The sequence below is a fragment of the Megalops cyprinoides genome, chromosome 8 (genome assembly GCF_013368585.1).
Source record: "Megalops cyprinoides isolate fMegCyp1 chromosome 8, fMegCyp1.pri, whole genome shotgun sequence".
In the NCBI taxonomy this organism is placed as follows: Eukaryota; Metazoa; Chordata; class Actinopteri; order Elopiformes; family Megalopidae; genus Megalops; species Megalops cyprinoides.
The window spans coordinates 17,654,543-17,709,401 of record NC_050590.1 but is presented as its reverse complement, the minus strand read 5'-3'; the positions used below and the strand labels follow the sequence as shown (position 1 = coordinate 17,709,401).

Below are 54,859 nucleotides of genomic sequence, written 5' to 3'. Positions count from 1 at the left end.
ATCTCCAGATACTCACTGTCAAATCAGCGCTTGCCTCGCTGTGGGACATGCAGTATAAACAAGAGCCGCGGGCTGCATCTGACTGTATAGGAGGATTGTACTCACCTTGCTTGAGTGCTGATAGGAGGATGTCCAAAGAGACCGACGCAGGGGAAAATGCATATTGAAAACATTTTCTGACCCATCCTTCCCAGATACTGTAAATCCCATGGGTGAAATCCAATTATATTTAGTAGTTTCATGCAGTACTTAAACCAATGAAATGGTCCTAATATCATATTTCACTGGTTTTACTCTAATATTATACTCACTCTACTCCTGTCTAACCCTGCAAGTTCCTGGATGAGTACTGTGTGTGCATCCACTGTTGGGAAAGTGCAGTCAGTGGCTCAGCGTTTTCAGTGTGTACAAGAACCACTGTTTATTTCCTTGTGTCATTTTTAGCCAACTATTAAAGGAGAATGACGGCAGCCCAGAAACAGTTGTTCTCTGGTTGTTCAAGTGATTCGTAAGATAGAGTGGAGCACTCTTCTCTCCCTCTCCCCCTTTTTCTCCCTCTCCCCTGTCTCTTCTGTCTCTTCCACTGCTCCTCTTATTCCTTTGACCCTCCTATAAGGATTGTCATGGAGTACTCAGGCTATCACAGCTGTGGCCTCTTGCCAGTTTCACACGTTTAGTAGCTTGTTGCCATGACCCCTTTTTCCCACATTGGGGCACTGTTGGACCACAACACTGTGATTCCAAAAACCCTCAGTTACCCAAAGAGTGTTTGTTGTGTGTTGGTCAATGACTGAGATTACTTTCATGTACATGAATTTTTAACAATACATGAACAATACATAATCTTTCTTTAAAATCCCACACTCGATTAAAATCCCACGCTCAATGAGTTTTTGTGGTTAAGTGGTCTTTGTGAGGTGTAGCTTGCAGATGCAGCATGAGTGATCAATGTACACTGAGAATAACAAGTTGATAGGTACAGCATTGTTTTATTCTGTAAATATTGGCGGCAGGTCGAAACAGGTCTTTGCGGTACTACAAAATGAACACACATATCTCCACCTTTGAGGTGATCAGTATAAAATTTGTGAAGGTAGCTGGCACATAGTGGTTTCTCTTGAAGGTCTCTTGAAGTAAATCTCCAAAGAGGGCCAGAAGACCCTCTGTAACCATAACTTGAGTGGACTGTTTATCATTGGGGAAAGAAAACATATTCATAAAAAATTGTGTGGCTCTGCAGATTCTCTTTTGCCATAACATTCAAGCATCCAGCCTCCATCAGCCCAAGAGCCCAGAAAGAGTAAAGCTCACAAGTGGTACATTGTCCAGGGTGCATTGGTTCAGGACAGTAGTTAGGTCAGGGCCAATGTGGTTATGGTCAGCAGGAAAAAGACCATGAGAGCAGGGTGATCAGAGCCAGCAGTGATGGGTTCACAGACACCAAGCTCCCGGCGTTGTCCAGTGAGGTGTATCCATAGTTGGTCCTGCAGGGATTCTGCACCTGCTCATAGGGAATCGGTACATCATCTGGCAACACGTTGTTCATACTGTCCCGTACCTTTGAAAACAGAAACACACACAGACTCATAGAGGCGAGACAGACCCTGGCTCAGATGTAATACAGATGCATTTACTTTTGGCCAGCATGTGCATGTGACTTTATAGCTTGGCTATCTAGGCCACTGGCTTTACTAGATGTGAGAGTGGTGTTGGTGGCAGACAGTTGCCTAAACCATTGGGACCCCCTAGAAATAGCATTGTAAACTATTTAGTCAGTCAAGCAGGACTTAAATTTTGCATACTGATGTACTGAAACCCAAAGCAATGTGTGTGATTAAAGCTGCAGTGAAAAGCAGGCAGAGGGCATGGCTCAGTGCACTCACCCTCTCCACGTCACTTAAGACCCTCAGCAGGTTCTCCCCCAGCGCACCTTTGATCTCCGTGTCATTCCACCCTCTCCTCACCAGTTCTGCCACCAGGTCGGGAAACTTGGAGACATTTTCTAGGCCCTGGGGTACCCTGGAAAACAGCATGGACATGAAGTGGCATCAAGCGGCAAGAACCAGGCACCAGAAAGATGGACAAGTATTTAGGGCTCATTTTATGAGAAATCAGACGACTGACATTTGGCACCTCTCGTAACCAACAAAAGCAGAATTTTTTTTAACAACATCATCAATTATTTAGATATATGTGCCAACATTCAGGAAAATCTAAGAGGACCATGCCCTAGTGGAGCTGATATCAGAGTCCTAACAGCATGAGGAAAATCCCATTTCAAATATGTGGATTAAAGCCTGTCGTCACTTCTTACCTTCTCACTCCATCAAAATCAGAACCAAAACCAAGGATGGTGTAGTCGGCCACCTTCTTGATGTGGTCAAAGTGGTCTAAATCCAACAAAGAAACAGGATCACAGGCAATGCTTAAAACAAATACATCTTCACAAATATACGACAGTGACCTTTGCTTGGCCATCCCAGCTGCCACTTACCTGCCACTTGAGAGAGATTCGCAGTCTGGCTGCATGTGACGTAGTCATTGTAGAAGTTCACCATAACAACCCCCTTCTTGTCTCTCTGAGGAAAATGGAAAGCACAAATAAAGGAGTAGCTGCTTTCAGGTTGAAGTTCCCCCTTGAGAAACTTTAAATCACATGCTTGAAAACTCTTACATCAGGCTTTTGTTATTTGGAATTAAACAGCTAGGAGGTAAAGCGTTTCACTTCTGAAACATAAAAGAAAAAATTAATAATGTTAGCATTATTTATACATTTATAGTTAAAATATAATTTCAAAAAGACATTTCTTCACAAAGTTTAACCTGCTTAAAACACTTTGCTTAAAGTTGCATTGCTTAAATATGTACTGATTAGCTGAATTTTGTGGTAGTGTGTAACTGAATATGAAACCTTCATGTTAATATTCTCCCCCCCCTTTGAAGATAAGGCATCAGAAATGATAAATTAACCAGGTCTTTTTTAGGTTTATTATCTCCATTCTTTTTATGGTGTAATGCTGCAGTGTACCCTGTGTTGTGTTTTATGAGATTTTACTGGTGGGGTATGAATATTCCACAATAAACAGCTGTTCCTGGCTAACTCAATTTCACGATCATCATGTTTTTGAACTGTGTCCATGGTGCAATAAAGTGAAATACTGAATAAGTCCATTGTATGCCTTGATAAGTGTACAGAACGCTTTCCATACCTGACTTTTTTGTATTTTTTTAATGTGACCATGGAAATTGGCTTGTAAAAGCATGCATATTTTCAAAACCAGTGGACTAATCTTGCCATACTGAATAAAATACCTTTGAGTGAGCAGTACAGCCCTAACAAAAAAGTCTTCAAATGGCTGAACATGATGTATCCTTGGCAAGCAGTGACCATGCTTACTCTCTGCAAATTGCCTGTAATTACTGCAGTTGGAGTAGTAATTAAGGACAAGAGCACCAGTCTTGGAGGAAGATAATCCAGCAGGTTCCAGGACTCTCTAAAATGCTAATGCTTTCAGAATTGAGAGGGGAGGCTAAATCAGCTCAGTCATGGCAATGATTAGATTAATCACATGGTTAAGTCCCTGGCTGGAACAAAAGCCTATAGACACCATGGCCTTCCAGGACCTGGCAAGAGAAACCCTGCAGTAATTAGACATTTGTAGTAAATTTCCAGATGGGACCCAATCCCCCCCATAACACCTACTCCTCCCCTTGCGTTCCTTAGGACTCTACTCACCAATCTCTTAAGGATGGCATCCGGAACGTTCCTCCTGTGTGAACACACAGTGTATGCTGAAGAGTGGCTGAAAATGACTGGGGCCTGGGACAAATCCAATACCTGGTTCATCACCCTCTCTGACACGTGAGACAGGTCGATTAGCATCCCGAGCCGATTCATCTCCTTGATCACTTGCTGAGGCAAAACCACACAGCAGTTAGTGCACACAATACACTGTCAGTACACTGTAGAACCTTTGAATGGATATATTTCTCTGGTCATTTAAAAAATGGCAATGAGGTTTAAAACCTCTTAAAGTTTAAGTCTATGTTTTCTTGGACTAGTGTCAGTTAATTGTCCTATTGCAAACCCCAAGGCCAGTACAACAAGAAATGAAATTTCAAAAGCTTGCTTTAATGAATGCTTTAATGAATTTCATAATTGACTGTAATTTGACAAATGTAAGGATAAAAGGTTAAGCACTGCCAGTGGTAGCATAGCTATACAAAGCAATTTGTGGAGTACATTCAAATTTAATGACTCTTGTTTGATCTTTGAAAAGCCAACTCGTAATGTTGTACTCCTCTTCTTGAGCTCAGTGTACCTACAATTCAAAACTGAGACAAGCCATTGTGCACAGGTGGTTCTGATCCAGTATCCACTCGCCAATTATCAACCCTGAAAGAAACAAACTGAATCACCTACAAATTTAACTACCTACTCATAAACACATTTCAGTCAGTCTGGTGCAGACTGAAAGTGATAACTACACTACCTAATTTAAAAAAAAAAACAGGAAAATGCACAATTGCACATCCCAACATGAGCTTTATGTCAATGACAGTCAGCATCAAAGCAACAAAAAGACACATTTAATTAGCCAATAAAGTATCACACAGATGAATACTACATTGGAGGTTTTTAAGTATGTATTATAGCCTATTGAGTCCCATTTTTGCTCCACATTTGAAGGGACTGTCCAGACATGTTCTAGGGTGAATGAATGTTGTGTGTGTGTGTGTGTGTGTGTGGGTGTAAGCTAACAGAGAACAGGGTTGTCTTGTGGTTGCATAAATGTAAATGTAAATGTCCACTCACCAGGGTGTGTTGCAGTTGTGTGTGAGAGTGAGGTAACGCACGCCCAGCTGGTACATTAGCCGTAAGATGCCCAGGCTGCTGTCGATGGAGTGCCCACCCTCCACTCCAATCAGGCTGGCTGTTTTGTTCTGAACAAAGGCATCCCTTATATCTGTGGTGCAGGGTAGACAGTGCTACATTCACACTTCAGTATATTTTCTAGTCTTTGACATGTACCAGTTTTACACAGATCCATAAAATTGTGGTTCTGATGTGGATGACATCATCTTTGTGGAGCAATTCAGCATACATGAACTATGCTTTATGAAGACAATAAGTCTATCTTACTCCTTCTCTATCTTCTGGACAGTCACTCTTTGTGAAAACTATTGTTCTGAGGTCTCACCTTGGCTACTGGTGGCAAACATGAAAGATTCTGGATACTTCTGGCACACCCTGTGGATGATGTCAATCTGCTCAAGGGTTTGTCTAACTGCATCCTTGTACTGAGTGTCACATGGTACATAGGCGGACCAGAACTGAAGGAGAAGAGGAGAGCATGAGTTTAGAGCTGAACAGACTGGCAAGACTCATAATCAAAGTAATTATTTTCCTTGCCAATATAGGCTGCATAAATTAGTAACTGAACACTTCACTGTGTCCGTGGTGCAGAAGTGAGGTATCTGGGTGTATGTGTATGTGTATGTGTATGTGTATGTGTGTGTATGTTTCTGTGTGTGTGTGTTTGTTTGTTTGTGTTTAGTCTGTACCTGTGCTGCTAGATGCCCAGCTCTGATTTTGGGGATGTTGGTGTGTGTAGATTCAATGGAGTGAAGATCCACTTTGTTGAGTTGGTTGTTGAACTGCTTCCTGATCTGCCAGGGGAGGTCATTGTGTCTGATAGGTTGGAGGTAAAAGGTGTGAATCACAGGACAATAAATAAATAAATGTGCTCTATCTGCAAACAAGTGCTGGTAATACAGAACTTGCAAGGATATTAGATATACAGGAGATTCTTTTAATACATTGACTGCAGTGTTTGTCTTACCATCTTAAAACACTAAATCATGATTCAAGTCCGCTCTCTACTTAGAAATTTGCTGGGTACAGGTGTTCACTTGGTTAGCACTTAATAACATGCAAATAACATTCATAGTCATGTACAAATATTTTTGTAAAACATGACACATGATATAAAGTCAGTCTCTTACCCATCTATCAAAGGGGTCTCTGCCATCAGTTGCAAAGCTTTGTTCTTGTATTGGTCCACAGCAGAGGAGAGTGTGAGCACACATAGAGTAGCCCACACTGCAGAAAACCACCACATGATTGCCCCACTGCGCCACACAGTATCTACTCACAATACCTGACTATCCAACCTATCCCGGTCTTGGTCTCACACTCTTTTTTGCTGTCCTCCTCTGTCCAGCTCCTGTATCTCCTGTGTTACTCTGCTCCAGGTATGTCTCAGCCCTCAAAAAGGGCTCAGGCATATTCTCCGCTTCATTATAAATGTTTTAGGCAGCGTTCCTGGGTTAATGGATAATGTGTCCTTTTGTTGTCAGGCACTTATCCAGGTGATGATCCAAGTGATAATCTGAATTTATCGATACAGAGTGATTGGCCAATACATTGGAAACAAACTGTCATTTTATAACAAAGCTGTAAATGAGTATTGTAAAACTTAACTAAAAAGGCAGCCAGTAGCCTGCTGTAAATAGATAATGTGCTTTATGTCATGCTCTGACATTTATATCAATGTCAAGTGGCTGGCTAAAAATAGTGGAAACACAATGTGATAGTGATATATACATCTATAAATCAATAAAATCTGCAATAAATTTGTACTGTAGATAATACTGGAGAGTAAGATAAGCTATGGAAAAAGCAACACAGGTCAAAGTTTATCTCAGAAAGGAATTACTTCCAAAGCAGGGACTTCTATTCAGTCAGGAGTGTTGTTATCTTAATCATCAATATGGTTTGAGCAAATGTTTCCGTTATTATATGGCGTGCGGGAAACCCAGTTAAGATTAAGCTACCCAAATGCAGTCTGTTGCAACAAATGTTATATATACTGACCACCAAGGGAAACATCACTCTATTTATGTACATATATTTTTATGTAAATAAAAGAAAAATAAAGTACTGTATACATACTTTGTTAATGTATTAATTTTTTGTCATTTCCTCTATACCTACATCCTTTTAGGCACATGAAGGCATGAATAATTCCTGCACTTCAACTAATTAACTGGTAACTAACAATGCTGTCAAGAGTGTATTCACATTCTTGGAATGTCCGATGGGAAGATAAACACGTGTCTTGCAATGCCTGCAAAATTCATATGAGGAGTTACTTAATTTACGTTGATGGGATCTGTAAAGCAGCATTGCTATGCAAAATTATACATTGGCATGTTGTCACCTGTGAGGATATTTCTGCGCATTTTAGTTTTTTGGTTTTTAAATTTATTTCAGCTCATTTGGAGCAGCACCTCAAACCATGTATAACAAAATTATTAGCCAGTCACATCTACCTTAGCCTCTGTGTTAGCCTCTATCCCCTAGAGTGTGGTATATCCGAGCTAATAAAACGTGTGTAATCGTGACACTTGAACCACAGAATATATATAATCAATATTAAGGGACATTTGAGACTGTTTCTGATACTCTGGATGTACAAGCTTTTCACAGACAAACTAAATGTTTGGTATTTCCTCTGTACTACTTTGTTTAGAACTTTCTTATCTGTTTTGATGTACCCACAGGGGTGCTGAATTTTCAGCTGTGATTTCCATTCTTGCATATTCTGTATCACAGGAGGTTTCTTTGTTTCTGTGGGCGGGGAATGTTATTTCCTCCTTCTACTGCTCCTTAGGTGACTTTTTAAAAAATCATTTTCGCTTGTTCTGTAATCCAACAAGTACATTTGTAGGATGAAGTAGAATGAATTTTGAATTTAGCTCAGTATTGTTTTCTCTAAAACTAGAAAATGGACTTAGTAATTGTACTTCTGTTCATCTATTTAGGTTTTATAAACTGTGATGGACTTTCAGCACCTTTTGTACTGTGACAGTTTATCAGTTAAGCTTGATAAGTTCCTCTCTTATCTAAACTGCAGAACATTGTTTCATGTAAATAGTTCAGGGTCGAAAATCGATAACATTTCCCATTGGTCAGTTAGGATCAGGTACTTGTTAACCCATAACATTTACGTATGTTTTTTTCCCATCAAAAAACAAAAATAATAGACATATGAACAGCAGCTTTTCAAATGGTATATGACAGGTTTCTGATCTTGGAAACAAATAAGGTTTTCAGCAATTTATTGTTGCTGTTAGTGAGGAATGGGCTGTTATTTACTGCATCACTGATAATGAACCAATAATAATAGAAATAGCTATCCTGTTTGGTTTCATTAGCTACTCTGAGTAGCCACTGAACCATATGGCATTTTACTACCTAAGTATTTGCTGCAGCTTGCAAATGGTAATTGCATATTTATGACACTGTACATAGATCCAGTGAAAAATCCATTTTGGTGATGGGAGTGTTTTTGCTATTCACTGTTCCTCAAGAAACTGCTGTCTGTAGCCCTAAAACATGTCCACTAGCAAATGCTTGACTTGAATGCATAATTGAAACAAACATGACTTCAACACTGCAGATGCACTGGGTCACAGACACATCACCCATGCACATTTTTCTATTTTGCGTCTTTGTTTTGACATGTGCAGCTGAAATAATTACACAGCTTGAAGCAGCCTCCCTTTCAAGTATCATGGTTTTATTTTGGAGCCAGGAGTGGCTAGTATGTTTTTCATACAATGAAAGTGGAAAAAATGACTGTTTACCAGATTATATGTTTCAATGGTAACCTTTGGCTATAGTGTGGGTTGAATCTATTTGCACGTGGAGCATATATAGGCATAACGTTGTCACCCTCTGCCAGTGTAGCAGAGCTGGAAGTAGTAGCTCATGTCTGGTACGGTAGCAAGTAACAGTATGCTTTCATCATGCTTTCTTTGTGACATCACTCCCTGAAGCTTAACTAGTGTCATTGCCTTTCAAGCCCATTTTTGACCATTTTAATGTGTGCGCCTGTAAAAGAACACCATCAAAGGGTTGCCACAGTCACTGCAAACAATATTTAGAAAGTAGAGCTGCACAGATTTTATGAATAAAATGTTCAATGTGTGGAGAACATCTGACACTGCCTTCCGGTAGGCTCAGCTACTTGTGTTTTAATGTCTTCCTGCATACATATACTGTACCCGAATTAGGCACCTGACATAGTGGCATCTGTCACATGATTATGGAATCCCCATGGACTCTTCCTTGATTATGGTATTTAGTCATATCTGTTTATATTTTGTTTTTGTTACAGTGGACCAATGGGATCATCATGTGACATGAATGTAAATTGATTATCTTATTCTGGTGGCGGAGTCAGCAGCCTGGATGATACGGTCTTGGACTGAGGGCCTGAGAGGCATATGACTCCAAACAGGAGACAGAGAAAGGCATACAGAGTAGTGATTTTCTGAGGTGTGAAACAAAATCATGGAACATGACCTTAAAGAGACAATGAGAGTACTGCTTTACAGACAGGACTGATCAATAATATTTTTATTATGCTTCCGTAAAGGATAGAAACCCTGGTAAGCTGTGGGAACTCTCAAATTTCCAACATTAATATCTTTTACTCCTTTTGATCTAAAACGTGCCACTGTTAACCAGCTTTCAAATCTTGCCAAATTGGGGAAATAAATCAGAAAGTCTTGTCAAAGAGAGGAGTAAAAGCATGGGATGAATAGTTTTACATTTACATGTAGTCACTTAGCTGATGCACTTATCCAGAGCTACATACAAGATATACATACTGTATATGCATATTTACAAATGTACATTTACACATATATCTTCTGCCTTCTATTGTTAATTTTAACATTTGACATTTTTGCCAGCCATTCTTAAAATGACTATACAAATGCCAATGCAGTTTAAGGCCTCAAAGTCTGCCACCGATTAGATATGTAAGAATGCAGTATTACATATTTTCCTTACATGATTTCCAGAACCAGATACAGGTATCAGAGCCATGTTCTTCTTCTTTCATATATTTATTAAATGTCAGGTTCATAAAAATGAACTTATTCAACAAAAGTCACAGAGGATGACGAGTTGCAATCAGATTTAAAAAAAAATAATAATAAAAGCAGGCCTAGGAGTACTAAAGGAATGTGGGTAGCCTTGCCTTTACTCCCAGGCATGGCAGCAGATGCAGCCCAGCAGTAATCTCTGCAGCTGTTGCTTGTTGTCGTGTTTGCTTGTATGAAGGCTCAACCTTCACTTGAGAGCACGTAGTGGTGTTGGATTGGATGACCTTTTGGTTTATAATTGCATTAATGAGACACACCTGTTGAAGCCTAATTCAACACTTTGACATTTAGTTCTTTGTTGTAGCAGATCATTATGCTGTGGAGCATGCACTGCAAAAGAGGCTAGTTGTGCCTCAGCTGCTGCATTATTGCCGACTAACCCCTACCTTTTTTTTTAACTCCTCCCTTCCATCCATAGAGTGACTATACCTGGCATATCAATGAAGTGTATTTACTTTACCTACACAGGAAGAAGTAAGAAATAGCTTGATAGAAAGATAAAACTAATGAAAGTTTTATTGAAAAAGTCACCATTTTTAATGGCGCAACAGAAAGCATTAAGATGTAATAGAATAACAATTATGAAATTGTGGCAGCCAGCAGAATAAAGACTGTGAGAAATATGAGTAAAAGGCAATACCTTTCCAGCTGAGAAGAAAAAAACTGAAACTGAGGAACTCCCGAAAGGCAATTATCTGCTTATTAGCTTCCTGCCTTTAAAGTGACGTGTATAGATAAAGATAACGTTCTAAAGTCCTAAGGGACTGAGATAGAAATATCTTGCAATGTCAAGGCCTAACTCAAAAAATTCTTGCTTCAGTTACCTACCCTTTAACATCACAAAGATCATACAATTATTATCTCTTTGTGTTAAAAGTGCTGATTCAATGGAACTGATGTATGTTGTGCCACATGTAAAGTACAACAGAAAAAAAAATTCTCTACATTTCAGATAAATTTGTTTTCTTTTTGTAGTAGATTTATTCTTAAGTCTGACATTAAAAACATTTAAACTGTATGTTTCAATATAAATATTTAATGTTAGATGTTATTGTGCAAAAATATTTATTGGTTTAAAATATTTTAAAAAATAATAATTTAATAATAATAATTAACTCAGCCCATCTATGATTGACAGCTGTGTGAGGCTGACAATGGGCACAGGCAGAATGATTTAAAACCAAGATAGAATTAAAGAAAGATAAAAATGCATATTTATTTTTTTTCATGCTGAAGTGTTAATATCTATCATGTAATGACCTTGTGAGCAAAACTTGAAATGATACAACACAGTGCTGCAGGCCATCAGTTTCTAATTCAAAGCAACGTCAAAAAATATACATTTTCAGTCTTATTTTTCTTTTGAATTCTTTATGTTTGATCATGAGTGCTTTGTGTTTAAGTGTTTAGCCAAGTACAAGGGCTGCAGTGATGGACGCTTGACATTTAGATCCTGTTGACTGGACCATGGGGGTTGTGTTCTCAGACAGCACCACTGGGTCTGAAAGACAGCCCCGCCGCCCACCTGGGCTGTGGCTCCTACTGAGCCAAGATCAGCCCAGGGAATAAAGGACCTGCAAACAAGCTTGGATCTACAAATAAACCTCTGCCCCTCACATCCGGTTATGTCAGTTGTGACAGCACTCCCACATAACACTTGCACATACAGTGTGAGCTGAGAATGCTACTTGACAGGTGGAATATCTTTATGTAAAGGAGGTATGGCAGGTTCACAGCTGTCATGGGGTTCACAGGAGGTGGAGATCAGACGTCTGTGAGCAGGATGATCTAGAGCTAGCTTGATGAGAATGGCACAGAGAGTGGAAAGGTTGGGACAAAAGGCCATGTGTGTGAGAGAGAGAGCATGTAGGAGACGCTGAAAAGAATTAATGTTAAAATATTAAGAAGCGTGACAGTTTGAATACCATTTAAGGCAATGCATTCTGGAAAATGAAAATTGGATTCATAAATAAGTCTTTGGGGTCTTCTGTGGTTCAGTCAACAAGGTGTTTGTTTAGAGGGCAGGCTGAGCCCTAAAGCCTGGGTTCAAAACCGGCTACGTCATTGACCAATGCACCTTGATCCCACAACAGCAGAACAAAGTGGCTTTGTTCTGGCTGGGGCAGGGGTGGGTAGGTTAGCCTGGATTCCCTTGTCGCACCAGGTGCCTGCAAGTTCTTCAGATGATGTCAGTGGAGTTGCACCTATCCTCCGATGAGCACCCACTCCACTGTAGTGTGCTGTGTGATTTACGATTTGACAAATAGCTGTTGGCTACACTCGAGCCTGTCACAGGTTCGCCTTGCTTCAGTGTTCCTGCACAGGTGCAGTGGCAGTCAAGGTAAGACAACCCTCATGTATATAACTGATGATTCCAAACAGGACAGAATAAAACCAAAACATTTTTAAAATATTAAAGTATACTAAAAGTATTAAAAATTAATAATAAATACTTTAAAATAAATAAAATACATTCCCTTCACCCTGTGGATAGACTGTTGAGCATAAAACTGTTAAGAAGACACTGAAAGGAAAATTTGTTTCTGGCTAGGATGTGACTAATATGCTGTCAACCAGTAAGACTTGCAGTGAGCCTATACTGAAGAGGACCATGTCATACTCAATTGATGACTTTTCTGTTACATCACTTTCATTGCACAGTGACAGATAGCGGAGGTGGTTGGGGGGGGGGGGGGGGGGGACTTTACACTGAGTTGTCATCCTCTTTGTTTCCTCTGCAGCTCCTCTCTGGTATTTTTGTGTTTTCTTTTTCAAATGTCATCTGAGGTTGGGGGTTCCCTAGCTCTTTGAATTTTATTTAGGTATGTTCAGAGAGAGCACTGATTCTGATAAATGGCAATGTAAATGTAAATGGCAAGTAATGTGAGGAGACTAATGACACAATTGCTGATTTTTACATGTAAAACAGGATTGTCAGCCTTGTGCAAACACCGCATGTGTGACTGTAAGAGTCTGCAATTAACTGAAGCTTTTGGAGCACATGCATGGAAATAAACATCTAAAGATAAAGAGTGCTAATAAACTAGGTGGTTCCACAGACAGGTTGGAGTCACTCTGCACCACTCTTACCGCCTGTTGAGTTTAAAGATCATCACCTCCATTTGTCTGTGTTTTTCTGGGCTGATACAAGGACCCAGCTAAGAGCCAAATAGGTAGGAAATGTCTGTAGAAATTTCCAGTGCTTAAAATGCACCTCTTTTCACCAAACTTAGTTGTCTTCATTTTAATATCATGTGATGGGTCAAGTGATGTCATAGGCATAGATATAAAGGCATGGATTATTTCAGTAGCAACAGGATTTGTGAATAAATACTTAGCACCTGGACTTTGTTGGAACCTTGTAGAATAGTGCAAAAAAAAACTATGTGCTATATACAGCATGTATTAGTGTGCAATGTTTTTTATGTATATGTGTATGTCTTTTTATGGGATGAATGGCCTTGCAGTAGGTATCTCCGATTTGAAAACCCAAGTCTAATTGCCATTAGTGAGATAAATAGGTAAAGTTACTGACTGACTTCCAGCTACAACAAGTAATGGCTAGAGCAAATCTAGTTATCTAGTTTTTTCTTTCTTTTTTCTTTGTTCTTTACAAAGATTCATATTGCATCTTGGACATCACCACTGTCAAAGGAAACGTAATGTCCAATTCACAAAATGTTAAATGTAAACCAGGTATGGATAACATAGTCAACCCAAACTTTGCCACTGCTCCTCATTTGATAAGGCAACAGCACATGAATCTAAACCAAGGCTATGTATGTCTCAATCTGAAGAGGCACTACACCATTAATGAAATATTAATGTTGAGGTTTTCTGCTTTTGCTGTTTTTTTTTTTTTACCAAATACAAAAAGTTGTTGAAGTGAGCTGATGTTATATTGCATACTACATGTAAGGAGTGGAGAAGGTAACACACAGTCTTCCTCTTCTGGTAAAATCAGACTGTGCTCTGGTACACATAAAAATAATAAATTTGACAGTGAGGAAATTGTAATATATTGAGTTAAAGAATACACAGAACACTGTAATTGGCTGCTATACATCATGCACAACCTATGCATGGAATTAATAAAATTCCTGTTCATGAAGGTACTGTTCACTGGGACAACACTGGAACATAATGTGCATTTATCTGTGGCAAGAACATGAGGGAAGTCAGCATTGTTAAAAAAACACCTCATCTCTGAACACCTCGAACAGGGCTATCCTGAAAGCAACCTGAGAGGTTCTTGGCATTAAACATACTGTCACATTTTTACTATTTCTGGCAGGTATTACAACCTTTTGTAGCAGTACTCAAGGGCACTAATTCCTTCAAAGAAGGTGATGGCTGTATGGTTCCTGAACCTGTATTGATGAATTATTAAATCTCTCAGTCAGCTGGAGCAGAGAATACTAGTTCTGGGGAAAAAATAACAACTTGTGCAATTTCCTGTACATTTGTTAACAATATCACATTATGGCTGCTGTATTTCACTTTACATTGTCTTAGTCATAGTCTTTATATCTTCAGAAAACAGATGCCAGCTTTTCAGAACTATCAAATATGTGGTTTTTTTTTTCTTTGTTGCATTCTTGAGTTAGATAGGACAATTAAAACTAATTTTTAAAATCCTCTCATGTACATTCATACAAGAAATGATACAAGCAGCAATGCTGTCAATGGGAAATGGGTCTGTTATGCATCTGACCCATTAAAACTTGTAAGTGAATCCCACATAATTTCTTACAGCCTTTTATGGTCACAGCTGGGCCACAATCTTTTAGCAAATCTGTCCTTGGGCAGAGCAATTATTCTAATGGGCACAGGACGAAAGGTGTTAAATGCGATATGACAGAGATGACAAAGGCCATAACACTTAAAAGATGTGCACAGCAGTAAGTCATGCCATCCATTAAATCTCTTCAAATTACACGTTCAAGTGACAGTGCTAGTATGAGGACACAGGGATTCCAAACCACACCACCCCAGTCCTTGCAACCAGGACCTTTGACATGGCAGTGAGTACACTGAAAGGCAAAAGCACACTAATATTTTATTCCATTAATGCAATAAAAGTAAGAATATTACTGAAAATAAAATGACAAAAAACTGTGTGATGGGCCTGAGATACTAGAGCTCAAGATAGACATTCCCTCCTGCACTGCAGTTAATAAATATAAATTCAGCTCTGTGGCACGCTGGGTCAAGAATGCTCTAAGGGTCTCTTCTTTCAGTCTTGGCAAGGTGTTTCATGCTTTCATAACTCTCTTATTGTCATTGTGAAATCTGCCTTCAACTAATTTACACATCATCTTGTATTGCTGACATAACTTGGCTTGAAATGGCTTCTGTAATCCAATTTATTAAAGGTCTCTAAAAAACATATCAAATCCTCAATCAAATCCCCAGACAACTTACTGAGGCAGGAGAGATTAAGTACTTTAAGTCTTTCTTAAGAAATTTTATGTTTGATCCCTGGAAGCACTCTCATTGCCCTTTTCTGTACATCTTTTATGTCCTTCTTGTAGTGTAGACAGTAATCTAAATGTGGTCTAATTAAGGAATTTCTGAATGTGACATGAATATAATCTCAATTTTAGCTCACAAAATTTTGTTTTTTTTCTAGCACCCTCATATGCCCTTTGTAACTGTTTCAGCATAGACTTCAAAGGGACAACGGCTATACCAGGTGTTTTTCATATTGTAGTAATTCTAACTTGGTACCTCCCATGAATAAATTAATCTATTACTGCCCACACTTTACATTTGGAGACATTTCATTTGTCAAATTATTCCCAGTTATGGATTGTATTTAAATCTTCTTGAATTATTTAGGTAATTTGCAGACTGTTTGGTTTAATTTAGTGATTTTTCTTATTACACTAATAATGTCATTATTATGCACGTAGAGAACAACACAATTCCCATCACAAACCCTGGGGGACTCCATTTCCCAAAACATCCTACTTAGTCTCTGAAAAATAATTAGTACTCTTAATAACAGCTGTTATTCAACATGTTTACCTACATACAATTTGATACACTACATCATAAGAAATCATCAAAAAATAGAGAAAGAGAAATAAAACCCAGGGAAAGTTAAATATACCAGCTCAATAGTCCCTTCAAGGCTGACTTGTAAATGCTTTGTATGTTGAATAAAACACATATTCAACATGTATTTTCTCAAAAAACCTTGATCCTGTCAAGAGACCGATAATTATGCTCTCAGGTAAGGAAAGGGAGAAATAAAGGTAATGGAGTACCTCACTAAGCCCTGCCAGTGAGCTTTTTCATTGGCTTTCAGACAGTAAGTGGTTAAAGAACCTCTTTCTGTAATTGCCACAGGGTGCTGAACGAGGCACAACACAAATGTTCAATTCTGCGATCTAAATTATTAACCTGCCCTAGTGTGATATAAGAAGCCTCCTGGAAGGCAGTGATGATTAAATGTGACAGAGCTAGCTGATTGGTTGGCTTCCACATGCTAGCAATGCTACATGCAACCTTTAGCGACCAAATGAGTGGCTGTCTTTGAAATATCTACCCATTCAAAACATCCAACCATTACAAATATTTTTTCACCATGCACACTGGCAATTGACTTAGTATTCTTTGAAATGGATCTGTGGGTATGTCCTTATTAATGTTCGGCATGCGGATGTATTGTATGGGTATTACTGTAGTCTGATGCTACAATACTAAAATTAACAGTGCTGCAATGTCAGGATATACTTACCTCAGGAGAGATGAGCCACCCATGTCAATAAATTCCTGTATATCTAGATAAGGACAGTTAAATGAAATTTTAAGTTGAGAGCCTGCTAAAACTCTTAACTGTTGTCTGTATATTGAATTAGATAGTTATGTAACCTTTAAATTTCATATCAACTGTGAAAGCCAAGGTGTTTTTTCCAGCTGAAAATTCCTGTTTCTGAGTCATGGAACTCAAATCACAGGTTTCCTCCATAGAAAAGAAAATTGTATTTTCTTGTTCTCCTCAGTACAATGTCCTCATGTGATCAAAAAGGCAGTGTAGCATTCATTCTGAGAATTTTTCTTCTTTCTTTTTTTTATCTGAAGCACAGCACAGACTGACTGCCTACTCTGAATGCAGCCACATTTCAGCAAAAGCAGTCATTCCAGTCTCGCTCCCATACACATGGTTCTAGTACAAAATGCAAGGGAGTGAGGTGTTTGAGAGCCTTTGTGGAGAGACTGAACAGTGGATCCAATGAGCTTTGAGAACTGCCTGTGACAAAGCTTTAATTTCTTATGTTTCTGATATGATTCCTCTGAAGTGTAACGACTGTATTTACAAGGCTGTTTATAGCCACTGCACTGAATTGCCGGGGAGAAGAAAGACCAACTGCCTATGAACAGAACATAATAAAGAGGCAGGACACTGCTTCTTCTCTGTGGATGCCTTGTGAGAACACTCCATAAAAACATTTAAACCATAACCATATAACCATGTTTTGAAACATTTTTATTTGAAATGTCAAATAAATTGTCAGGTGAGCCTTCATTATTAGCTTTGGCATCACAAGGACATACACATAGCTGACAGGCTGGTTGACAGTAGAAAATTATTTCTGAAATAATACAATGCGATGCATGTTGCCAGGTTAGACAGAAAAAGTTTAGACAGAAAAAGAAAGCATAAAGGCACCTTTTCCTTTTCAACTAAAATAACTCAACTAGAACTTATGTCTCAAATAATTGTACAGATTTTAAAAATCTGTATATCTGCCAATATTTTTTTTTATCTATGAATCATATTAATCGTTTGTGTATATATATATATATATATATATTATGGATGTGTTGATCATTATACCTTATTGGTGTAAGCCACATTTGGACAGAAGAGGTTTCTGTGTGCTTATGTTCCACTTGATGAGAGTCCCATTTGATGAGAAGGATGTTTACCATTAACGACCAGTGAATGATGAACAACAGAGTACAGTGCTGAGAGCTTTCCTGTTGATTACTGTAATCAAATCTGTTAAGAATACTATATGTCCAGGTGAAATGGGAAATGGAAGACAAATGGGAGAACCATCATCAAATGTGACTCATAAGTACTTGTTATGTGTTGTTTTCGTGTGTCTATTTTTCTTGAGAACACTATTGTGTGCACAGCTGTCTAATTCGATTAGGCTACATCCCAGCTGTGGCTGAGAAGCAATCACTCACACAGCTCACAACCTTGAGACACTGACAGTTGGTAACACAAATATCTGTTGTGTATCAACCCTACCTTTGACAGAGGACCAGTGCTAAGAGAAACTGTAGTACTCCTTTTCTAGTAGCATGCTGTAGATGAAACCATGTGATTTCACAGGTAACCTGGCAAAAAAAAAAAATCCTCAGAGAATGACATAAAGATTGAGGGACTAGAATGGTTTCCAAATGTCTTTCCAATGTGTTTCTGTACATCATTGAGGGCATTGCCACAGAGTTGAATAGGGAAAACTGTTCTGTGAATGATGGAATAAATGGTTTTGTGTTTTGCACAATTTTCTCCTCTAGGGATATTTTCTATGGCATATGCTTCACTTCTGCACCCTATTATATTGTGTTTTTATGGTTTTTCCACTTCATGGAACCTTATTTTGTTGTTGTTTGCAGTACTAGGCTCATCTCACTGCAACAACCTCTGCATTCATGCAAAACTACCCAGGCGAGACAAATGCAATCCTTCAATATTTCAATATGCTTGCATGCACCCAACAGTTTTCTTTTTTTTTTTTTTGCACTGGAAGTCACACAGCTCATTACAGCAAAGCAGGGGCACATTGGAGGATAGGTGCCACCCTGCTGATGTCATCCTAGCAACTCACAGGTGCCTGATAATTTGATTAGGAGTGGTGAGACAAGCAGCCCCTGCTGACATTCTTACCTATGTGCACAGAAGAACAAAATCAAATTGTTCCACCATGTGGGGTCCCATTATTGTCAGCCAATTACGCTTGGGCTCGAACCCAGGGTACAAAACTCAGCTTGTGTTTCCTATGCTCTAAATATATATGTATGATTTCCCTATGTTTGTTGTACAGCTGTCTATCCTGCATACGTGGCATAGACCCTGCAAAGGCAAGCAGGCAATGTTTAAAGAAGTATTGTTTTGTACAGTAAAAACTCCAAAGCCTTTGCTGTCTAACACTGTTTCTATGCAGCAGCATATAACGTGGACTCTGAAGTGTAAGAGTGTTCCTTTGATCAATTTTCATTCATTCACATGGAACTGTGTTACATCATACTATTCATTCAGTTGAAGCTGCACCCCCTGGTCTCAGAGTTGAAGGTGCATTAAAGAGTGAAGCATGATTTTGGACAGAGCCCAGCTGTGAGAGAGATGGGCCCGGAAGCTGGTACTTTTTCAATCAGTAGGTCCTAACTCTTTCTCTCTCTCTCTGTCTCTCTCTCCCTCTCTGTCTCTCTCACACACACACACATATATATACACAAGCACGCACATACTCAGGCCTTTGCCTCTAGCACTAGTAAACAGCCAGCTCTCTATGGGCTTTTGCCCACTCATGCTGACACTAAATAAGCCTTCTGAGGACCATGTACTTAACATAGTCCTGCTTTTTGTGTGCTTGCTTTCCATTTCTGCATTTAGAAATCAGTATACCCACAAAAACTGAGCATATCAAAATGCCACCACCCTACCCCACACAGAAATCCTGTACAAAAGCATGTTTGCATTCCAACAGTAGGAAGAATGCCAGTATCCAGAGACTGAAGTTATTTAAATAAACAACTGCATTATGTTCATTTAAAAAGAAAAAAATACATTAATTTAGTACATCAATAATAATGAAAGTTCAAAAAGTTTTATCAGCCATGGCTTCTTATATCACTGTTATGCCAATGACATCCAGCTATTCCTTTCTTTTCCCCCATCCAATACCCAGGTTTCATCAGGCATTTCAGCTTGCCTAACTGATGTCTCATTGTGGATGTCTAAACATCACCTGAGACTCAATTTGGCCAAGACTGAACTTCTGCACATTTCAGCCAAAAGTTCTCTGATCTGACCATCACCCTGGGAAACACCACAGTGTCATCCTCCTGCTGAACCCTCAAGACCCTTGGAGTGACACGCGATTGTGACCTGACATAAATAAACCACTTAGCAACATGTTAGCAAGACATGTAGATTCTACTTCTACAACATGAGGAGAATTTGACTCCTGTTCACAACCTACTCAGCCTAACTCCAGGTACAAGCCATGACTATCCCCCCTGCAGCTACTACTGCAGGGGGGATAGCCATACTGCTTAGTCTACTGCAGCTCCCTCTTTGCAGCTCTCCCTGCATGTGCGATCAGCTGCAGCTTCACTGGTCCACAATGCCAAATTGTCCCATGTCCCACCCTTCCTGATCTGCCTTCATTGGCTCCCAGTGACAGCTTATGTCCTCTTCAAAACACTGCTATTAGCCCACTGAGCGATGAGGGGAGTGGCTCCCTCTTATCTTCAGTGCATTTCCCAGCCTTACACACTAGAATACACACCAGAAAAGCTGAAATACTGGCCATCTTTCATCACAGACTGAAGACCCACCTCTTCAGGCTACATCTCAACCCCAAGTGTGATCTTTTGTCTCTCTTACATGCAATTATATATGTGGAAGTATATTTCAGAGTTGTATGTAATTCATCATGTGGAGGTTAACTTGCGTGTGTGAGGTATGTGTTAGTATTATTGTTGGAATGATGGAGTCCTTAAGTTGTACATATTGTACATAAGGACACATTTGTGATCTCAGTACTATGTTTAACAGTGATGCTTGTTCACACACTGTGTTATGTACTGTGTAAGTTGCTCTGGATAAAAGCACTTGCCAAATGACACTAATTTTGTGTAATGTAATGTAATCTCATTTTTATTGATTAGGTCTGTACTTTCATGTCATCATAGTGTCTTTTTCAATATGAAATATGAAAGTTCTTTGTCCCCTCCACAGTTTGGATACTAATGAATGGGTTCTCAGTGAAGGGACAACGTTTTTTTGGGAACAAAACTGTAGGAGATGCAGCTTTAATCAGAGATACAAGTAGATATCAACAGAGGAGGAAAATGGGATATGTTCTCTCCCCTGACCTGTGCTATAGTGAACTTTAGTCTGTGGCTTAATTAATTAATTTGAAGGGAATTAACAAAATATTAACAGAAACAGGACGACAGAATATTAACAGCTATGGACACATTGATTAAATATGAGTGATGTGGTCTTTTAGTCAACCACAGAAAAGTGATGTTTCAGAATTTACCAAAAATAAATACAAAAATGCACACTAAAACATGCCATTAACACCTATTATCAAAATTTTAAGTCTGAAAGTGAAATGAAAATTGCTCAAGTATTTAGAATGAACTCTGCACCAAAAAATAATCAGCAGCTGCATTTTTCATTTTTATCTGCTCTCTCAGCTTTTTCCTCAGCTAATTTGTCAACTCTGATGCTCTAAGGCCATTTTTTCTAGTTCAGTCAATGGAAAATGTGACCAAAAGTAGAGAGGTTATTATTACTGATGAACAAATGGGGTACAAATTGACAAATCTGAGCGCAGAGAAGACCGGAGCACACTTAAAGCTGATTTATGCTTTTTGCGGTCAGCATGACCGTAACTGTCGTGTGACTAAAATGACGTAATTAAACCATAACGGCTGTTTGCACAGGAGGTCACACTTCATGTTGCACACCTCCCAAATTTTGTAACAACGAATGGCTATAGAGATGACCTGATCATGGCATTTGATGATTGGTTGATGACAGATGTGGTCACTGCTAGAACGCAAATTGACCAATAGGAACAATAAACATTTTGGTGTTTAGTACATACAGCTGCATACTGCCTAATGACAACTCAATAAGCATGAAAGGTCTTCAGATTGCAGAGACCACTGCCATTTTCATGTATGCATCCACATTTGCATGCAAATTTGAAGGCAGCTGACCTTAATGGGGAGCACCAGCAGTTTTGATTTTGGATAAAGTCAAATATTCCATCCTAAGCTGGAGTGCTCATTTTGAGATGACAGCCTGTGTCAGTTCCCTCAGAGTTGAGAGGAACAGGTCTGGATGCTCTCTCTGCTTCACCCTGCACAGCTCTATTTAAACACCTGTCTGAACACATAGCCATCAAGCAGCTGCAGAAACCACCTGTCCTAGTTTTGACTCAGACAGGAGATGAGAGTACTTTGCAATGAGACTAAACCCATGGAAAAAAGTTTGCAATGTCTGGACTGTTTAACTGCTGGGTTAGTATTAAAGCAGGATGTAAAACATTGTCTTATGTTTTGTATTGTTGATGTGCTTATTACAATGGTAAGCAGTGTGTGTGTGCGTGTGTGTGTGTGTGTGTGTGTGTGTGTGTGTGTGTGTGTGTGCGCGCGCGTGCGTGCAAGGCTGCTATTTCCTTCTTTTATTCAGCTAGGTTGATCCTCAGGAACAAGAAAAGTTTCAGATGATTCTTCTTGCTGGATATAAATCTACTGCCTCCATCCTGTTTTGTTCCTGTTCATTCTCTGTCTTGGCTTACCCCCACAGAGGCTTTTCCCTGAACTGAGGACGTTACCTAAAGGTAGCCTTAAGCCAACCTAAAGAGAGTTACCTGATTTTAAACCCTAGATCTTGCTCATGTCTACTGCCAGGCAGAGGCTGATCAAATAATAGATGGCTTTGTTCAACACATCTCACAGCCTATTGGAGTTTGAATATACACCCAGTCTAGTAGTCTAGTATTCCTGAACCATGTTTTAACAATTAATAAAGCAGTGCCTTGGTGAGAGAAATCTGGACTCCCTACTGATTTATTTGGATGGAATTGTTATTTTCACACCTGACTTTGCTACCCATCTAGGTCATCTAGCCAAACGTGGCTTCAAGCTGAATTTTTATTTCAGTCCACTGTCTGGGTACATGGTTTGAAGTGGAGGAGACTCACTTGTCCTTGAGAAGGTAAGAGTTGTTACAGAATGAAAGCAGCACTAGAGAATGTGAGAACTGTGTTCCTTTTTGTCAGCCATTACAGCCAAGTCATTAAAGGCTTTGTCAAACTCCATGTACTCTCATATACAATATGGACAGTGTTACAATGTGCAAAAAGTCAATGTTTTCAGTTTTGGAAGAGAACTTTGATGTTTTGCACATTAGTCTACCCCACCTGGCATTGAATAGATTTGAAGCCACTGCTGATTCCTCTTACTATTCCAGTAAACCTGGAATTATGCCATGTTAATATGGGGCGCCAAATGTAACAGACCCTTTTTCGTGGACAGAATGCCTTCTGTGCTACGAAACGCATACATTCATCACGAAACCATATAACACCGTAACACCTTTTGTCCACGAAAAACACAAACGCGTTAGCATTGTGTCCACGAAATATTGAAGAGAGCACATACTTTCGTGCACAGAAAACAAAACGGATGATTACTGTCGTGCACTGAATTGACCGTTGTGCTTTTCATTTTGTGGACAAAAGGCAGAATGCACTTCGCACTATGTGGACAAAAGAAACTCATTTTGTAGACAAAAGTAATTCTGTCCACGTAATAGATCCTAGGTCAGCATTTATGCTGTTGTGGCACGAAATGCAGAATGCGCTATACCATCATCATTCCGTGCCATCAAATGTTCATTTTGTCCACGTAACTGTTTTGCTATATTACTGAGAGTATGATGTGCGCGAAAGGGATTTAGCACAATATATTCCGTGACTCCGCAGTTACAGAAGGCATTCCGTCCGCGAAAGCAAAGGCTGTTTGAACTTTCGTAGACATCAGTGTTTTTCCTTCGCAGACAGAATGCTTTCTGTGCTACAAAACGCATAAATTCATTACGAAACCATGTAACACTGTAACGCGTGAAACCACGAAAAACACAAACGCGTTAGTATTGTGTCCACGAAATACTGATGTATACGAAAGTTCAAGCAGCCTTTGCTTTCGTGGACGGAATGTCTTCTGTAACTGACGGAAGGCATTCCGTCCAAAAGCAAAACACTGATGTCTACGAAAGTGGACAAAAGGCGTTACGGTGTAATATATGGGGCGCCAAATGTAAGAGACCTTTTTTCGTGGACAGAATGCCTTCTGTGCTACGATTTCGCAATGAATTTATGCGTTTCGTAGCACAGAAGGCATTCTGACCACGAAAATAGGTCTGTTACATTTGGCGCCCCATATGTTAATGCCACCTTGCCATCAACTGTCATTTTTACCATACGACAGAAGCTACAGACAGTTAGTTGGAGCTAGGATTTAGTCTGTAAATGGGAAAGGACTGTCCTAAAGATATTCATTTAGTAGGTAGAACATTGCACAAAATGTTGCCACTGAAAATCTTACCAACCAAAGGTGCCTGCAAAGGAGATAACGTAGTTTTATATAAATAGATTTTGGTCTTTTGATGCATACATCAAAGTGGAATTAAAATTGAATAAATGGTACCTTAATCTTTAAATGTTTAATACAGCCTCTTTTATAACAACATTAAATACAGCTCACTGCCATTTCCAAGGACTTGTTCATTGTCACCAACAGTCCAATGCCATCAGTTCTCTTAACTATTTCCACTAAACCTACCCCTGTAGACTGATCTCTTCAAACTTATTCCCCATAGCCATAATGTTAGCTCCTCAACACAGCTAGAAATCTATTCTTTTTTTTTTTAAAACAAAAACTACATAAATATGAGATTAAGTTAATAATATGAATAATAATCATCACCATCATTATCATCTTAAACAAACACATAAATATTTGTACAAATGTAATTTCACAAGAAGTATATGCACTGTGTGATGTTCAGGTTCAGTGACTAGATGACCATTATATGCCTTGTATCTTCCCCATAGCAAGATTTTTTTTTTTTTTTTTTTTTTTTTTGTATGTATAAAACATTTTCCAGCCACTTCCCAACTGTGATTTCGGCCAAGCAGCAATAAATTTAAGTTATTCAATTGGTATATATCTGATTTTGAGTGTTTAATACTGCTTACAGCACTAGATGTTTGACCTAACCACAGTATTTTATCATAATCATTATTGTTTTAAAGGGTTGATAAGGTACAATCAAGGTAGCAGAGATATTCTATACAAAGGAATATGGAAGACATACATTCAGGTTAAAAGACAAAAGTACAAACAGAAAATCAAATTAAGCATTGTCACAGCTGTCAGGGGAGGGGTTATCCCTCCCCTAAAAACTGTGAAAGGTGAGAAAATATTCTTTTTAAAAATGGGTGATATGTTTTGATGGTTTTAGGGATTTATTTATCCTATCAGTTCTTTATCATTATATAAGGATTCCAATGGTAGAATGTTAGTCCTTATGACTTGGATAATTTCCAACTGTCATACAAGTACAAAAGTAGGAATATTGTTATCTCTGTATGACATTAATCCATGTTTTGAAGGGAAAAGGTTATGTTTATTGCTGAAGTTTGGCATATCTTCATTAATTCAGGAGAGCTTGTGGTGTTGATATTGGTTTGGATTGTACCTCCATGAATTTTTACTTAGCACCAAACCAAAGTAGTGAGTAAAATAGACTGCTTCGCTGGAGATGTTTAGTTTTGCAACATAACATAGCTTCCAATGCATTACATATGTTTTTTTTTTTTGGTGATATGATAATGTCTGTGTAACAGAGCTGGCCGATGGTCTGCACATAGCTTAGCAGAAAGAGAAAAAAAAAACCCTACCAAAACAATAATTTATTTAAAAACTACACACAAACACAAGAGAACCAGTCTACTACCCCCAGCACACAAAATGGCTTCCAGCAATCTGAACCTGGCCATACACCTGTAAATAACAAGCCTTAATTAGTGCAAGTGTGACCAGTTAACTGGCTCTCAGACAAAGACAAATTAACAAAACAATGAAACAATCATTAAATCAAGACAAACATGAAACCTGTCCCAGTTGTAATTGATTGATTTGAAGCACTTATTTTACAAGATGGAGTATAGACAATGAGGATCCTCAATTTAACCAATTAAGCAATTAACATTGAACATTTAACCTGTTGTGGGTGAGGTGAAGGGCTACAGTCTGTCCATCATTTTTTCTATTTCCCTTGACAGTTCAAACAGCAGTCCTGCTACACTGCCACAAATGTATCTCTGGAACACAGCAAAAATGCCTTTGAAAGGCATATTATTATTTAAAAAATCACTTGTGAAAAAGTTTTAAATCAGCAAAATCTCCTTATGGATGTTGGAAACTTGTGTTGAAAGGCTGAGAGGCATTGCCCTACCATATACCTATAGCAATAGGTGTATGTTCACTGTCACATGTATGATCACTTATATGTGACTTGTAATTGATTTATTTACTAACCTACACTGAAGAACAGTTATAGATGAAGGTCAGTCACTATTTTTTGTACTAGCTGGAACCAATTCCCTTTTTATTTACTAAGTTCATTATTAGGTACCGTAATGACAAAATAATTGTCATAGTTCATTAAAATCTGTGAAAGTGAACCGTTGTCTGTTTTATCTATAGTGATGGGCAAATGTGTTGTCTATATCACAGTAGATTCTACCAGTTAAACAAATTGTTAATTTCATTGAAAGACAAAGACCTTTTTATAACCATCAGTCTTACATTTTATAAAAATTTCTTTGTGACACCTAATATGTCAAATCATTTGTTTCAAAAGTTGTATGATCTTTCAGATTTTCAATCTCATCTTCTTACACTACTACCTATATAACTCAAGACAAACTGGTGTCACTAACCCACAGCTTCTTTTAAGTTACCTGTATATATGGAACTAAAAACAATCAAGTGCTTATAAAATAACAATAAAATAGTACTGGGTTTAAAAACTTTAAAGATTTTTCCAATGTTTAAAAATAAAATTGAGCTGGTCAAGTGCAAAATCTAATTATCCTGACCTCAAAGTCATCAATGGCTTGGTACCACATTTAAGTAAAGATATAGATATTAAATGAAAAAAAAAAAACAATAAGAAGAGAGCTGCTGGCAGCTCTGTTTGTTTATTTGCTTCAGTAGTGTGAGAAATTGCCTCTAAAAATATTGTCTATGTGCCAGCTTGCCTCAGGTCTTACAACCTACCAGAAGAGGCATGGAGTCAAAAGTTGTCAGCATAACATATTTATGGTTGTGTATTGCAGAGTGTACTTAATCATAGGCTTTATTTTTTTTGTTGCAACAGCAGGAAAAACAGTTTAATCTAAGTCTAAAACAGTTTAAGAGAGCATACCAATCAGTATGAATTTAGTTTTCTACTTCAAGCTTGCTTCAAATAATTTATCATGCAGATAAATTTTCAACACAATGAAATATATCTATATGTGTCTTTAGATGGGTTTTTGAGGGTTTGCTGAAGCTTATGACCACCAACTGAAAATGCATGCTGGAACCTTGAAAGGATGTTATCTTGTTAATTTGCCTGACATAGACTAAACCCATTGTACATAATATTGGTTAACTTTAAAATATTAGATGTGTAAATGTTTTTGCATTGAGCTAATAATAAAGCCAATAATTTTGAGTACTAGGGGATGTTCAGTGAATATAGATATAGTCTGTAAGCAGTCCCATGTAAAGTGGATGATAAAAGTTACAATGAATATTGACAAAGAGGTCTTCAGTTTAAATTAAATTCAGAGTTACATTGAAGCTGCATTCTCTCTAGTGGCATACAAAGCCCTTTTGAGAAGAGCTGTAATGGATTTATCAAAGCCACAGGCTATTTCATTGAAACAGACAGAAAAACAGGAAGCAATATGTATCTGTTAGCATCACTGTTTATTAGTGTGATATCAGAAACATGGTAAAAGTTATAAAATGAACAAGGATGTTGTGAACCAGCTTATCATTAATAAACCAGACTGTATTTGATGTAAACAGTAATGAACTTTTATATACCTATATAATATCCTGATATTTTGCCTTTCAGCTCAATATCTCATATATAATTCAAATCCAGATAAGGGGAGATCAAGGGAAATAAATGGATTTTACATGACAAAAAGAGAGTTGATGGTTGGCTGATATCAAATGGAAACCATCTCTCACTACTGAATAACTATCTCAATAAGTGTCTGCAGTGGAGTATGTGTCTGAATCCTTCCTCATGACATTGTTGCCTAGTGCATTTAGAAAGCATCCTGTGTACGGTTTACCGCTCCACAAATCAGAAAGAGGACCCTGGTGCCAAAGTTACATGTAGATCACATCCTGTATCTTGAATGCAGATTAAGGAGGGACACAGCACAAGAACGGAACATGTCATATCCATTTTGCTGGTCTGCACCTGGTCCTTTGGGCTTTACCTTTGCTAGCAGGATGTGCAGTGCACAGCAGGGACCAACTGGTACCTCAGGAGAGGAAGTAACAGTGAAGTGTTACAATAACACATGCCTCTTCCCTGTCTAACACCCTGAAACCTCTCTTAAGGAATAAAATTTTAGTCATTTTCTCTTTTATGTCATTTATGTCGGGTCCTACTCTGGTCCTGTATTGGTGGAGGGTTTCTGTCCTTCATACCATCTGAAGCTTTTATTCCTCAACTATATTGTTTTGCTATTCAACATGCTTTAACATGCTGGGTCACCAACCTTTGGGAATCATGTTCCTTTGATCGAGTTCTTTGTGGGCTTATATTAATGTCCTATTTCAGTGAATACTCATTTATATGACCTATTTTAGTGGTCTTTTCTGTTAACTAGTTATTTGAATGTTTGGACAACAGTAAAGCTGGCTTTCAAGTTTCAAAACAGTAAAAAGATATTGTTGAGAGAAAATGCTCTTGCCAGCCACAACAGCCATTGACAGCTTTTCTGCCCCAGTTGCATGAAAAGGCCATAAATGTAATATTTTTCTCTCTTTGCTCATAAATACATTCCTGATTGCAATCGGGATGCAGGATGCAGCCCTGCCTCCAAATCCACTATCTCCACACTGTCTAACCCCACTCAGGACACACGTGAATAAGGGAGCAGCCCCCTCAGTTGTGGCAGTTGAGGGCCCATTGTGGGCCACAGAGTACAAATGCCCTAAACAAGATTTCAACCACATGTTGTATAATCCATTGTGTGGAGCCATTTTCTGGGAGCTTTATTTTTGACTTTGTGAAAGCCCTGCAGTCATCAGAATAAAACTAGCTTGGGGTCATTGTCAATGTTGCTGTCAGTAAATTGTTTTTTTATTATTATTTTTCTTCTTGAAGTCCTTTAAACATTATTGTCAGGTGTTTAAGCACAAGCTGTGAATAGTATCTGTCTTGTCCAAAGCTGACACATGACATTACCTTGCAAGGAACAGGACTGTCACTGCATATAGTGCATCAAGATATAGCGTTCTGTGTACAGAATTACCTTGTCAAGTAACTATATGTTTTGTGGAGAGTCCTAACTTGTTTATTCTCCATCCCCATGGAACAAACTGTAATTACATTCATTCCACATTTTCAGTTTTCAGTTTAGCCTTTATGTTCATGGTTAACATATCCCTTATATGAAAACATTCCTATGCATGCCTTATTAGTCAAAATATCATACAGTCTGAGTCTCTGTGGTAAACAGATGAAATGCAACAGATGATGTGCTGTATTGCTTTGATCCCAATATCATTTAACTGATGCTAGCATAATTGGGATAGTAGCTGTGTTGAGCTACTGAACTGTTGTAAAATGCATTAATGCTCATTCTTTGTTTTTTTTTTCAGTGTAGCACATCATGTAATGCACCTTTAAATGTTACTGTGAATTTTGAAAGCCATCAAAGAACCCTATTTTCCCATCACAATGAAATAGTTCAGCTGAATCCAAGACAGAGTATGTCATCATTTACATACAATGCCAGTTATAAAATGCCATGACAATTACTTAAGTGAGCACTCTGTTGCCTAATATAACTTCAGACTCCTTCCATGGCTATGAAGCAAGTAATGCATCTTTTTTCTTTCCTTGATATTTAATTTATGTTTGTCTCACTCAATATTTCATGAAGCATTGCAAGTCACATGAACATTTGTACTCTATCTTCTGGAGCTCTGGAGAAAATGGAAAGGATGTGAACCAGGAGCTGGTTCTCTCTTGCCCTACATACTGCACCTTTCTTTACTTTACCGTCAAAATGTATATATTTCAGTTTCAAATTAACGAAAAAATATTTTGAAAAAGAAAACCCTCAGGTGTTGTTGAAGAGCAGATGCAACAGCAATCAAATATGATTTGGTAAGTGTCTCAGGCGCCCACATTTAATTTCTCACCTGTTGAGTGCTTCAGTGTTTAGGCAGAAGCATATTATTGGGCATCAACAATTTCAATACAGACAAAGGAGTAACATTGTTATGCATGTGCCAGAGATAATGACTCTGTGTGCTTTTGAGAAATGACAAGGAATCTGAGTGGAACAAGCAAAAACTTTAGTCTTTCTTGAGGTATTTTGGGAGACAAATGTTCTTCCGTATCTTTTTTTTTTTCATTTTCATTCCTTGTATGGCTGCTGAAGCAGATAGACACATAAGAGACATAGCTCGATAAATGCAGCATTATGTGTCAAAATCGATAAGAGAGCTTCAATACAGTGAGGGCTAGGGAATAGGAGTGTGATCTGCTGAGACCATTTGATGGCAACCATATAAGACTTTTAGGTACCCTGTCTCGAGATGTGTTTGCCAACACCTATTACAAGTGATGGCATCCCTCCCTCTTTCAGCCCTCCAGCACATCTCTGCAGTTCAAAAATAATTTCATGAAAAAAAAACACAATCAAAGGAAGTAATGGCCTCAGAGCCCATGTGGAGACTAAGCAGGTTACCTAGAAGAATATACCATCTAAAAGATCTTAAAAGGCAGGAAAAGCATGAAAAACCATCAAAGAATATGTTTAATCACTTATGAAAGAGAATGGGCAGGAAATTTATGCTCAGCAGTTTTGCTGTTATCATAAAAGATGGATTATATTTATTCTATTAGCATTTTATAATTTAAGGTATCATTTTCACATCATTAATTCTATAATAGAATAAATATTTTAGGATCTAAGATATGGAGTGCTTGCTATTAATCTGTAAAATACATTATTTCCAAAATTTCCATTTCCAGCTCTGTAGCTGAGTCTGATGTTTGTGATCTTGTTATTATATGGCTTAATTTGTCTCAGTTACTAAGCTAAAACATTTTTGTAGAATTATTTGTTTTTTTCATAACAAGCTGAAACTGTTGAAAATTACTCTGTTTCTGATAAACTGATTCACACCCATATGTCTCCCTGGAGGAATTCAGCTGAGAGAGTTTGTATTTGTTGTACATGCTAGTCATTTATTGAAAAGCTGATAGATCTTGATCTTGTAGAGAGGAAAACAACAAATGAAACTAACTAATCCATGACAGAAAGTAGATTTAGGCCTTTAAAGTTTGATGTCCCTTGTTGTCGTCTGCATTGTATTATTGTTTTTTTTTTTTTGGTTTTGCAGAGCACTCATAATCACAATTGCTGGAAAATTGTTACATATTTCCTTCCAACCCATTTTAGACCATTTACGTTTGGTGAAGAAAATGTACCCACCCACTGATTTAATGTTCTCAAGTGATTTCTTGCAAAAAAAGACTATGGTTCACCCTACTGAGTGCCTGTGAAGACCATGTTTTATTATGTTGGCTACCCTGCAGCTGTACCAGTTATTATGTGTGTACGATTTCCTTTTTCTATCAACCATCTAAGCCTGAATTCCTTCAGCCTTATTCAACAAATTATCGTTTGCATGCCTGTGGCTATAGAAGGGCAGATGTTTTCACCTCTGGCTTACCATTATAAAAATTATTTTATGAGTTTTAATGAATGACTTTTTGCAGAACATTTGAAAATAATGTTCAATTTTAGGGTGTTTTGATAATTTCATTTTTTTTTCAGTTTTCATTTCTGGCCCTCAAACTTCTAGTCCCTCCCTTAGAGATGTGTTTTATAAAGTGATGTGAGGGCATGTTCCAACAGACTTATCTACCATATGTAATGTATTACCTAGCATATGCATGGTTTTCTGTTCATGCTCATTTCATATAGACACTTCAGAGGAAGACATTATTCAAGACAATAATGCCCACTATTGTGCCAAAGAGGAAGAGATCACCATGCCTACAGCATACCACAGTTAAGGACTCATCCTGAGTTCATTGGATATACCACACAGCATCTCTCTTAGGATTTCACCTCCCAACAGCATCTCTAATGTTTTGTGGCTCTCTTGCTACTGTTAAGAAGCACATTTGTTCTCCCGTTGGTTTATTGATTTATTAATTGTACTCGGTCTTAAAAGCAGTAATTATCAGCATGAAATTGCATTGCTTTTATATTGTATAGTCTTTCTTATTAGTGTTATTCTGGGAGCCACTGTAAAATCTAGGCATTTACCAAAAGCTACTGGGTAAAGTATCATCAACCACACACAAAAAATATTAAAGTGTAACCACTACTATCAGCATATATGGCTCATAAAAATCTGACAAATGTGCATTTTTTCACTATTGATGATTGTACATTTCTACTCTTTCTTCATGAATTCAGGGACATTTATTGTATCAAGGTGTATGTGTTGCCACTTGCTTAGGTAGCATGCTTATACAAAGTCCACATAATGTGCATAATGTGACCAGTAATACTGAAAGAGATCTACTTGGACAAGGCCAAGCCCCTAGATGTAGGGTGGTCCATGTTTCTTTCATTTTCTGGGGTAACCATGGAAACAACAGTTTTTTTTAACAGCACCACTCTTAGCAGCTGCATTGTAATTCTGAAAAAATACCAATCTTAGTGAAAGTCATAGGGCATATATTTAATTGATGTTATCTGCTGGCATATCAGCAGCCTTCCATTCATTCTGATAATTTAACATGAAAGCCGTTTATATGGTGGGGTGCATAAATGGTGATTAGAGGCAGAGCTTTAATGACACATTAATCACAGAGACTTGTTAGGGGGCAATCTCCATTTCAAGTGTGTTAATTACAAAAAAGCATTGCTTCTGTATTTCCTACCTATACAGTCTTTAATGAAAAGCAGTCAGACAGACTCAGAAATGGAGCGATGTCCACTTTTTCTTGACTAAGTTTTTGTTGCAATTGTCCTGTTGTCCCCCTGTTTTGGGCAGCTATACCAAAAGGGATGGATTTGCTGTTCAACTATGAGACAATGTAGGAATCAAGCCTTTAAAACTTGAAACAGCAAACATGTTTACATAACAAGTCTGTTGCCATAGAAAAATGCATATCCAAACAAAGCACATAGCAACAGCTGCTGCCTCTCCTCCCTAAACAGGTGAAGCCAAACAGTGTTGAAGCAGATGGGCCCATCACAATGTGAGGGCGCACTAATATGTCAGTGCTTTCCACAAAGAGCAGAGGCCCATGCTTACTCTAACAATGGCTGTCTGATCCAGTTCGGTCCACTAGTTTGCAGAGTACAGAAGGTGAAAATATTAATGATTCACATGGCTGTTAAGATCCTCTGTTTATGACCAGACCTCCCCTATTGTACTAATAAGAGTTCAGCTGCATGTCAGGCTAATTATAATGCATTTATATGTGCATCTGGCATCATCAGGTGTACATATACTGCCAAATGACATAAAATGGGAAAGAATCAGTACTGCAGAGAGGGATATTCATAACACCATATCTTTTTTTTCTTATGAAATGTCATTTGGTTCCAACTGCTGTTATGCATGCTGTTATTTTGCAGGTTTATATACTTGTTTTTTCAGCTTTGCTCTTATGATGTTCTGAAAAAAAAAGAAGAAATCTTAAATGAGGAAAATTGAGACTATTATGAGTTCACTAGTATGTTTATTAGTATTACATTGGCCCTTGACCCAAGGCAATCATCACTTATTCTCAATTTTTTTTTTTTTTACAAATGCCATTATTAGGGAAACCATGTATGATTTTTCACTGCCTCGGATGTTGCCTTCATGAAATTTGAAATGTTAAAAAATAGCGAATTGATAGCTTATGTACGCTGTGAAAGGAGCAATTACAATTACACTGTATGCCAATGAAGGAGCCTCTTATTGAGGTTCATGGAGTCTGCCGGGTCATTACCTTACAGCAAACAGCTGCTTTTTCCTCTGGGGATGTATTTGTGTGGTTTCAGCAGTTTCTGTTATCATGGGGGAATCATGCTAAATAAATGCTGTGGTGTGCATGTGCTTGACTGCCATTAACCCTGTATCACTGTCCTTGGCTGTATGTACCAGTGCTCACTTCCTATTCCATGTGCCAATCCATAATGCTGTGTGCAGGTTTTACTGGAGCAGTAGACAAGATCCGTTTGTTTTTTTTTAATAAATGTCTTTTCCTTTAGGAAAGGGCAGGATTCAAAATTTGAAAGATCTAGGGACCTTGCTCAGGGTGGGATAAGTATGGAAGGAGTACATATATCAACATCTGTTTGCACAACAGACTATATTTGAGTCTGCCCACTATGCTCCATTCTGCTGAGGTGGGCCCAGTAACACGCACTCAAACATTGTGGGCAGTGGTAATAACAGGAGACAAGGGATCATCAGACAGGACTTTTTTCACCAGTTTCATCTCCCTGTAAGGAAAGACAGAGTTTTTCAATAATCTGAAGGTGTGTCACATTAAGTAATGTTATTTTTAATCAAATTTTGGAACTGTTTCTGAAACCATTTTTTTAGTTAGATCATTAACTGTTATATTATTCAGTTTATTAAATAGTCTGATGTTTGAGAATCCAGAAATAAATGTTCTGTAAATATTGATCCATTGTTATTACCAAATAGAACAGGAGTTCATGTGGCTTTTCTATGTCTGTTTATGTAGTCAAACATGAACTGTGGTCTTTAACTTGAAACAGCTTAAACATGGATTTAAAGAATTACTATTTTAGGATCATGAATAAAATACATAAAGGTAGAGTCAATTATATTATTTATGAGATCAACTTCAATTCAAACCAGCCAGTTAAAACCAGTGGAAATATTTCACATAAATATTAATTTTCCATCTGCATGCATGGCAACAAAAATAATCTTCTGAGACGTGTCTTCTTTAATAATGCACTGCAATCATAAAGACATGTATGTGGAAAAATGTCATTAAAATCTAAGAAGGGGAGACATGTGTACGTTGGTGGCATGTGGGACTTCCTTCCTGATCGTTCCTCAGGGTCTAGAAGGCCAGCACTGTATTGTGATAAGGCTGCTGTCCATGGCATACTGCTGACAGCATTATCTGTGTAAAATTTGTTATGATAAAGATCAATCAGTCAGGCAGTGAGTACATGTGCATGTCTGTCCATCGATGTCATATCATTTTCCTTTGCAGAGGGGAAATATGAAATGTAACATGCTAGCCCATTTGCAGAAAACAGAAACCATAATGGCAGTGGCATCGTTAGGTCCGATCATTCGGGGCTATAGCCTCGAATATTTTGGCCCTGAAAAAGGAGGTGTTTATAGCAAAACAACAGACAGACTGTGTAACAGAGCGGAACGTGACTTGCAGCGTCCGAAGATGTGATAATATTTATTTATTATTTTTAAGGTAGATATAACCTCCCCAACCTACCGATGCCGATCTCCCTTCAAAAAAAAAAAGACAAGCTCCAGGCAAACTTGACTTAGCCCTGGATATTTTCAATAGCTAGAAACACCCTTGCATAATGGTATGTATGATGTATGAACATGCAGTATGATGGGAGCAAGGATCATCAATACCTTGAAGTTGGACCTGAAGTAATATACCCAGAGGGAGCCCCAGTGTGCTGCTGTGACGTGAGCACCACCAGGCTTATTGTCACCTGTGGTAACCTCCCTGCCATGCAAGGGCACAGAGACAGACCCAGTAGATAGAAGAATAAGAAAGCACTGCTAGTCACTGGTAAGGGAGTGAAGGGTGGAAGAGAAAAAGCAAGAGTGACACAGTGAGAGAGATCAAGAGAGGAAGTCAAGTGGAGGAAGATGGGTCACAGAGACTGAATGAGGATTAACAAGTTTGGACTGTTTGGTGTGGGAAAGAAGGGAGTACAAAGAGGGGGAGAGGGAGGGTGGGGAGGGACAGAGTATGAGCAAAAGTGAAGTGACAATGGACAGGGTCTTACACCCAGAAAAATATATCTCTGAAACTGTTAGGAAGGGATAAACATGGGGAAGGGAATGTAGAGGAGCACATTATATCATATGAGAGAGATGAGAGAGGGAAAAAGGGGAGGTGTGACAGAAAGGGAGAGGAAAAGGGATGATATGAGAGAGAAGAGGGAATTGTAGCTTTAGGGGACTTGAGCTCTCAGCTGTGGTACAAAAGAGAGAGAGAGTCAGAGACAGCAAGACAGAAAGCGTGAGAGCAAGAGAGCGCGAGAGCGGGAGACAGAGAGAGTTCAGGACAGAGGCAGTGAGCCTGAGAGCTGTGTCAGTATGGGGATGCCAATGGGGATGTTAATCACTCCTAGATGATTTCAGTGTAATGTGGAGACTGGGACTGACTTGTGTTTCCAGCAGGACCACACATCTCACCATAGAATCGTGCTCAGTAAGGGACATCAGTGATTATAGGGCAGTACATGTGTTCATAGCATTACACGGACTAATAATGGACTTTTCACTATTTCACTAGAATTCAGGTAAGAATTCTCTTTGTTTTTATAATCATGGCATGTTCATAAGGGATGGTCATTCAGGATGACAAAATGCAGACGCATGCTATACAGCTTTTTTAATTTATTTTATTGTTTTTGTCATTCATAGTGTCAAAAGGAATTCTTAATATAAATCCTAAGTATAAAGACATATTTAAAATGAAAAGGCCTGCACAGAATGAAACAATGGAGTAAACACTGAGCAAGGTATGGAATATATTCTGAATTATTATCTTCATTTTTTATATTGACATTTTTATATTTTTATGGCTGTTTTAATGGATTTGAAGATTGCTTAAAGAAATAGAATTTACAATCTCCTCTAAACATAATATTTCATTTACAATGCTTCAGTCTTTTTAGAGAACAAGGAGACTTATCCTTTATTATCCAATATAACAGATTGCATAATGTTGATTTATGAACATGGACAGTCTATTTATTGTATTTATTTTTAAAATAAATGGCATGTACTGTAGCCAAATGGAACTTGAGAGGAACATTGCATTTTGATGATCATTTATATAATTAGGTGCATTACACAAGCTGAACAGTGGCAACTTTCTAAGTGCACTCGTGTATGCTAATGTTAGATGCTAAATCGTACTTTTAAGACAATGCTGGTGCTCCAGCTTTTAATAGCAATCAATAAGTTAATTGCAGACCTGTTCTCTGTTGCTATACTGTGCATTGCTGCTGGTTACCATTACTCCATGATAGTGAAGCATAATAACAATCTTAACTACAGTATAGCTGTAGTGTGGTGCAGATGTAATGAAATCAAACCCAGAGCCAGAAGGTTGAGGATTTTACTCTGAAGTGGGACACCGCTGCTGTAGCCTGGAGAAAATCACTTCACCTGCATTGCTTCAGTAAAAGTCCACCTGTATAACATGTAAAATGCTACTTAGCTCAGACCCCCTTAGGAAGACTGTCTGTTAAATAAATAAGTAATAAAGAATTTCCTTTGATAATACATCAAAAGCACAGCAGAAAGCACAGATGGGTGTAACTGGATGATTTTAATTTAGCCATGTTTGGAATATTCATTTACCAAGAGACAACCACCTCCTTTCATATACAGTGGGCTGTATTGTTTTACTTGAATTCATTGTCAGATAGACATTCTTTTTTCTGTCTAATACAAAATAATTGGATCAGATTAGTGGTCAATAACTATGCAAGGCCTGAGCAGTTTAGGAGTAATTTTACTGGGTTTAACTGAGCACGAAGAACACATGCTATGAGAGACTAAGCGAAACCCTCTCTGCAACTAGCTGACCAGTGAAACTGACTATAACCTGAAAACACTGTGCCTTTTTGTCCAGATTATACTGTTCTTTAAAAAAAAATCACTTCATTCAATTTCTTTGATTCTATGAATAATTATTACCACATCTATCGCAAGTCTGTGTATTTAATCCCACTAGACCCCAGAGGCCATGAGAGTATATCCACTACCATCAGGATCAATGCATTTCATTTGAGAGTTGCTCTACACAGTGCGGCTCATACACTATGCAGGAGTAAATAGAAGTAGCAAGGTCTTCGGGGAGAGGGATTGAGAGTGTTTCAGAGGGAGCACTAATTGGGTTGGAGAAAACCATGCAGGAGTGTAGCTCCAGTTGTACCATTAGTATTGAGTCATAATGACATGAGTTTCAGCTGTCACTGAAGGGGGACTGCCTTGTTTGGTGAATGGGGATTCCACATGTTGGCTGTAACTCTTGGCTCTTGGGGACATGGAGCTACCAAGTTTGTTATTGCAGATGACAGGTTCACTGTCCCAGCAAAAGCACACTGACTTTGCCTTGGGGGCCTCCCCACTTCCATCCCCTTCTTCAGGGAACCTCCCTGAATTTCCCAGAGTGCCAGGGTTGTGTTAAACGATCAGCTGGATCATCAACGGTGTTGAGTAGTGTTGCCACTGCTCACTTCACACACCATGTGGCTGCCTGTCATCTCTGCTTGCCCCTAGTATCATGAGGGATTTACATGGTTACAATCTCCATACTGGCCAGGGTCACAGATGAAATAACGTGTGTGATTGGTATTAGTTTTGTAATTCAATTCTTAACACAAGCAAACCTATTCTGCTCCCTCCCTCCTCCCACAGCATTGCTAAATGTAGACGTGCGCTGTTATTTAAGGCAATTGTTTCATCCTAAAATTTCACAGGAGCACCATTAAAATTTCATTGTGCACTTTAAAAATAAGATTTTCAGTCATTCTGGGTGATTTTAATAATACATTTCAAACGTCAATATTGTATGACTCTTCAGCTAGTAATAGTGTGTATTTTGTTTTGCATTTCATGGAGAAAAAAATATCAAATTCATAATGGTAATTATGAATGCCATTACATTATGAAAGCAACTGTGGTTTACACATCTGTTTTGTATTTGAGAAAAGACAGAATAATAGAACTATACTTGTAGCAGACCTTTGTTGTGACAGCTGGACTTCATGGATCAGAGGTCTAAAAATGAATTATGTTCCATAATCTTAAATATAAATTATGTTGTTAGGCAGGGCCTTCATAGGCATTCCCATGGAGCTGCTTTCAGACATACATCCTCCTTAGTGTATCTGTTTTTCCCTATACATTGTCATGGAACTTACTGAGGCATGGTCCTGATCCCTGGAGAACCATGAATCACGTTACTTGATAGCAGTGGCTATGAGTAGGGTTTTCCAATTGAACACACTGGTAGTGGAACATGCTCTCGACAGGATTTCAAGATAACCACATCACACAGCCACACATTACATGTTGCTATTGATGTTCTCAGATCAAGATTTTTCTTGTTGTATTATTTTAACTATGAAACCATTCTAAATCTTCACCAAGGAGCTATACAGCAAAGCCTCTGTGTAAATTTATTTACTGATCACAGTGCTCAATGCTGTCTTCTGTGTTTTACCAATGACAAAGTTTACATAGTTATCTTAGATTTAAAAAATGCCAGTCAGATGTGCAACAGCATCTAAAATGTTAATAGTCTAAAGTTTCTTCGTAAGATGCTACAGATGTGGTTTGCACCTGTGAATGTCAAGTTGTCTCTGAATGTTATACTTTAAAGAACTCTGTTACTTTCCTCTAGAACATATTTAGTGTAAGGATGTACAAGTCAACATTTTCTGACAGGTACAGTGAAAGTCACAACACGCAAAGTGAAAGTACACTTGTGACAGAAATTGATTCATTAACTCTATTAGCCAAAACAGTAAGTAAACAGTAGATTAGGCCAGTGATCCTCACAGTGCAGCACTGGCAATTATGAAATGTGAAATGAATTGAATGTTCATACAGATAATCCTTTGTTATGCCTAGTGACAGAATGGGAGATGAGCCGTGAGAATTCTTTCAGACAACTGAATCAATATTTGAATGGGGTTGGATATGTTTACTAAAGGACATGCCTCAATTCAAACTTAAGGTTTGTCAGCTGTGAACAGACAGGTGGATGGGGAGGAAAGGGGAGAGGAAGGGAGGGGGAGGCGTTAGGGGTGCTGAACAGGCTTAGGTGTCCCAAACCTGCATTGTCCTGTTCTAGAAATGGTACTTAATAAGAATAGTCTCTCAATTGCCTTTTAAAATATTCACTTGCACTGTTAATTCCTTCTCAATCAGTGGGAGCCATGTCGTTATTATCATCTCACTGTGTTACCCAAGAAGCAGCATTCCAGTGTTTACCCACATTTGTCTCATTCTTCTCATTCAATTAATTATTTATGCCTGATAGATATGTTGATTGAATAATGATCTTGATTTGTCATTTCTATTGACAGTTCATCACAGTTGTGAGTCCTCTTTGTCTTGTTAGGACTGTGTTTCTGCAAATATGAGTATACAGTAGGTGCTGGATTCCATGCAGTTGTATCAATAAATAAATTAATTAAGAAATGGATTGATCTCAGCTGTAAAACAGTTAATAAAATCACTTAATCAATTCTCTCCTATGCCTTTGTTCCAGGGGCACAATTTAATCAAATGAATTGAAATATTATTACTTATTTTTATTATTTTATTATTACTATTACTACATATTCTTTTAATGACCAACACATTGTTTCTTACCTTTAGGAGACAGTATATAAGTATATAAGTATAATAATTTTTGTAATCCAGTTCAATTGACAGTTGCTAATTCTATTCCTTAAAGGTTAAATAAATATAATCAATAAAGCAGGTGTTAAAAATCAACTCATCTTTATGGGTTGGGTTTTTAGTGATTGGAGAAGTGTTTAACACTGGATACAATAGTTCTTAGAAGATGATAATTGTCATATCATTTTTTCATCTCTCTATTCTTCCCTCTCCTCACAGGGTAACACCTGTAACTGCCTCAGGAGCCACTGAATGAGCTAGTCATAGGACCCCACACCAACACCTCTGTATTTAGGAGTGGCCAGGGTCTCTGCCATGTCCATCTTCTCTGGGAACCTGAGCATGCCCTGGGATTTGGGGGTGCCAGGTGTTACAGACAGCCCCAACCTGACAGCAGCGCCCTTGTCTGGGCCATGGGGAGAGGAGTCATCAGCCCCATTGTGTACTTTCTGTTGCTGTGGCCTGCTCAACCGCGCTGTGGCTGTACTGTTCATGGTCAGCCTCGCTTTTGCCATTGTAATGGGCAATGTGGTCACACTCACCGTCTTCATACAGACACGCCAGTCCCGCACACCACAAGGATATCTCAAAGGTAAATACACACACCCCTGCTTCTGAAATACGGCACAAATATACACCAAGGAAAAAGGTAGAGAGCACTGATATAGGCCACCAGGGCACTTGCACAACACAACACTGCATATCACTATACTTATTAGATGGCAGGAGACAAAACTCTACAGAACTGAGAATCAGGCCATTCTTGCGTTGTCCTACAAAAATAAAAAACTCTCATTCACTCCATAGCTACTAGGGTTGGGTATCATTTGAATTTTATCCATTCTGAGTCTGATTCCGATTCTGCTTACCGATTCTGATTCTTATCGATTCCCTGTTTCGATTCCAGAATGGTAAAAAAAAAAGAGGTCAAATGTTTAGATAACAAATATATCTTTATTCTTTTAAGCGTTAACTGAACATTCACAACGTAAATAGTATTTACTATTTACTAGTATTTACTAAATACATACAATAAAAACGTATGATCCACAGACATGTGCATTCAAAAAAAAAGTCTTAAATAATAGAATCTAGAGCAGTTAATTAAACTAACTACTAGTTGTTTTGGAGAGACTATTTTGGTGTTCTGGTGACAAACACATGCATCTTTATTTGTCCTATATTTTACTGTGGTCAAGTGCATCACACACTGTCCCCACTATATAAATAAATAAACACCTTGCCCAGAGGAAATTTTAACTATCAAAACAAGCAAATGTAAAAGGAATTATACTTAGGGTTGGGTATCATTTGAATTTTATCGATTCCGATTCCAATTCTGCTTATTCTTGCTTATCGCAACACTGTACAGTCTTTCGGTTTAACGCAATGCTGCCTTAAATGTTTGGTCAGATTTACATTTACATTTACATTTATTTATTTAACAGACGCTTTTATCCAAATCGACTTACAAAAGTGCATACAGTAAGTATAGCGACAGTACAGGGATAGGATGTGTACAGTTCCACAATGAGACAGTTCTCAGCTGAGAGCAAGGTCTGTTTGAGGACACAGTACTAACAGATTTATACAACTACAGCGTATAGGGCAACTAATAAGATACACCTTCAAACAGCAAACTTCAACAACTTCAAACGGCGCAATGAGAGTCAGGGTAAAGGCAGCAACAAGGAACAATTTAAAAAGCACAGCAATTTACAACAGCACTGATTGGGGGGGGGGGGCAGCAATTGTGTGCTGGGTCAGTCCAGGTAGAGTCTGAAGAGGTGCGTCTTCAGGCCCCGTCTGAAGGAATGGGGTGAAGGAGCTGTCCGTAGCAGGACAGGGAGTTCGTTCCACCACTGGGGAGCGATGTATGTGAAACGCCGATGTCTGGCAGAACGAGCACCTCCTGCCTTGACCTTGCAAGGAGCAAGGCGTCCAGTTGCTGCTGAGCGCAGGGGTCGGGCTGGTGTGTAGGGCTGGATGAGTTCTTGGAGGTAGGTAGGGGCTGTCCTGTTGATTGCAGAGAAGGCGAGGGTCAGGGTCTTGAATCTGAGCAACCTGACTTGTAGCTAGCTTCCCACATGCATTGCACTTTGCCTTGTCGTCGTTTCCTTTTCTAAAGTGAAGCCACACTTTTGACCATTTCCCGCGGTACATCTTTCACACTGTTGTAACGTTAGCCATGCATGCTAGTTCGTATTTAACCCTATCGCATGTAACTTATTTTTATGCTATGTAGCACGCGTGCTATGTTACATGGTTCATTATGTTTTCATCAGCGTTATTAAGCTTCTCAAAGTTTTCAGTTAGCATTTGCTATATTTTTAACATTAAATCACTGTTTCCTCAAAGCTAAAATTAGCTAGAATTTTTCCAATCTAGTGTTCTAATCACACTGGTGTGACCATACATGCGAAAGGGCTAAACAAATGGACACGCTGTTGCGTTGATGCGTGACATAGTCACGTAGACAAGTCCTGGCAGACAGCTACATACGTCTTTACAGATATGCAGCCTTTGTTTGCAGTAATAAAGGGTTATCGTGTTTAAGAACCGATAAGCAGAAACGAAATTCAATTTTTTTTACAGGTACCCAGTACTTGGTATTTTGGATTCGGTTCTAATTTGGAACTGAGGTTTTTTGTAGCCAATTTCAAATTTGCTGCCTCTCAAAACATTATGGGTAATGTTACGGCAACACCATGCTTGTGAGTGACAGCGATACTATATATCGGTGGATGGTTTTTACTTTAACCATGCCAGTTAGGTTTCATATTAACACTTGAAATTGAAATGCAATTTAGCCAGACATAAATAAATACTCATGAAAATCATACATTGTGATGTTTTAAAATGACTTCAAGTACATGAAAGGCTTCTTAATGCCTTAAAATCAAGTTGTATTGCAGTGCCTTTACCTGCAAACACTTAACACATCATTTCATGATGAAAAAAAAAATGTTTGAGCCTCTGGTGTTTCCATTTGTAAGAGTAAGTAGTTGGCATGGGTAATATGTTAGAAAGAGCAAAAACAACAAAGAACAAGTGAGCACAGAGCACAGTCAGGCTAAGTGTAAATATGATTTTGTCTCCCAGTGTCACTGGCCCTGGCGGACATGATGGTGGGCATTCTGGTGGTGCCTTTCTCCATCTACACCGAAATCTCCCTGATGGTGACCAGCGCCCCCCCTGTGTGGTATCAGAGTGGGTCACTGACCTTGGCAGGGAGCCTGAGGGACCTCTGGCAGCCCTGCAGGGTGATTGGCCCTGTGTTTGCCGGCTGCACCTTTGTTTCCATCAGTACTATCTTCCTGATGACGGTGGAGCGCTGTGTGGCCATCCTGCGGCCGCTGCACAAGGATGCCCTGGTGACACGCAATCGCACTCTGCTCCTGATCCTGCTCTCCTGGGCCGGCAGCTTTCTACTGGCTCTGGCACCCCTCCTCCTCAGCAACGGCTTCACTCTGGAATACAACGAGTGCAGCCGCATGTGCAACTATGCCCCCCTGTTGGACGGGGTCCGGCCTCCACCCGACGGAAGCATCCTGTTGCTTTTCCCCGCTTTTGATTTCACGCTGCTGGGTGGGACTCTGGCAGTGAACATCCTGTCCTTCACCAGCATTCGGCGCTACACCCGCAAGCGCAAGCTGCTGTCAAAAGGCAGTCTTGGGGGGGAGAGTGGTGGATGCATACACAGGCCCTCCTTTTCGGATATCAAAGCAGCCAAGACAATCGGCATCCTGACATTTGCATTCACCGCCTCCTTCTCACCCATCGCCGTGTTCGTGCTGGGCAACGTGGTGGGTTACACCTGGTGCAACTTTTCTTTCTTTGCTTTCTGGATCCTGACAGCCAACAGCTGCTGCAATGTAATCATCTACAGTGTGCGGGACCAGCGCTTCAGGAAAGGAGTGACACTTCTCTTCCAGAGGGACCGAACACTGCCACCAGGAGAGAAGAGCTGAGACAAACCCCATCTAATTTCAGTCCATCACATTTCATTTCATGTAGCTCAAGAACATGGACACAGAGTGTGTCACTTCAGGAACCAGGCAGAAACAACTCCAGGGACAGTCATTCATTCTCAGTGTGTCTTATTGGGGAAATCTGCATTATAATAAGACATGTGAGGTTATATCAACATGCCACTAACCTGGGGCTACCTCGTGGTAGGAGAAAGAAGGTAGGCCCGTCGCTAATGTTGATCTCATGTGAAAGCTTGTGTCTCTCTGAGAGATCATAACAGAGATGCTGAGAGTAATATGACTGCCACTTGTAATTGGGAAAAGGTGATGATAAATGTCTTTTGCTTTGAAAACGTAATTGGTATTGTAATTTTACATACATTAAATACTTTTATGATTTTGAATTATGCTATGATACTATTTCTTTTATCTTTTATTCTCTGGGGGGAATTTGATATTTTAATGCTTTGAAACTGCACTCAAAATTGCTTTACATAGTAAGGCTTGTCATAAACGTAAAAATGCCACCATTTGGCACAGCAGCAGAAATTATGCCTTAAGTCTTATTATCTCAGTGTGATGCTATTTATTGTGCTGTTATCTGTAATGTTAGGATACAGTTTTGCCAACTGGAAATTTAAGATGCTTTACTGTGACTAGAATGCTGTGTACAGTGGCAGAAAAAGTTGTTCTTTGTGAATGACAACACAGCAGAGCTGTGTAATTTGATTTGTTTACATATTTAGCAATTAAAAATGAGATGCTTCAGTAGAAGGTAAAGGGTGAACCTTTCATAAAAATACTATTGAGCCACTTAAGGATACAAGGCAAATGTATTTATATCAGTTAAATCCCTGGCTGTTGGATTAAATGATTTAATTATTAGTATATCTTTCTGTTCTTTAGCATAGTGCTGTCCATTACAGTTGGTCCAATAGCTGATAATACCAGACATTGTGGTATTGGAAGATATAGCCAGTATGATTTTCTTTACTGTGATGTCATAAGCATGTGTATTTATACAATCACAATCAACTTGTGCGCTAGTTGCGGGAAGAAGCTTACGTAGTGGTAAAAAGAATGTTATTTTCATTTCTGTTGTAGTTGTCTGCAATAGCTAATCTAAACACATTCAACAGCTAAGGGATTGAGTAAAGTACACAGAATTTCCACTCTTTATAACCCCATGTGACCAGTAGTGGATGGATCAAATTAAGTTTCTGTAAAAGGTGGAAGGAAATCTTCGTTGTCATTTGTGAGTTCATCCTCTTGCTCATTTTGCACAAATGTGGTCAGGTACAGCAGTGACAGCAACCTCCTCAACAGAAATGAGCTGGCAAAATCAGCGCCTTACAGTTGTTTATGGTATTTAAAAAGAAAGAACTGAAATAATTAAAAAAATGTTTGTTCTGTATTGTCAGGTCAGTCTGATTATTTCAAAATGTAACATTTTCACCTTACTGCAAAATTTTTAATGCCCAATGATGATAATATAGTGTGTCACAATGTATTCCAAGGATGGTATGATGATAGCAAATGTTTTTATATTGTCCAACCTTGTTGTAATCTTTAGTTTTAATGTGTGTTCTCAGTGAATACTGTATTTCTGTGGTTGATATTATCAACACTGTGTAGAACATTGTCATTTTTTTCATCATTTAAGACATTGTGACCACAGAGTTTTGTAATAAAGACATTTCAAACATAATGCCTTCTTCAGTTTTCTGTTGGACTCACTCTCAATCCTCTCTTCTGTTCCTGTAAGACATCACAACAGTAAGGTACCTGTTGAAATGCTAGTTTTTTTTTCATCTTCGCTTCCTCAGTATCAGGCTTTACCCAGTGGCTTGCGGGGACTCTTGTGAGACTGAACACAGAGTGAGACTGGATGGAAGTAATGTGGTAAGGTATGGAAGCACTGGAGGTTTTTTTTATCTTGGTTGGGTGATGCATATGGTGATGTATGCTCTTTTGTTCCATATGGTGATGACTGCAAGTTTAGTCATTACTAATCAAATAACAGATCAAATCAGCATGATCCTAGTATCTATGGCTGTCTCAACAAGTGGTACTGTAATCACCTGCTACATACAGAAGTCTAATCATAAGCCTTCTGCTTCATGAATTTATTTCCTTTCATGAAAACACAATAACTCATTCCGAGGAAGTCACAGCCTTGGTGCCCTCAGTGATTCATTTTCCATGTTCTCCCTTCAAAATGGTGTTGATAATAAGACTCAGAAAAATTGATGATAATTGTGCAACAGTAAAATGTATTCCTAATGAATGAGACATGCAGAAATGCACTTCTTTTGCTTTCCCAGCATCGCTGTTTGGGCAGGAGCCAATTTTGTACTTTGAAAGGAAGATTAACTCAGAAAAGTGATTTTGATAACATCACTCATAATCTGGGATGCCTTAGACATATGGAAATAGTGGAAGAAAGGCTGCTGATATGAAAAGCCTTGGAGTGGAGATGAAAGCACAATCCTCCTCTGTGCCTTCATGAAAGAAGTGATTTTTCACATTGACAGTCAGGTGACTCAAGACAAAGAACAATTCACTGCTCACTGTTAACTAGTTAACTGTTATCACTTAATATAGATTTGCACAAGAACAAAGACTAGCACAACCTTTTTGTAAACCTGTGTGTGCACATTTGTACTGTATTTCCAACTCTAAGCTGTTTAGAGGCAAGGTTTGTCTAAATTTAAAGGCAGTAAGAAGTCTTTCTAGAAAAAAAAAACACTACTTTTGAAGTGGTTGAAAATGTAAATTGAGGTCTGATTGTGTTGTGCCATTATATTTTTATATCCAGGCATAGCTGTTTGATAAAAGCATATTTTGGTGTGCATGGGTGTGTTGTGTTGACAGTGAGCCGTGGTGTCTCTGGCACTGTTATTGTATGATTGGGAAGAGTGGACTGAGGTGCCAGGGAGCGTGCCCTGTTTATGCCCTTTACCAGCACTCCAACCCAGTGGGTGCGAGAATGACAGATCTGTTAATTTTACAGGGATCTGAAGCTCGTGTCAGACAGCCCATCTCCCCCCTTATCTAATTATGCACTGAGTGGAGAGGACAACAAGCCCTCCACTTGTATTTAAGAGCGCAGCTGCTGTGCAATTGCATTCCTCCACCAGTGCCTCTGTAGCTATCTAAACACCAAACCACAAAATATTTCTATTTTATCCCAAGGGGAGGTAGATAGAAAGGTTTGCTATTTTTTTTTGCTTTATAGATCACAATGATACATTTTCTAAGGTGGCACAGAAAACTAGCACAACCATGCAGATGCTATTGTAGATGCTCTTGGGTTGGGTATGATTGTAAGTTCAAACAAAATAAAAACTCAATGCTTTCCAAATTTAATGCTTGCCACTTGTACTGTTAGGATTATTTAATTTATATGTGTCACATATATGTTGCAATTGCAGTAAAATGTAGGTGTAACTAAAGCTCAACAAATATGTCACATCCTGCCTTCAGTGATTGTTGAAGATTCAGTAGTCAAATAGTTAAATAAAATCATCTTTGTACTGAACAGGTTCTTCAGGTGCTGGGATAAAAAAGTTATTTAAACTGTACATCTGATTTTAATTGTTTCTGTGTTTTCAGTTAATCCAGTTGTCTTTAGTGTATACTCTTTTGCATGGTCAATTTTGACTCTTCGAACATCACTGTGCTTGAACATCACTTTTATTAGGTACAGGTAAGGGTGTGGTTGAAAAGTCAAATAACTGCATTTTCCTTGCTGGATGCACTTTGAGCTTACATTCACAACATCCATTACTCATAACTTAAAAGCAGGTTATGGAGTCTTTGGTTTTAAACCTCCTACTGAACCGTACACAGCCCAAAAAGCAAGGATGTTTAGAGAGAGAGAGTGGGAGTGTTACAGGCCGAAAGTCCAGCAATGTTGCAATAACAAAGTGGACGAAAATTGCTGTAACACTAATCCACTACAACCACAGCACAAAGATGCAGTTGAGTACACAGCGGTCTAAAAAAGGTAAATTTTTGTTTATTAATTACAGAACTAGAAGGAGTCTAAACGTAAGACTCTCAAAACACAGGTTGCAAAGCCTCACTGGGCTGCCAGTGTAGTAGATTCTGAGTCCACGCTGAAATCGGTCCGCTCCTCAAAGTCCAACTACAGGTGTCCCTTGATGTTTAACTGAACAAAGTTGCTAACTACTGAACTACCAGTTACAGCCTGCGTATAAACTCTAGCTTAACAGAATTAGAAAATTTTCAAGAATAAGCGATCTTACTAAAATTTCACAGAGTAACATAGCTTGTGAATAATCAGTCTCTCTGTCAATGACAATGTACAGCTCTTATATAGTCCCACATTATTTTAAAAACCGCTGCTCCACTCGGTGTCCCCGGCTATGACATCCTCTCATCCAGTTGCTATGCCACGATGGCGGCGTCCATGTCTCTATGTATGTGTTCCTCCGCTACGGTTGTTGGTGCGTCCTTCCCTACCGCATCCTCCGGTCAGGTTTCCCAGCAACGATAATACATCTTCACCTCCACCTGTATAGGGGAACACAAAACACAGCAGCCCAGGGCCAAAAAATCCAAAAACAGTACGACAGACCAGGACGTAACAGGGAGAGAGAGAGAGAAAGAGAGAGAGAGAGATCAGGAATTTCCTCATTCATTTGAGTGTTAAACTTCTATGATTGTCAAGAATCTGAGATCTAGAATCTCTAGCACTGATGATGTGTGAAACTGAGAATATCTAATCTTCATATGAATATTAATAAAATAATAAAATAAAATATGAATGAAATGGTTTTCCATCAAATCAGCTCCACTTGAATAATTTTGTCCTGTACACTCAGTGGTTTTTAAATTTACCACCAGTTACTTGTTTTACTCCCAACCTTTACTCCCAATCATGTAAAATGATTGACTGATGGCGACTGACAGGGATAAAGGACATTGATCAGCATCTGTATGAAAGGGCTATAGACCTTGGGACTGTGAGTCTTCCAGTCCTTTTCTGGGTGTTTGTGTGAGCTCGTCAGAGAAAATGTGGATTATATAATGCAACCTTACAAAGAGGTTATTGCTAGTGTGAGGTCCAAATTCACACTGAAAACTCATAATGGTTGTGGATCTCCTCTCTGCAGATACAGCACCGTTTGGTGAGTAACTTACAATGGATATGCGATGTGACCTTTTTCATGTTATTAAATCCCAGCATGCTGTTTCTGTTACAATTTGCACCTGGACCCAATCTTTCAGCCCTTTTCCTTCTGGCATTATGTAACTTGCCAGCATTTAAAAATTGCCAAAGGACTGTGACAAATTCTTCAGAGATTTTGTTTTATCATTCACTTCAAAATGCACAACAGTATGTGTACAGTTTTCTCAAATGAGAACTATTTTATTTCTGATCACCATTCACTTCATTGTGTTTAAAGCTTTGCTTTTATGAGATCCCAGGGGGAAAAGAACAGGCCAGAAATAATGGGACACATTCTCGCATACACTAATAATCAACCCAAAGGCCAGAAGCCATAAATCTCAAAAGACAAACCCTCCAAGATGGTCTGGTTAACTATAACAAGAGCAAGGGGCAGTGGTGTGTAGGGGACTGTCAGGGCTCCCGCCCCCTAGCTGTTGTGTTTTTGTTTTTCCCTGTCCATGTGCCTTTGTTTTCCTTGTGTTCTAGCCCTGCCCCGCTCTCCGCCCTGTCTCCGCCCACCTGATTGTCTCCACCCGCCTGCCTGCACACCTGCTTCCCATCACCTAATCAGCCCAGCCCTATATCTACCCTGCTTGTCTCTGTGTTGTTTGCCAGATCGTTTCAGTGTTTTCTGCCTGTCTCGTTTCCCGCCTGTTTTCCTGTTTGGATTTTGCTGGTTTTTGCCTTGCCTGTTCCTTGACTACATTTTTGCCTGCCCTCCTGTCCTGATTGCCTGATCTGCCTGCCTTCTAGGTTTGACCCTGCCTGTTTCTGTTTTTGATCCTTGTTTTTCCCGTTGGACTGCCTACCTGGTATTTTGACCCTGCCTGTTTTTGGACTGCCGGCTTGTTTGACGATTCTGCTAATAAACGCCTGGAATTGTAGCACTTGTGGTCCGCATCTGAGTCCGTGCCTGAGTCCTGACAGTACGATCTGGCCAGTATGGACTCAGCGGACCTTCCCCAGATGAAGGTGGCATTGGAGCTGCAAGGTGCGTTGCTGGGGAGCCATCAGAGCCAGCTGGAAGCCATCAGCAGTTCCCTGGAGAGCTTCGCTACCAACATGGTCACTGTCACTGCTCAGCTACAGCAGCTGCAGCTGAGCCAGGAGAACTGCCCCGCACCTCCCGCAGCAGCCTCCTCGTCTGTCCCACCGGTTCCATTGAGCTGGGAACCCCAATTGCCACCCCCTGAATCGTATGCAGGGGATCCAGGAACCTGCAGATCGTTCCTCTCCCAGTGCTCCCTTGTGTTTGAGCTCCAGTCCTCCACGTTTCCCACAGACCGGGCGAAGATCGCATATGTCATCACCCTGCTAACAGGCCGTGCCAGGGAGTGGGGCACCACGGTCTGGGATGCTGGCGCTCCTTTCTGTCACTCATTCGGAGCCTTCGCCGAGGAGATGAAGAGGGTGTTTGACCGCTCCAGGCACGGTCACGAGGCCGCCAGGGAGATGCTGCTGATCCGCCAGGGGCACCAGTCGGTCTCCGATCTTGCCATTGATTTCCGCACCCTAGCCGCCACTAGTGGGTGGAATATGGAGGCGCAATACGACGCTTTCCTCCACAGTCTTTCGGAGCCCATCAAGGATGAGCTGGCCACCCGGGAATTGCCAGCTAGCTTTGATGCCTTGGTGGACCTGGCCATCCGAGTTGATCAGCGCCTATCGCAGCGACGCCGGGAGAGAGGGGCCAGTGGACCGCTCAGCCTCACCCGGGAACATCTGCCCGCGCCGGCCGCACGGAACCCTGCACGTCCGCCACCTGCCTCCCCAGAGCCGATGCGGGTTGTCCGCACTTGTCTGTCCTCCGCCGAGCGTCACAGGAGGATCAGCACCCGATCTTGCCTGTACTGCGGACAGCCTGGTCACTTCATCGCAACCTGTCCGGCAAAAGGCCAGCACTCACCCACAGCCAGGGGGTTACAGGTGAGCGTCACCCCCTTACACCAGTCCTGTGAGGTCCGTCCTCTGTTCTCGGCCATGCTGCTCGTCGGGGGTCAGTCTCACGCAGTCTCCGTCCTGATTGACTTGGGAGCCGACGGGAGCTTAATCGATGCCAACCTGGCGGCCCGGCTGAAACTGCCCCGTGTCCCGTTGCACTCGCCACTAGAAGCCCACGCCATCACTGGGGCCCCACTGGTTCGGATCACCCATGCCACTCCTCCGGTGAGTTTCCTCGTCTCTGGTAACCATCGCGAGGAGATCGTGTTGCACATTATTAACACCCCACAAGCCTCCGTGGTCCTGGGCCACCCCTGGCTAGCCCAGCACAACCACATTGATTGGGTGGGCAATACAATCCTGGGCTGGAGCCCGTACTGCCACTCCCACTGCCTTCGGGATGCCTTGGTTCCTTTATCGCCGGTCTCTCCTGCCCCCGAGGACTTCCCGGACCTGTCGGCGGTGCCTCCTGAGTACCTGGACCTGAAACCTGTATTCAGCAAGTCCCGCGCCACGTCGCTACCTCCGCACCGCCCATACGACTGTGCTATTGACCTCCTGCCCGGCTCGTCACCCCCGAGGGGGCGTCTGTACTCCCTGTCACCCCCGGAGACCGAGGCCATGAACCGGTACATCCGGGAGTCCCTTGCTGCAGGCATCATCCGTCCATCCTCCTCACCCGCAGGGGCTGGGTTCTTCTTTGTGGGTAAGAAGGACGGCTCCCTCCGTCCCTGTATTGATTATCGGGGCCTCAACACCATTACAGTAAAGAATCGCTACCCCCTGCCACTTCTGTCCTCTGCTTTTGAGTCGTTACAGGGGGGCCTCCGTCTTCACCAAACTGGACCTCCGCAACGCTTACCACCTGGTCCGGATTCGTGAGGGAGATGAGTGGAAGACGGCCTTCAACACTCCATCTGGGCACTATGAATATCTGGTCATGCCGTTCGGTTTGACTAATGCCCCGGCTGTCTTCCAGGCCCTGGTCAACGACATCCTCCGAGACCTGCTCAACCGGTTTGTGTTTGTCTATCTGGATGACATCCTCATCTTCTCACGCTCCCTGCCCGAACACATCCACCACGTCCGTCGCGTTCTCCAACGCCTGCTGGAGAACCACCTGTATGTCAAGGCGGAGAAGTGCGAATTCCATCAAAGCACTATCTCCTTCCTGGGCTTTGTCATCACGGCAGGGAGCATCCAGATGGACCGGCAGAAAGTCCGAGCGGTGGAGGAGTGGCCTCGTCCCACCTCCCGCCGGGAGTTGCAGCGCTTCCTCGGATTCGCCAACTTCTACCGCCGCTTCATCCGGGATTACAGCACGGTAGCGGCTCCCCTCACCGCTCTGACATCAGTCAACAAGACTTTCTCCTGGTCCCCGGCAGCCGAAGAAGCGTTCCGTGACCTGAAGACCCGTTTCACCTCTGCACCTATCCTGACTCAGCCAGACCCTGCCCGGCAGTTCGTTGTGGAGGTGGAAGCCTCGGACGTGGGAGTGGGGGCCGTCCTGTCACAGCGCTCGGCCACCGACAGCAAACTCCACCCCTGCGCTTACTTCTCCCATCGCCTTTCGCCCACAGAGCGCAATTATGACATCGGCGACCGGGAGCTGCTAGCTGTCAAGCTGGCGCTGGAGGAGTGGAGGCACTGGCTGGAGGGGGCGAGCATGCCGTTCCTGGTGTGGACCGACCATAAGAACTTGGAATACCTCAGGTCGGCCAAGCGTCTGAACCCTAGACAGGCCCGCTGGTCCTTGTTCTTCTCCCGGTTCAATTTCACCTTGTCCTACCGCCCGGGAACCAAGAACGGTAAGCCGGATGCCCTCTCTCGCCAGTTCGTGCCCGCCGGGGACACCCAGGAGCCCAGCACCATCCTGCCCGCTCGATGCGTTGTCGCAGCAGCACGCTGGAACATCGAGACGACCGTCCGCACCGCCCTCCAGGCCCAGCCGGGCCCTAGCTCCTGCCCCCCTAACCGTCTTTTTGTTCCCCAGTCTGTTCGTTCCCAGGTCCTGCAGTGGGGGCACTCATCCAGACTCGCCTGCCATCCCGGTGCCCGTCGCACGGTGGCGTTCATCCGCCAGTGGTTCTGGTGGCCCACCATGGAGGACGATGTCCGGAACTTCGTCACCGCCTGCTCGGTCTGTGCCCAGAACAAGACGTCCAACCAACCGCCCGCCGGCCTGCTGCAACCCCTGCCTGTTCCCAGACGACCCTGGTCCCACATAGCCCTGGACTTTGTCACCGGCCTGCCCCTGTCTGATGGTAACACCACCATCCTTACCATTGTGGATCGGTTCTCAAAGTCCGTACATTTCATACCGCTGCCCAGGTTACCCTCCGCCAAGGAGACTGCCCAGTTACTCATCCATCATGTGTTCCGGCTGCATGGTCTGCCCATCGATGTGGTGTCCGACTGGGGGCCGCAGTTTACCTCTCATTTTTGGAGGGCTTTTTGCAGGCTACTGGGTGCCACCGTCAACCTGTCGTCCGGTTTCCATCCCCAGTCCAACGGCCAGACCGAGCGGGCGAACCAGCAGTTGGAGACGGTGCTGCGATGCCTGACGTCCCAGGAACCGTCAGCGTGGAGCCAGCACCTTCCTTGGGTGGAGTACGCCGTTAACTCCTTGCCCTCTGCATCTACAGGGCTGTCCCCATTCCAGTGTTGTGTGGGTTACCAACCTCCCCTGTTCCCGGCCCAGGAGGAGGAAGTCGGCGTACCCTCAGCGGCGGCGTTTATACGACGCTGCCGCCACACCTGGAGACGCGCTCGGCACACGCTGCTCCGCTCCGTGGCTCAGGCTAAACGGTTTGCCGACCGCCACCGCTCCAAGGCCCCTCGCTATCGCCAGGGTCAGCGAGTGTGGCTCTCCACCCGCGACCTGCCCCTTAAGGTGTACTCCCGCAAGCTGGCTCCCCGCTTCATTGGTCCCTTTCCCATCGCTAAGATGATCAGCCCCGCAGCGGTCCGGCTGAAACTCCCGCTCTCTCTTTGCCGCATCCACCCGACC

At 40.5% G+C, this 54,859-nt stretch overlaps 2 protein-coding genes across 2 annotated transcripts; one reads left to right on the top strand and one right to left on the bottom strand.

Moving 5' to 3' along the window:
• Window positions 1–1,378: 1,378 nt before the first annotated feature.
• Window positions 1,379–6,122, bottom strand: LOC118782306 (dipeptidase 1-like). The gene is given in 10 exon segments (XM_036535612.1): window positions 1,379–1,558; window positions 1,884–2,019; window positions 2,315–2,390; window positions 2,495–2,579; window positions 3,737–3,913; window positions 4,327–4,396; window positions 4,817–4,967; window positions 5,202–5,334; window positions 5,566–5,692; window positions 6,007–6,122. Coding segments are annotated over 10 exon segments (1,251 nt in total).
• A 34,930-nt stretch (window positions 6,123–41,052) lies between these two features.
• Window positions 41,053–44,708, top strand: LOC118782305 (adenosine receptor A3-like). The gene is made up of 2 exons (XM_036535611.1): window positions 41,053–41,329; window positions 43,840–44,708. The coding sequence occupies exons 1-2, from the start codon at window positions 41,053–41,055 to the stop codon at window positions 44,706–44,708; spliced, it is 1,146 nt and encodes a 381-aa protein (XP_036391504.1).
• Window positions 44,709–54,859: the final 10,151 nt, after the last annotated feature.

Bases quoted from the DNA above. Each gene is read 5' to 3' on its own strand.
- LOC118782305 (XM_036535611.1), top strand. From the start codon at position 41,053: ATGTCCATCTTCTCTGGGAACCTGAGCATGCCCTGGGATTTGGGGGTG. The intron at 41,330-43,839 runs GTAAATACACAC...TTTGTCTCCCAG, and splicing joins ACCACAAGGATATCTCAAAG to TGTCACTGGCCCTGGCGGAC.